Source organism: Ursus maritimus, unplaced genomic scaffold, assembly GCF_017311325.1.
Source record: "Ursus maritimus isolate PB19 unplaced genomic scaffold, ASM1731132v1 scaffold_8, whole genome shotgun sequence".
In the NCBI taxonomy this organism is placed as follows: domain Eukaryota; kingdom Metazoa; phylum Chordata; class Mammalia; order Carnivora; family Ursidae; genus Ursus; species Ursus maritimus.
This window is the reverse complement of record NW_024426996.1, coordinates 18,987,235-19,059,323: the sequence shown is the minus strand read 5'-3', so window position 1 is coordinate 19,059,323 and position 72,089 is coordinate 18,987,235. Positions and strand designations below refer to the sequence as shown.

The window sequence follows — 72,089 nt, the reverse complement described above, 5'->3', positions numbered from 1 at the left end:
AACCTAAGCATAGATTTGAAAAATCAAAGGAATTTTTTCTCATGCGATCCCAGGAGAATGTGACTAAATGAAAAGGATCAGAAGGACATAAGACTGCTAGTTTTGAAGACAGAACAAGGGGGCCATGAGACAAGGAATGTAAGCAACCTCTAGAAGCTGGGAAAGGCAAGGAAAGGACAGGGAAACATTCTGTGCTGGAAAGGAGCATAGTCCTACCTACACTTTGATTTCAGTTCAGCAAGACCTGCCTCAACTGCTGACTTCTGGAACTATAAGATAATAAGCTTGTTTTAAGCCACTCCGTTTGTGGTAATTTGGTGCAGCAGCAAGTGAAAACGAACACTCATGCACTGTTAGGTTAATCATTCCAGAACATCCCTACTCCCTTATTCCCGCTCAAGACTTTGTAGCGCCCTGTTACCTGCCAAGTATAATTCAGATGCCTCTACCTTACGTACACAAGATTTTAGCATTTCATTGCAGACATCTTGTACTATTTCCCTTCACCATGACACACCAAAGAAATGTCTAGAAGCCATTCCACATAACAGTTCTTTACTTTCCCACCATTGTGCCTTTGCCCATCTTTTGTCTGAAATGTGCTTCCTCTTCATCTCCACTTGCTAACGTTCTGGTTGTCCTTCAGATTTGCGATCCATTGCCACCTCTTCCAAGTGGCCCTCTCTGATTTCTCTAGCTGGAAATGAATCATTTTTCTCTTCTGTGTTTTCTTTACCATTGTATGTATCTCTTAATTTTGTCTTAATTTCTTCTTTATGCAAAAATGTTGCTTTGTCCTTATTACACCTATGAACTTTTCAAAAATAATCTTGACTTTTATCTTTGAATCCCTAATACTCTGATTTCAGGTCATTGCACTAAATAAATACCAAGAATTCTTCTGTCGAACCAAAGGAACAATGAAAGAATGAATAAATAAGTGTAGAAAACACACTAATTTTATTTCATCTCCTCTTGACCAGTTTACAGAAGATCTGGTGTAATATATCTGATCTGTTTTAAAAGGAACACTTCAGGGGCGCCTGGGTGGCACAGCGGTTAAGCGTCTGCCTTCGGCTCAGGGCGTGATCCCCGCATTATGGGATCGAGCCCCACATCAGGCTCCTCCACTATGAGCCTGCTTCTTCCTCTCCCACTCCCCCTGCTTGTGTTCCCTCTCTCGCTGGCTGTCTCTATCTCTGTCAAATAAATAAATAAAATCTTTTAAAAAAATAAAATAAAATAAAAAATAAGAATAAAAGGAACACTTCAGATTTTTAAAACCAATTTTATTGAATTATCTTTATGGTACTAAAGAGTAAATATTATATTATGGTCTTCAAAAGGCAGCTATAATAAAAATCTTCTGATGCCACAGTTATCGTGTGGGTCTATCCAAAACATACAATGCAATAAATCTTGTAGATAATCTTTAGACCATGAACACAGTTGCAGTCTGAACAATTTCCCTATGGTTGATATGATTCTTTAAGGATGTTCCAATGTTTGTTTCTCCATCCTCTGATTTGCTTATTTTCCTTATTTTGAAAATGACAACTTTGTTGTCTCTAAACAATGTCATCCCAGAGCCCTAGGCAGACAGAGTAAGACAAATGTGCCAAACAGATGTATGACAGGGGAATGATTTTCCCAGAATGATAACCACATGGAAGTTCTCAGAATGCCCTCCTGGGCTGTGGGACTTTTTAGCCAAAGAAAATGCAAATTGTATGGGCTGAAGTAGGAATCATATAAAAAGAAAAAGGATAAGGAAACTGGTTCAATATTTTTAGAAAAGAGAATTGCTTCTTGACATGCAAAATATCTGCATTATTATTAAAGAATACTGACTGTACTTCTAAAATGGAACTGTTGGAATATGGTATTTTCATGAAAGAAAAATCACTATTGTTGGAACTAGCAACACTTGGAGACATAAAGGGAGTAGCAGTTAAATTGTACTGCAGAGATCGTTTATTGAATGTCTGCTCTGCAGGGCACTAGACTGGGAATTGGGCACACCAAAATTAATACTATAAGGCTTTGCCCTCAAGAAGCTGAAGTTCTAAGCCCGTTCAAACTTGGTTAATTCACCAAGGAGCTAACCGGTTTTGATGATTTGTGTCCAGTGAACTGACCTACCTCTGAGAACTTCCAAGAATTTCTGAGAACTGAGAATATCATAGTAGGAACAGATAATTAAATGATTTTAATTAAGTGGGATAAAGAGTATGACAGAAATTTTTACAAGATTACTTGATGGTCTCAAGAAGAAGCCTCTCCAAGTCTTGCTGGCAGAGGGGATAGCTAAGTCCCGAAGAAGGAAATAACCAGACAAAGGTGAGGCATCTACAAGAAAAGGATTAGAGAGAGGACAGGACATGTTTGAGGAGCTCTAAGGGATCAAACTCGCTGGCACACACTGTCTGAAGCAGGATGTGAATGGTGAGAGCTAAAGGAGAGGTAAACACCAGTCAGATCACAGTCTCATGCCCTCTACCCTTGCATTTGTATTTTGTTTTTGACAAACCCAGGAGAACTATTGATAGGATTGAGGTAAGATCAAATGGAAGAAAGGACGTTTTAAGATTAGATCACATGGGGTTGGAGAGAGAAATAGAGAGGCTTGGTTAGTGTTTAAGCTTCCGCAGGGATGTGGTTGGATCACTCAGTGTCATGGATAAACTGGACTGGAGAGATGGAAGGCAGGGGAGTCCCCTAGGAGGCCACCGCGAGAATCCTGCAAGAATCAGAAGGCAGTGACAGAGACCTGGAAGGAAGGAACCAATGCGAGCAGTATTTTGGAAGTAGGATTAATATGATTTAGAGACCCGTTGGGAAGGAGGGAGGAAGAAACTGTAGATGCCCCAGTACCTCTAGCCTGGGAAACCGGGAGAGTGAGGGTGTGGCATCCACGAAACAATGTCAAACCTGCTGAGCCGGGTGAGAGCTCATGGTGGGCATGGGCAAAGAAGCACGTTTTATTGTGTTGACGCACACGGATTAGCCCAGTGTCTTCAGAAGCTTAAAGTTTTCCAAGAGCTTAAACTTCATAATTTATTATGAAGGCTCATTTAATATGTTTTCTAGGGCACCTGGGTGGCTCAGTTGGTTAAGCATCCAACTCTTGATTTCGGCTCAGGTCATGATCTCAGGGTTGTGAGTTCGAGCCCCTCATCAGGCTCCGTGCTGGGTGTGGAGACTGCTTTAGATTTTCTCTCTCCCTCTCCCTCTTCTCCCCCCTCCCCCATCATTTCACTCTCTCCCTCTCTCAAAAAATAAAATATTTTCTAAAATTTTGCCCAAACATGTCATTAATACATAAAACAAAGTGCACAAAAATGGCCTTTGTACCACGCCCTTAGAGTGGTTTCTCTATGTTTTTACTGAGCTATAGGAAAAGACAGTAATATTTACAGAATACGTACTATGTACAGGCACTCTTTTAGAGTATTTTTGCATACTCTGTTCTCTAATACTTACAAAATTTGAAGAAAATGATATCCAGGAAAGGTTAGGAAACTTAGAGGTGGTAATCTCTGCCATCTGTAGCCTGAACCTTAACATTGTAAGTTACTGGCTCTTTGTGCCCCAGGTCATAGACCAGCATTTCTCATTTCTGCACTCATATCTGAGTACAAAGTAGGCCATGAAGTGATACTCCATACTCTGAGAGCGCTTAGCTTTGTACATCGTTGGGAAAATGGTAATCCATTTGATCTTGCGTCCTGTGATAAGTTAAAACTGTAATATATCTTTTGGACACTGGATGGCAATATTCTAAATAGGCCGAGGTCTACTTCCCTGCGTTGGGGCCCGTGTTACATAGGGTTTGCATCGCAAAGCTTCATTTCTGAAATCCTATTTAGTCTCTGGCTTTCTGAGGCTTGGAGAGGGCTTTGCCAATAAAAACTAGAAAGGGTCATTTGGCTAAACCTGCCAGTCTGTCTGTCCAAATGCTTGCAATGGGTCGATCATACAATCCTTAAGGCTGGAGACAGTATATGTGGTAGATTAACCCCAGAAGGCCAAGGGCTAAGTTTTCTTATAGTGAAGTTAAGAATCTGAGCACGTTCAAATAATTTCTGTTCCGGTACAAAACGTGAACGTCAATAATTCTGCAGCGTCCACATATGATCAGCATATTCGGAACTGGATGTGGTCTGGGTGCGAATATGTGTCACTGGCCCCCAGATTGGAAAATCTGTGGAATCTTTTATTATGTTGGCCTGTGTGGGAAATCATGACACCAGATTAGGAATCTGAGGGGGAAGAAATGAGGAGAACAGTGTCAGCTGGCTGGAATTTGGTATTAAGACAGAAGGCAAAGGATTGCATGTGGAAATAAGGGAAAGGGGACCATTATCTGATAGATCTCCACATGTAAAGAACAAACAAAAATAACTAAGATGTTCCCTTATTCAAGAGAAGGAATATAGAGCTATGTGTATTTTGATGGTTTTTGTCCCTTGATTTCTTTCTGGAGATATTCAAGGATGTGACTTGCAGCCAGACTTGCACAATTCCAGAAAGTTTTGCAGGAGGTCTCTGGGCTGGGCAGTTAGATGGGCTAAACTGTAGGAAAGCTCCTCACTTCCTCCAACTCTTCAGAGCTAGACCTTTACAATAGATTTGAAATCAAAGCTAACAAATAAATTACCGAAGCCAGCCATGTGTCTGAAGAGCACGGATTTGGGTCATTTCCCTGGGCAGTGTCTCAAAATGGTAACAAGGAAAAGCAATATGAGGAATTACACTCAACCCGAAGCACCTAGTGAAGCTCACTCTCCAGACGACCGTCAGAGCGGAGCCGGCTTCGGTGCAGGTGTGTCCTTGGGCCAGAGGGGATTATTCTCATCTGTGACAGCTGGCTCTGCTAGACCCCACTGCCGTTCTCTTTACAGTACAAGTGACATTCTGAAAGACAGGAAAAAGAATCACACCTTAAAACAAACAAAAAAGTGCAGCAGCAGCAAAAACTTGTTCCCCTGAGACAAGTACATAATAGATGTACAGCACTTATGTGTTGTCTTCTGCTTTACACCAGGATTTCTGCGTGAGTTGACCCGAGATGGCAGAAAATGACAGAAGATGCTAAAACGTTAGAGCAAAATCACTTACAGCTTAAAAGGAAAATATCAGGAAACAAATATATTTTATTGGATTTCAATCCCTCTAATTTCTAAAACAGGGTGGAACTGAGGACACTTCTAACTTCTCTAAGTAGCTGACTGTCGGTTACCAGGCAGACAGCAATGTAACAGCACTATACTAAAGAAAAGGATTATATTTGGAAGTAACAGTGTGTGCACTTGTTTGAGCAGTAAGGGAAATAAAAAATCATATCTATAATTGCATGTATATTCTCATTTGCATTTTTACATATGTGGTTTCCAAGAAGCTTGAAAAGGGTGCTATTTCTAGATTGTTTATTTTTGTAGAGAGGCAGTGATGAGGATATTTAGGCAGGTAGGTGTAGAGGGATGTTCAAATAGGTTGCTACGTACAAATCTGGTGGATCCTAAACTTGGCCCAATATTAGACATAAGTGGGAAAGTCTTTTAAAAACACATATTCTAAGCTACATCCTAGCTTTCATGTATCAAGATCTTCAGGCAGTGGCACATTCATTTACTGTTACTAAAAATTACAAGAGAGCCCCGTGTAGTTCGAATGCCATGGCCCAGCAGGCAGCCCTCTGGGATAGGCTCCTTTTAAGACAGCTCAGACCTATCACCATCCTAAATGCCCCATTATCTTCAGGCAATAACATGCTTTATTTCCCTACCAGTGGGCAGTTTACCCAAAGGTGGACTTCTTTCCTCAACCTGCCAGCTTCCCACTTTCAGAAATTTCAAGGTAGGAAACAATCACTAATCCTTATTGCAATGGAGACTCCCAACCACTAGGAAACATGACCTGATACTTTGGTCAAGGGCCATGGCTACTTCAGCACATAAATCTACAGCCCAGTCAATTCCAATACATGCCCACCCAATTTCTACAAGTGTTTCTTGACTTAGAGACTGCCATTTGGCTGAGAAAAGAAGCACCTTCTTCTTCTCTCTGGGGAAAAAAAAGAACAAAGAAAGTCAAATATTTTCTACTTCTATAAATTTCTTTAGAAAATCAATCTCTCTAAATTATAATTTTCTCTTCTATATGCTGGAGATAAATCCTGCTACTTGGGGAGACAAGTTCATTCACCATGCAAAAAGAGGAGATAAATTTAGTAATTCTCTTTAGAATGTGGGAATACTTATCTCTTATTGTTTTCAGCTTTCAGCTTTAGCCAACATTCAGGATGTCACTTTTAATATCCTGTTCCACAGATATTTAAACTCAGTAAGCTGAGTTCAATAATAAAAAGATTGTGATGATTAATTTTATGTGTCAACTTTGACTAGTCACAGAGGTGCCTAGATATCTGGTTAAACATTACTTCTGATGTGTCCATGAGAGTGTTTCTGGATAAAATTGACATCAGAATCAGTAGACTGAGTAAAGCAGATTGGTCTTTCCTAATGTGTGTGGGTCTCATCCAATCCACTGAAGGCCTGGTTAGAACAAAAAGGTTGAGTGAGAAAGAATTCTCTCTCTCCGCATGACTGTCTTCAAGCTGGGACATGGGTCTTCTATTGTCTTCTGACTTGGACTTGGATTGAAACTTACATCATTGGCTCTCTAGGTTCTTACAACTTTGGACTCAGACTAGAAGTACCATTGGCTCTCCTGGGTCTCCATCTTGTCAACCGCAGATCTTGGGACTTATCAGCAACATAATTGTTTGAGCTAATTCTTTATAATAGAGAGAGGGCAGGAGGGAGATGCTTTTATTGGTTCTGTTTCTCTGGAGAACCCTAATACAGATATGTAATTATTTCTCATCACTCCCTGCTAAGTTGATTCTGTGGGCCTGTTCTCTTGCTCACACCAACCCCCACCCAAGACTCCATTAGGAGAAACTTATTCTATAGTTTTTCTTTTTTTTTTTTTTTAAGATTTTATTTATTTATTTGACAGAGAGAGACAGCCAGCGAGAGAGGGAACACAAGCAGGGGGAGTGGGAGAGGAAGAAGCAGGCTCCTAGCAGAGGAGTCTCATGTGGGGCTCGATCCCAGAACGCTGGGATCACGCCCTGAGCCGAAGGCAGACGCTTAACAACTGTGCCACCCAGGCACCCCTATTCTATAGTTTTTCTATTCTCTCCTTATTCAAAACTGATCTTAACTAGATTATACCAACACAATTACATTTTAAATTTGTCTATTATTCAGAGATTCTTGACCCTGGTTGTTAAAGCTTTGGTAGCTTGACATTGGTCCTAGTGGGAGTAGTTAGACCACAAAATTGGTAAATGCTAAAAATCAGGGTTTTTTTGGAGAGGAGATCCAGTTTTACCAATAACAGTTGGGGGTAACAATAAAAAATTTAACTTAAAACTATCCCCTCCCTAAAATCTGTGCACTGTAAGTATGAAATTTACATAGAATAGATGTTAATAAAAAGGTTTTTAAAAATATAAAGTAAAATAGTAAAAAAGTTAAAATTATTCTCCATTTCTTTAAGCCCAAGACTAAAGCTAGCTTGAGACCTAGAAGCCTAGAATGGGGGAGAGGAACAGAGGAACATGACTAGTTTCTTTTCTACCCTCCTTTCTTGTCCTAATAGTCTTTCTCTCCCACTTAGTACTGCTGTTACTGAACTTTCTAAGGTTGGGCTTCAAAGGAGAGATGGTTAGGGAGAAAGCCAGCTTTAAGCGACTGGTGCAAACGTAATCCGGCATTGGTTCCCGCTGACTATGGTGACCTCATAGTTGCTATGCTCTTCTCCTTCGAGTTCCTCTTGCGGTCAGAGTTTTCAGGCAGGGGACCTCCAGCTGCTGGTCTCTGGATACTTCCCTGGCTGATTGCTTAGGTCACTCCCTCAGCCTTTGGACTTAGAGGGTCCAGTCTTCTACTGAGGTTACATGGCCCTTCTAAGTAGTACTCTTAGATGAGATCCTTTTACGATGAGTCTTGGTAGGATTTCTCCCACCCACCCACATTTGCCCTTGGTACACATCTTTTCCCTCAGAAAATAGGCACTTGCAGCCCTCTATCAGCTCTGTCACTCAAGAGTCTATTGCCCTTGACTTTGCAAACGTGAGTCAGGATCCCTGTGCCCTCCAAAGTCCAGATGACACAGGTCACAATCTCTCAGTAATTCTCACGAAGCATCCTTTCCCACTTGGGCTGATGTGAAGAGGAAGGATCCCCCAGGTTCCCCTCTGTGAGGAAAGGAATCCATAATCGAAAAATAATGCTCCAAAAATGCTGTTCCCCAAGTTTCTTTTTATAGCCTTGTTATGGATAATGAGCCAACAGTGGCTTCTAAGTACATTCTATATAGATAATTTAGTACCCTGCTTTACTATGAGGGGAGGGCTTGGTACCTATTTTATTGTTCTAGGCTTTTGGAACCTCGGCAGAAGTTCTGAGATAACAAATCATATTTAACATCTTATTATATATGTATCTATAAGTATGTTTGAATTTATATATAAAATATCTTGGGCAATGCATATACATATTACAACTTAACTTTTCGGAGAAAAGCATTGGGAGGATGCATGTGTTTTTACTATAGAGTTTTCTGTAGTATTCAGTTTTTTACAGTATAGATGTATTCGCATATTCTTAAAAAAAAAAAAAAGATGCTTCTGGTGCCCATTCAGGTTTGAGAACCACTGACCTCTCAGTACCCATTATTTTATTTAAGCCGCTTATTGTAACTTGTAATAGTTCTACTATTTGTGTGTATTTTTACTGTCTGCCTGTCTCTCTAGACTGTCAAGTCCAAGGGCTGTTTGTATTTGTTACTAGTGTATCCCTGACACTAAGAAGTTCGTAGATGCTCTTTCTTAGAAGCAAAAATTAGAAATAGGGGGGCGCCTGGGTGGCACAGCGGTTAAGCGTCTGCCTTCGGCTCAGGGCGTGATCCCGGCGTTATGGGATCGAGCCCCACATCAGGCTCCTCCGCTATGAACCTGCTTCTTCCTCTCCCACTCCCCCTGCTTGTGTTCCCTCTCTCACTGGCTGTCTCTATCTCTGTCAAATAAATAAATAAAATCTTTAAAAAAAATTAGAAATAGAGAAACAGGAACTAATAGAAGTGGTTACCTGCAGTGGGTCAGTATGGGATGAAGGGAATCAGAACAACACTTTTCAATGTATATTTGTTTATATTTTTTGAAGTTCAAACAATGTAAATACATTTTGAGTTGTAAAAATGTCTGTCAGTGGGCATCTTCTGATCGTGTGTGCTAATTGCTAGGCTAAAATTTTGCTTTCTTCTCAGAAGTCCCAGACCCTATCCCAGCCCAGCAAATGTTGTGCCTCCATGTGGGGAGCTCCATATTAGCATGCCCAATCAGAAGATGCCCAGTAAAAGACATTTTTACAATTCAAAAAGCATCGTCAAAGAATAGGTCACATAAACACACACACCCACACGTACAGCTGTCTTTTAAATTTCATATAATTTAAAGATATTCCTTAACTAGAAACATTTCTGGACTATTCATCAAGTGAACTGGGATTATTATCTCAAAAACTCAGAATTTTAAATGGGGCCTAAGCTTCAGAAAAACAAAACATCTACTTAAGTTTGATATTAATAACATGATCTGTATTGTACAATTTATTCAAAGAAATTAATACATAGAGCAACCTGAAGAGTTGCATTTTATGACTTTCTGCAGTCCAAAAACATGTGCCTGTTTTCCAGCTTAAGTAAGATTCAAATAGTAGGGAGAGAGAGAAGCCCTTAAAGAATTTTCCTGGGGATCTAGACAGTTCAAATATTTTTTATAAGTTATAATGTAAAACTCAATTAAAGAATTTTTTCCCAGGAAAATCTTTTTTCCTTATCTGTTTTCTTATTCAATTACCTAATATCTTAATAAAGATAGTCTTTAAACTCAGGATGTGAAACAAGACAGAAGAGATGCATAAAGGCTCTTGAGGTATAAATGACCTCGAGCACAGATCAAGAACATTAGAGCCATTATTATCAGAGGAGAATGAAATGGGCTTCCTAATCAAATTTGTGAAGAAAAAGAAATAAACTTTCCACTGCCAAACAGATTCAGTATTATGAGATAAACTCACCTTCTAATTTGGGTGTAATGCGAATCATGGTCAATTATGTAATCTGAAAACTTACCATAAAGAAACAGAGTAGAATCAGTGATCACTCATTTAAAAAAAAAAAAAAAAACACAACCTAAAACTCAACAGAGAGGAACTTATCCTCTTGATTCATTTAAAGTGTTCGATATACATTACATTTTTTTGAATAATAGCAAATATCTAATCAGTCTAAATAGCAACTCCTTGAAGATTCAACCATTTCTCATTTCCTTCCAAGCAAGCATCCAGCTTCAAGGTCTTTTGCCTGTAGAACAGATGTGGGCAAAACTTAGTGACAAACGGTCCAAGGTGTGATACTATTCCCTATTTATTAGTGCATTCAAAATACATGTCGTAAGTGCAGAGTGCATACCCAGCTCAATGGTATGAAAGACCTCTCCTGTCTCTGTGGGGCTTACCAAATGGCAAGGGAATGGTTCATCAAGTAACATAGTAGAGTGTGTTAAGTTGCACAATGAGAGAGGCACAGTATCCTATGGAAGAACATGGCCAAAGCAACCACGTGTCATAGGACCTGTGGATGTGGAAGGCAGCAGACTCCAAGGAAGTGATCTGAAAGCTGATGTGTGGCTCTCTCTCTCCCTCCTCCATCCATTTTCTTCACCATCGTCTCTCTTTCCTCTTTCTTACCTTATTCCAGATATCGTTCTTTTCTTTATTTTCTTGCCCCAACCTGCTTAGTTCCTCTACTCTTTCTGAAGTTGAATTGACATAGGACTTGAGCCATGCTCCTGATAGCTAAAACTCACTTAATTCATATCCAAATTCAGTTTCTTAAAACCACAAAAGACCTACAGCCTTGAGGAGTAAGTGAACACGGAGCTCGCCGTCGGGAGACCAGGGCGCTAATCCTGATTTTGCCAAGTAATAACAGCTGTGTGGGTGAGAGCAAACAGCTTCTCGAAGTCTCAGTCTTCGTCTTCAAAATGAACCCACCTTACAGGGATGTTGAAAAGGGAAATGTGGTGAAAACATTGTATAAGTAGCACAGTCAAACAAAATGACGAGAAGCCACTCTCTTCTGTAGTATGTCCAGACAGCGAGTCACCTTTTATCAGAAAATTTTGGAAGAGTGTGTTATACACATATTTTATGAAACAATTTTGTCCACTTCACTTTTTCTAAGATAATTTAAAAATTTCCCTTCTTTGGGCAAGGCAATGTTCAATTCATGGCATTTCAGGGAAACTATGTACTTGTCCTCTGGTTGTTGACCGATTCAGTCACTCTGAACAAATGTTTATTGAAGAATTAGTATGCACCAGGTAACTTCCAAGGGTTAGCCCATGTCACTCTCACCACAACTCCGTGAGGTACGTAATATCCTCCATTTTAAGGGGAAAGATGCTTGGACGGGGACAAGCCAAACAAAATTCTGTCAAAAGCATACACAGGCTTTCTATCATCATGTCTTCATGGAATTAGTTTGTCCACGTAAACACACTGGGCAGTCAACACAATACCTGTTTTGAGCTGGTTCTCAGTGGCACCCTCTTCACTGTGGAAAGGCACTTGGGACTCACGGCGTCTTGGCTGAGAATGCTCAATTAGATTTTCCACAGCTCACCGCCAGCGCTGCCAGGATCTGGAAGAGGGCGCAGGAATCAGCCTCCTCCCATCTAGAGGATTTGCCACCTGCTGGCAAAGCTTAGCAAAAATCCCTGTTGTCTATTAAGACCACTTTCTTTCAACAGTACTTTTCCGAGCTCTAGATAGGGATGCAGCTACTTCCAGCGATCAAGACAGACACATTTTCATGGTAATAAGCTAGTAGGCCAACATCTAGGCATGACGGGAAGTCTCTTCGGTTCTCCCTTCCTTGAGGAAAGGGCAAAAGTGCACCTCTCCTTCAAATGCTGCTGCCTTTTGAGAAAGGCGTATCCTCTGTTCGCCACAAAAACAGCCTGCAAATAGACATTGTAAAGAATTTAGTGGGCTGAATAAGAATTGGGGTGCTTATGGATTCATAAATTATCGGCCCTTCTGTTTCTCTGGCTCTCAAACAACGTGTTGGCAAGTACTTTACTCTTTGGTTTCCTGCTTTTTTAACGATAAAATACAGATTTCAGTATTTCTCACCAAGTGACAAATGTGAAGTGTTTTGGAATTTTCAGAGGAACAGTGTTTCTGCAGACACTGCGGTTTGCCAAAAACTCTGCAGTTGAAGTCTGAAAAAGTATGCGACTTTAATTAAATGACCAGGCAAGAAGTGTATCATTTTTACATCGTGCATAGGTATATAATTTTTTTAAATTTTACATTACAATAGAATTCTGCCGCTGAAACCTTCACAGTATTGCAATGTGGGGCCGGGATGAGACTTTTGTTTGGAGTGGGAATGAACGGAGTCACTCATTCTCAGATAAAATGCACACAGTCGAGAGCTCCATGACTATCTGTGGGACAGATGGGAACTCCTGATGCATACCAGGCCACTGTTCTTCAGCAAAGAAAACAAAAACCCAGGTGCAGAATGTATTGGAACAGTGCAGATGGGCCTTCCAGGGTGTTCACTGTTTACAAGAAAAAGGAACAGAGCTCTCATCATTGAGTGACCACTCTTCCCAGGGATCTATTTCCCCCAGCTGGTCTCAAGCAGAATATCCCCCCAAAGGCCCAACCAGCAGCTGTCATTGACCTCTGCCCCTTCAAAGAGAGAGGCTGGGTGGCCGCTCTCACCCTGTCAAGATGTGCTAATGGCGTGAATGCCGAGAATCAGAGGCTACATACTAGAACAGTGTTTCTATAGCGGGGCTGCCTCCCACACATCTTTCTCCGGCCCTTAAGTGTTTTAAAGGAAAACAGTTTCCATCTGTTTCTTTACAGATTACTGGCCTCTTTTCCATCTAGTTGTATGTTATCAGCTCCCACTTATGTCTCAAGTATGCTATTATTTGGGGAAGTAAAAAGTCAACTGCAGGAAGGTGGATTTGGTAGGAGAGGGAGGCCGCTCTAGCTGGCTCTCCTGCGCCAGCAACATGGCCTCCACTTACGAGCACGACTGCATCTGGCCATCGCAGTAACCCCTAGAGGACACTCTTCTTCACACTGGGCAGACAAGGCAACTGAGGCCAGGGGACACTGCTGCTCTTTATACTACTCTCCGGTCTCTCCTCTCCCCATTTCATCTTCGGTAATACCTAGGCAGTCTTCCTAAGATGGGGTTCACGTTGTTCTTACTCCAGTGCCCTTCCCTTGGCTAGCCGGTGACGTACAAACTCCTCTGCCTGTAAGACGCAGTCCCAGCCTGACCTTCCAACTGCATTTTAAACTCCCTGCCGACGCAAATCTCTCCAGCCATAACCCAGTTTTCTGCCCTTCCTCCTACAATTAAGACTTCTCTGACTCATCTCTCTTACCCTTTCTTCTTGCCTCCTTCCGGGGAGATCTGACCATACTTCACAGATCAGCACAAAGGTCGTCTCTCTCAGGAAACCTTTTCCTGCCTTTTATATGTGTTAGACCCATTATAACTCGTCATGTTAAACTTGAGGCTCATCAAAATCCATTAAAGATGATGCTGAGCCGTGTATGTTCACACTGAAACCATCACTAACATGCAGTATGATAATGATCTCCACAGAACATTGTATTATGCATCATGGAAGGAGAATTAGAGGAAAGAGGTAAATTTTTTAAAACTCTTCTGAGCTGTCTTGAGAGAGAAACAGAGAGAGGAGAATGGAGTCACATAAAATACTATAAGTATGGAGATAATAATATGAAATTGAGTTTCTAAGTAACAATCAATGGTCATTCTGTTTCATAGAGACACTCTATAGAGATGGCTCAGGTGAAGGAAAATTAGTATTGCATCCCTACAAATGACGAGAACCTATTTATTAATCTCATCCTACCAGTAGCAGAGATGTACTAATAAATGTTTACCAATGGGCTCTGGAAAGAAAAGGGGCCTTGATCTGTGGTCTCTGCCAATTTCTTAGTGTAAATATTTTCATTACTAATATTTCAATCTGAACCTACTAATCTGACATCTCTGATCTTGAAGCTAGAAGAGATGGGCACTTTGGGCTCTCATGAGTTGGTACAAGCCCCTCCCCCCAGCACCCTACTCTACAAGCCAATTATTATCCCTATTCAGCAGATGAGGAAACTGAGTCAGAGGTTTTATAACCTATACAAGATCACATGGTAGACATATGGAAGACGTATGCTGTTAGTCTGACCCATTAGATTGCAAATCCCATTCTTTTCTGCTAGAGCACATTATCTGAACGGTGTCAAGGACTTAAGGAAATTGAACATAGTCACTCTTGAATCCCCTGATGCTTCTACCAGGAGTAGGGAAGCAAAACACAAAGGGATAGTTACATGGTAGACAGGTCTTCAATAAAATATGTCAATGGGGAGACATGTCTGGTAGCGTCTAGTGATGATTCTTAGAAAGATAGAGAGATGAGTGGGAATAGAGCTGTTGCCTCTCACATGATCTTCCCTCTACTTACCCAAGCCCTCACTCTCACCGAAAACACTGCTTCCCTTTAGCCCTTAACACAGCCACACAATTCATTTATCCTTGTCATTTGTACTTTTCTCCATCTCTCTTTTATCCCTTCTTCCTTCAGTCTTTCCTTCCTTCTACTTCCTTTCTGCCTTCCATGCTTCCTTCCTTGTCATCCCCCCCAGTACTACTTTATTGTTGTTCTTTCATCATCGAGGCTCTGAAATAATACATGGCACTGTTTGCCAATGTTGCCCATCACACATAATTTATCCTGCGTTGTCTGGAAAGTCGTTGGGTCAAATAGGATATTAAAAAATAGTCCCAGAATCAGGACTATTAATGGAATAGACAAAAGTGTGTTATGAGGGTCAAATGGATTTATCCAGAAGCATAAAAAACACTCCTATTAAAAGTTTGGAGTGAGAAATTAATTTCCGGGTATCAAACTGAATTTTGATTCTTCTCAGTATGCACAATACAAGGTTAAGTCTAAATGTTGATGCATATAACTATCAGATCCCAGTATCTTACAGAGAAAAGAATTATAATACTATAAAGCATGGACAAAGTACACTTCCTCTTATTCCCATAATGATCTTTCCTGATATGCCATTTAATGCTAAAATGAATTTCTAACTTAGCCTTCATAATAAAAAAGACCAATTCTCTGGTAGTTGACAATGCACATCAAAAGAAATACAGAACAAGTCATGACAAAAAGAGGCATTCCAGTTAAATCAAATGAGGCTTTTAAAAAGTCACATACTCATGGATCACTTTGTAGCCCTTAGCTTTTGTCTAAAATATTCCCAAGGGGAGAATTAGCCTCCTCTCCCACCCACCAGCACCCTCTTTACATCTCCCATTTGTCAAGCCATTTGTCAGCACACAGTGGTGTCCAAAGTGCCTGGACTTTGTCAGACTCTCATCTGGGAAACACAGGAAAGCTGTCTAAAGTCACTTGCACAGCCACCGCCTTACAATGAACAGAACCCAGCCGATGTGCAACCTGCCACTCTTGACCCACACTTGCAGCACAAAGCACTTTGAGTAGCTGTGACACATCTATCTAGAGGACCATTAAAAAAAAAATGGAGTAACAGAAGGAACAAGAAACAGGACTCAAGACCTGGCTCTGAGTATCTCCAGGCCTCAGTTTCTTCATCTGTAACATGAGACAAGAGCCAGAGGATTATAAGGTTGTTTCCAGCTGATAAACTCTATATATAAATAAAAATATCACCAAGCTGGGGTTTACTTTTTTAGCTGCATAGATAAGACTGAAGAATAGAGAAAATTTTTTAAAAGAATTTTAACCTGGGGGCTGTTCGCCCTAAATAGAGAAAAAGTGGGAGGGGCGGCTGTGTGCTTTGGAACTTTACTTGGTCATCTTGAAAATTCTGAAGCAAAGGGATACATAATAAAAGATCTTAGGAAGGAGGCTACCTGGCCATGCATGAGAGTAGGAACTGACATCCATTCAGTACTCACTGTGAGTTAGATGCTTACGCTAAGTACACAGAAGAGACAGGGCCTCTGAAGGTGGTAGCATCTTGGTGGAGTCACTATCTTCTATGGTCTAGTCCTGAGCATTCATAGTTCAGAGCATTTTGACAGATGCCTTGCTTCTTTTTGAGATGAATAGGTTCCAAGAGCCTGCCTCACATTGATGAGGTAATAATAAGTGCCACACAGGGACAGTGGTAGTACTTTCCCTACAATATCTGCCCTCTTACAAGCTGAGGAACTGAAGTTCAGAAGCGTTGAGTAATTTGCCTCAAAATCATAAGAGTTTAGGAGGTAGAGCTCGTATCAAACCCTGATCTCACCAACTACAAAGTTCTATTCCCCGATAGTCCAGGACACAGTAGGGTGTCGTCTGAAGACTACCTGCATCAGAGTCACTTGGGATGTCTAGTAATAACATAGGCTCCCTGACCTCAGGCCAGATCTTCCAAATCTCTTTGTGTGTGTGTGTGTTGCAGGGCAAAAGGAGCAGAAATCTAGTCTTTTTTTTTTTTTAATGAGTTTCTTTTTTTTTCTTAAGATTTTATTTATTTATGTGTCAGAGAGAGAGCACAAGCAGGGGGAGTGGTAGGCAGCGAGAGAAGCAGACTCCCCGCTGAGCAAGGTGCCTGATGTGGGGACTCGATCCCAGGACCCTGGGATCCTGACCTGAGCTGAAGGCAGATGCTTAACTGACTGAGCCACCCACACATCCCCAAACAAGTTTCTTGAGTGATTGTTTTATACATTCAAATTTGAAAAATTTGCATAATGCTATATGGCCTTTCTGAGTAAAACTTACAGGAACCCGATATGACCCAAAATGCAATCACAGAAAGAATTATAACAAGAAATCTCAACTCCAGGAACATTGTGATACTCAAGGTGGCTGGCCAGTCTATTCCCTTCTCAGCACATGAGAAACCAAACTCCTCTCAGCAAGGGGCCTAGTGAGTAAGCACGGAGTTAAGTGCAAAGGGGTTTGGATGAACTCAGGAATAAAGTTAGTCTGTCTCCACAAGGGGACTCAACCTGACCAGGAGAACCAGTTTGCTCAGTACTGCTTAAGGCATCCAGATCTAATTTTACACTGATAAATTCTTGCTCTTCATCTCCACGGGGCCAATTCCAATCTTCTATTGATACACTCTTCACCAATCAGGAGTGATAGCATTGACTAGGCTATGGTTCTTGTTTTTAGCTTCTGAAGAAATGGCTTAGATACTTTGATTAGAATAAGATACTTTCGTGATTGCACCCCTGCCATCTACTCCATCAGGGAATAGGTTTTCAGATCATTTAAACAGGTAGCACTTATATACACTGTTCTAAGAACTTGACTTGTGTTATCTTTTTTTTTTTTTTTTTTAGATTTTATTTATTTATTTGACAGAGATAGAGACAGCCAGCGAGAGAGGGAACACAAGCAGGGGGAGTGGGAGAGGAAGAAGCAGGCTCATAGCGGAGGAGCCCGATGTGGGGCTTGATCCCATAACGCCGGGACCACGCCCTGAGCTGAAGGCAGACGCTCAACCGCTGTGCCACCCAGGCGCCCCTGACTTGTGTTATCTTAATTAATCTTCACAGCACCCCTCTGAAGGAAGTACTGTTAATTGTTCTCATTTTACAGATGCAGAAACTGAGGCACACAGAGGTTAGGTAAATTTCTGAGGGTCACACGGCTGGAAGAAGCAGAACTAGGGTTTGAACACATGTAGCTGAGCCCCAGATCATGCTCTTATCTACCCTGCCATTGCTTCTAAGAATATCTCATATGCTTATTTTTAATTTTTTGATGGAACACAGATCTCTACATCTAGGTAACATTTTAAAGAAAAGATTGTGACTGTAACAATTAAAATACAACTGGCTCTTTATTACATTTGTCACACACATAGGAGACTGACCTGGAAAAAAATGAAATTGTCTTTATAATATCCACTTGTCATATTTCCATAAGCATAGCATTCACCCTCATTCAGTGATTATCTTAAAATTACTATAAATTCTACACATAAATTATCACTGGGAATATAAAACCAACTGGATAAAACAGCATGATGTAAGTGTATCACTTCTTCCCCCTAGTTCTCTCATCCTTCCTGATGTTGTCTGGATGTTTTTACTGATAAATTATTTCAAAATCACCAGAACTTGAGTGAATAGACGTTCTGTGTCATGGTACTATTCTTACTCTATTACTGGTGATTCTGAACATGGTTTTCAAGTATGCTGAACTCACACTTTTTACATTTATTTTAAAAAGATTCCTTTGAAGATCAATGACATCAGGAGATGAGGTCTGCAAGAATGATAACAGGCCAGATACAAGCTCTGTTTCTGCTGTTTCTTCTCTTTTGTGTGAAGACACAACTTATACAAAGTCCTGAAATTTCAAATAGAGACAGAGTTATTTGAATTTTCCAAAGAGTGATTTAGGAAGCTAGAACCTCTATCAGAGTTTGGAACCAGACGGTGTTTCTTCTTGAAATGTTTTTCTTATTGTTATAAACAAATTAAAAGAACAAGAATTGGGGCACCTGGGTGGCAGAGTCGGTTAAGTGTCCAGCTCTTGGCTTTTGCTCAGGTCATGATCTCAGAATTATGAGATCGAGTCCTGGGTCCGGCTCTGCGTTCAACATGAAGTCTGCTTAAGTTTCTCTCTCCCTCTCCCTCTTGCCCCTCCCCACCATGCTCTCTCAAGTAAATAAATAAATCTTAAAAAAAAAAATAGTACCTAAAAATATAAAAGAGCAAGAATTTCTCTTTTCCCCTTCACATTACTTTGATTTTATATTTGATTGCTAAATAACAACCAGTCTTCAATATTTTACTTTAAGACAATCTCCAGCAAACTTATCCCAATTGAACAGGCAAAACATACTATAATACTGCATCAAGTTTAGATTAAAGTTAATTATAAATAATACAAAGACCATCTTAGACTTCCTGCTCAACCAGGTAAGTCAAGCATTCTATCAATTCATGTATTACCAAGAGATTAAACATTACAACCAAGTCAACAAAAGATTAAATGATTCCGTTTTAGATGAATGACTAGATGAACACCAATACCACCTTGATCGAAGAGTATCAGACAGTCTCTCATTGCAGAGGAAGAATATCAAACACACATCTTATGCAGAAGGCCCACGGTTAGCATCCTGAAGAGCGTGTGTATGATACTGACTCTCCCAAGGTTTTCCAAGCCAACCCTGATTTCAAACATCCTGCCCCGCTCACCCCAGGAAATTACTGAGTGGCTCCTATGCACCAGACTATTTGTCAAGCTCTGTATCCTATTTTTTTTGTTTGGAAAATATGGTCAGAATAGGCTTTTGCTTCATTTACCATCAGTGGGCTTTGTGAGGGTTTCCTTCCAAAATGTATCTCACAGAATTTGAACTTGAAGGAGTCAATTACGAGAATTAATGTTTCTGAAGCCAGGCTGCCTGGGTTCTTAACATAGTCCCTATTTGCTACGCACTTGCTGTGTGAGCCAGGGAATGCAATTTGGCCCCACCAAGGCATAGTTACCTCAACTGCAAAATGAATACTAATAATAGGCCTCCTATTGGGTTGTTAAGATAATTTAGTAAGACAATAATTGTTAAGTTCTTAGAATAGTCCTTAGCACATACTAGCTTCTCAGTAAAAATTAATTATTTTATCTAAGCTATTAATCAATTTAATTGTTAGATGAGATCAATACAGAGATATTGCCATTTTTCTTCAAACACGGCTCAATACTAGAAGCGCCTGACTCTTGGTTTCAGCTCAGGTCATGATCTTAGGGTCGTAGGATTTAGCCCCAAGTCAGGCTCCACTCTCAGTGGGGAGTCCGCTTGAGAATCTCTCTCCCTCTGCCTCTCCCACTCATGCACTCTCCGTCTCTGCCTGTCTCTCTCTCTCTCTCAAATAAATAAGTAAATAAATCTTTTTTTGAAAAATGGCTTCATGCTATAAGAAAGGTATACAGTCTGTCCTCAAACTATGGATTTGTTGATCTAATTTAACCCATTCCTAGAAAATCATCTAACCTTCTACCTTGCTTTTAATTTATAATATATAACTACTGTATTGTTGTATAAGTACCTTAACAATGTGAGAAGACATTCTTGTCAATTTCTTGTTGCCAATATTTTATTACTTTAGTTCCTCATTAAAGGAAAACCCTTTAGTATGGCATTATCACATCTGCCTTGTTATCTTTCTCCATTTATTTTTAAATGAATGGAACTGCCTTTTATACCGGGACCAAATGATTTCAAATATTGCATCAAAGGTATGTTTGTTTGCTCTTCTCTTCTTGGGTCTGTCATGAAGTATTCAGACATATTTGATATCAGATATCCTATGCTTAATGTCTAATAAAAGGTTGGCAAATAAAATGTCAATATGACATATTTTTAACTTGGGATAGGAAATATTTATACGTGAATTTTTCCCCCCAAAGACCACCTAAATAGAAGGAATAATCTGGAAAAGCGTATGAGCAAGAAAATCTGAGTCCAACAAATAAGAATCAATTAATTCTTGAGAAGTCATTGTTATAGTAAGCAACTACAAAGGTCCTCACTGATGCTTGTAGAAAACCAGTTCTCACGGGTCCGCTATGGAAGAACAGATGGTATAACATGTGGGAACCAACTGTGAAGTACTGAAGTCAAGTCAGAGCGTGAAGGGGGAAAGAAGTTTATTCAGACATGAGCAGAACAACCGTAAAACACACAATCAAATATAAGCACATCCCAGTCATACAACCAACAACACTCACTCATAGTAGGAATTAAAGAAATCTGAGCTGGAGGAAGAAATCGTGAATGAGTTTGATCCCGAAGGTATAAGGAGGTAGAAAATGCAAACTAATGTGTTATATGGGCTTTTTGTTTGTTTGGGTTTTTGGCATAATGGCAATGAATTAACCTACCTCTCTAAACCTCAGTTCCTTCTTTAAGAAAATATATATAGTAATAATATTATAAATTAATGCTCCTTCCTACCCCAAAGGGCTATTGTAAATCTCAAATGAGAATACTCTGGAATTTACAAATGCTATGCACAACTAAGTAATTTTTCTTTCACTTCCTTGAAGAAAGTGAAAAGTCGCTGGTCCATTTACACAGATGTTGTCCCTCTCAATCTACGCGTACATATCTACAGGTGTGGGGATGAAGTTAAAGGTAGAATGGAAAAGGGAGAAATAAGGATTCTTTTAGAAGGAAAATGGAGAATCTTCAATTATCTTTCCCTGTGATGGTTTAGAGCGATTGTCCGCAGAAGCTGTGAAGGGAGAGAAGGAAGTCAGCATTGTTTTCCTCTATAAATCGAGCACTGGAGGGTTGGTATGGAACAAGGTGTGGCCCCGGAGGAGAAAGGTGAGAGATAGCAGTTGCAACAGTAAGTTGAAGAACAGTCATCGCAAGTTCAAGTGTGAAAAGCACTATTAGTCGAACAGGGCTATTTCAAGCTTCACTTGCACTCCTAGCAAGCAATGTGTGAGAAATGTAGTCCCCCCTTCTGAATGCAGAGGGAAGACTGATCAGAAAGGGGAACCACAGAGTTTCCTGTGTTAAAATATTAATTATTTGTGGGTGGTACTTTTTAAACATAGCCAGGAGTTGCTATTGAAATGCAAATGTGTGTTTATTGCCCTGAGGGAGATGTTGTAAAAAAAAAAAAAATAGACAATACCCAGAGCTGGAAATTGCCCCCTGGGCCAAGGGCAGATGTTGGGCAAGAACACAAACATGCAAAGAGGACAGGAAGAAAGGAGGAGGGGCAGGGGAAAAACGGATCAGAAAGAAGTAGAAAAGGCCAGGATGGACATCCCACGAGAGCTGATTAAAAAGACTATGGACTCTGAGAAACAAACTGAGGGCTTCAGAGGGGAGGGGGGTGAGGGTGATGGGTAGTAAGGAGGGCACATATTGCATGGCGCACTGGGTGTTATATGCAACTAATGAATCATCAAACTTTACATCAAAAACCAGGGATGTACTGTATGGTAACTAACATAATATATAAAAAAAAAAAAAAAGTCACAGCTGAGCCCAGCCTTTGTCAAATCCAAGGAAGGATTCACAAGATTTAAAGGGTAGAGTAGTCAACTGGTGAGGATTGAAAGACCCTTCCCAATAGAAGCAAATACAGTAAAGCTGGTCTATTCTGCCTTCACAATGGGAAATGATACTGCACCTGGTGAGATAAGGACCAGCTATTCCTTCCCCTAATAGTAAACGTTGGCTTAGAAATAAAATAGCCTTAGAGCACCCAAGTACAGAGCAGGATAGCAGAATCACTTAGAGATGCAATAGAGACAGAAAAAGCTGAGTTTATGAAATACTTAGTGGAGAGCTTTCCACTCACCTTTTTTTGCCCACTGAATGGTGGAAGGAGAGAAAACCAGAGACTCACTAGGAGCAGTCCTGGAAGAAATAGGAGGAAACCAAATAATCAAACTTGCGTTGTTTCAGCACTTCCCCGCTTTAGCCATACTGGAATATAAATAAAAACAACAACTAAAATGAACAAACAACTAGATATATTCGTGGACTTGGAGGCACTTAGTCAACCAAGCACCATTACTATTCCTGGACAACTTAATATATAAAGGCAAAATGTTCAGGAAACTTGAATCCATTACAGGTTGGCTGGGAAGCAGAGCTGGAACTAAATTCATACCTTCATGTCTTCTTAGACTCAAAGCACCTCCATATGCGATTCCAGTAGGGTGACATGAAGTGTTACACCCAAGTCAAATGGAATTTAAAAATCAGTTTTTTAATTGATTTGTTCCAAAATGATGCATGAGTGCTTCCTTATGCCCCACGCCCTACTGGGTCCTGGGATAGAGCCATAATGGGAGAGCATAAACTTTATGGCCAGATCATAGAAACGTGAGGCAGTTGATGAGATTCCCCTCTAAAGTTCATACCTTGAGTTAATCAGGCCTTGATCCTTAATCAGATGGATGACAAGGAACCATTAAATGTGTTCTTATCAAAGGAAAGGCAGAATCAATTTATACTGCAGGAAGACTGTGGATCAGGTGTATGCAAAATGGATGGAGGGGAAGGACAATCAAAAATGTGAAAGGTTGGAAAACTGTTTCATGAAGTTGTTGCATTAACTAAGTTCTCAGGACATAGAAATATGAATCAGAGTGGTGTCAATGAGAATATTTTTAAATGGATCAGATCTTCAACAGAGGAACTGGCAAAAGTTGGAAATAATTAGAGGATACAAGAAGGGAAGATTGCAAAATGATGAGATGTTTTTCAGTTACAAGAGTCCACACGATAGAGAATTATTTCTTAATGTAAATGACCTAAGTCATTCTAAGAACCATAGAAAACCAAGCAATCAGTAACTTTTCCCCAAACCAGTGGTAACTGATAAGACATGTCAGAATGCTCACAGCTTTCCAGGCACTGGGGTCAAGAGTAGTTCTTAGGCCTCCATGTTACTTATCTTAAATTCATCAGTAAGATCCTTAATGTTAACATATGCTGCATTAGAGCCAACAGTTTGTTTTACAATTGGTGGAGATAGCCTTCATTACACCAAAAAAAAGTAAGTGTTGGAGGAAGAAAAACACATTTGAGAATGACCCCTTATTTATTCTTGAGGACATGGACATACTGACAGACTCACCACCTTTCACAAAGCAGAGGATCTCCTTGTCAGAACACACTAGGTCTTAAGGACCCCAAATGCAATGTTAGATGGTAGAGATTAAAGATAAAGTGTAAATAACCTTGGATCAGAAAGAACAATTTTTTTCCTAACCCTGCCCCGCCTACTAGCTCTGTGCCTTGAATAAAAAAAGCCATGAGCTATAGTTAAATACACACACACACACATACACACACACGAGAACTCGGGTAGGACTCATTCATTCATTCATTCATTCATTCATTCATGCGTTCATTCATTAACAGGCTTTTATTAAACATCCTTTTTGTCCTAAGCGCTGTCCATGACCCTGGGGAATGACTGAGAAGAAAACAAGGTACTAACAGCGAAACACAGGACAGCACATCGTGTTGGGATTTCCATCAGAGGAGACAGTCAAACTCCCCTTGGCTATGGAGGGACTTCACAAAGGAAGTAAAATCTGAAATCTCTCAAGGGTTGAGGAGGAATTTGCCGTATGTACCTTGCTGAGGATGACTTTCCTAGAAGAAAGAAATGACTAGTAATCAGCAAACTAAAAGCCTACTGGATTGGCATTCAAATGTGACATTTTGAAAGGAATCTTATAAATCTTAAACTTATAAACTTAAACTTATAAAACTTAAAGTATTTTATTCCAGAGAATAATACCTATTCTTTTGAGGAGTAAGAGCATGTGAAAAACTCCCCTCCTTGAGAGAAATTAAGAAATTTTATGAAAGCCTTTAAAAGAGGTGAACAAGATTCACATTCTCATATTATCTGAGTAACTTAGATAGATAAGGGATGTTTTAAAATAGTGACTTATTAATTCAATATTTTTACAAAAATATATTAAGTTCTTACAGGTTTTTTCAGTTGTGTTTCATTCTTTTTCAGTTCTACTGAAAAGACCTAATGACTTAAAAAAAAAAAAAAACACCAAGGATTTGTACAAGTATTTAGAAGCTTCTTAATGTTTTTTTTTTTAAATCAGTGTTTTGCTCCTATGATTGGGAGAATCAGGGCAATAAGAGTTTGTCTTTTGAAATGATAATTAATTGATCCTGTTCCATAATTTTATTTATCTATATGTGAGGATTCACAGACCTAATAGGCAAGAGTTTTTGCCATATATCCTCCAATGTTAACATTCCAAAAACGTTTCCTATTATTTCTTTTAGATATAGTATACAACATGTATTTTTCTTTTAATTTTTATTTTTATTGAAGTATAGTTGATATAAAATATATTAGTTTCAGGTGTACAGCATAGTGATTGACAATTCTATACTCTGTGCAATGCTCACCACTCTAAGTGTAACTACCATCTGTCACCATACAAAGTTACTATGCTATTATTGACCAAATGCCCTTTGCTGTGCTTTTCATCCCCATGATTTAGTTATATTATAACTGGAAGTTTGTACCTCTTATTTTCACCTATTTCATGTATTCATTCACCTGTTTCCTGTATTCCATTATAACGTATTTTTAAAGGTACCTTTTAGAAGTGATGTATAGGAACGATGTAGTAAGATTTGCATTAAACGATTTTTAAAATAGAATGAAATGATACAGAATCTTGAAAAAGATCTACAACTTGCTGAGTTTCTTTGTGTCAAGTACATTAGATTATCTTATTTAATCTTTATAATAGTCTTAAGAAATAGAGTCAATTCTTTGTTGTTCACAATAGTCACCTTCTACAAAGTCACTGTAAATACGGTATTGGAGACTATGGAACCAATGTTTCTGGGGAAAGAAATACAGGGTTAGGTTCCTGAAAGCTTCTGATCACAGTTATTTTCATTAACCTACCGACACATAGCCTTGTTTTATGTGTGTTTCTGTTTAAAGACACCTTATCTATTATATATTGTTGATTTATTAACGCTGAACTCATGGCTAACATTCAAGCATAACTCATGCCTGGTAAAGTTTATATAACTCCTGTGTTTCCTCCATTAGACACATCAAGCCTTCTCATGCATGAGAACACTAGACAGCACTTGAGCACCATGCTTGGGGGCTATGGGCGAGGCATGTGCAGGCTTTCTTGGTGAATGAAAAAGCACAAAAATATGAAAAAACATGGCATCCAGTATTTAGGAAAAGGGTACCTGTTTATAGTATGAGAGCTGAAATAAGAAGGCAGAGTGTCGTCTTGTCCAACTTCGGCTGGGAATGTGTACATTGAACAACTCACATTTTTCACTGCTCTGCACGTGTCCATGAATGACTGCAAAGGTGCCAGATATTGATTTTGAGGATACAAATAAATATTATCAAGTAGGTGAATTTGCACATATAGAATCTGCAAATAATGAAGATTGATTGTAATGACTGTTACTCCTATTTAATAGGGAAACAGAGACGTAGAGAACTTAAATAATTTGCCCAAGGTCATCCAGTTGGGGAATAACTGGCTCAATAATTGTTCAAAATTTGCCTCATCTAGAGACTTTAACCTCAACTAATTTTTCCATGTGGTCAATGTACTAGAAGGATGAGGAACATAGTGGCTAGGCTCAAATCGTACTTCTTCTATTTACTAGTTGTTTGATGTTGGAGTCTTGGTTACCACCTGCAACCCCACCAAGCCCGATGATCTCACTGATGAAGTGGGGACAATAACAATTGTTATTAATTGGGTGGTTGTGGGAATTAAAATGACTAGCACAGTTCTTAGCCTGTGAATGCACTTAGTGACTATTAACTTCTTAGACTCTATTAGTCTGTTGCCACCACATATTGAATGCCAACTGAGTCATACACTGAACCAGGAACATGGTATTTATGTATTCCTTCCAACAACCTAAAACAACAGTTAAAACACATTTTATAGATGAGTAAACTGAGGCTCATAGAGGGTTAAGCTAAGCTTAAGCTTAGTGCTAAGCTTAGTACAGAAATCCAGATTTGAACTCAAATCTGACTCCAACCAGTTTGTTCCTAATGCCTTCCCCCACTGCCTCTTTGGTCCATCATTGCAGGATCTGTATTTGAAGAGTAATTATGTAACAGTGATTACATGTACCATAGTCTGAAATACAACCCTCTTACATCCACTTTGTGCTTTTATATACAATTTCAGATAAATCAGAAAGTCTCTACTTGCAAATACACTTACGTCAGCACTCTGAAGTATTATTCATATTTCTATGTCAGTTGGATAAAAATAGCTCATCTTCATATTTTGTGACCTGAAAAGTATACCAACAATATTCATATTTTTCCTTAATTTCTTTATGAAATATCTCCATTGCTTCCTCAAGATTGTAATGCTATAGACATCGAAATTTTCAAGAGGCATTCAAAGTAAGGTGATTGTGATGATTGATTTCATGTCAGCTTGGCCAGGCTAGGCTGCTAACTGTTTCATCAAGCACCAATCTAGATGTTGCTGTGAAGGTATTTGTGGATGTGATTAACAGTTACAATCAGCTGACTTTAAGTAGACCAGATTATTCTCCATGTGTGGGCCTCATCCAATCAGTTGAAGGTTTTAAGAACAAAGGCTGAGAGTTCCTGAGGAAGAAGGAATTCTGCCTGGAGACTATATAGAAATTCTGCCTGACTTCCCAGCCTGTCAGCCCTATCCTAAGGATCTGAGATTCAAGACTGCAACATCAACTCTTACCTGAATTTCCAGCCTGCTGGCCTGCCCTAAAATCATGTGAACTAAATCCTTAAGAGAAATCTCTTGATTGATAGATAGATAGATAGATAGATGACATAGATAGATAGATGATAGATGTGTGTGTGTGTGTGTGTGTGTGTGTGTGTGTGTGTGTGTCCTATTGGTTCTGTTTCTCGAGAACTCTGACTAATCCAGTGACCAACTATCCTAGTTTGCCCAGGACAGAGAGGTTGTGTGGGACATGGACATTTCAGTCCTTAAGTCAGGATAGACTTGAGCCAACCACGACATGTTGGCCACCCTATATTAAAGTATCTCTCCCCTGCAGCAAATTCCATGGCGAAAGGGAACATTAGTGTTACACAGATTTGTAGGACCCTTCCAATTATTGTTGGCACAAGTCATCCAGCCAATAACGAGTCAAACCAAGTTAACTTTGCACTGCATTAGGTTGTGTTTGTGCGTGGTAAAGTACACATAACATAAAATTTACCATCTAAACCAACTTAAAGTTACACACCAAAGTGCAACCATCACCACTATCTACTTGCAGAATCGTTGCATCACTCCAAACAGAATTGCATACCCATTAAGCAGTCAGTCTTCCCAGCTCCTGGCAAGCATTAATCTGTTTTCTGTCTCTATGGGTGTGCCTATTCTAGATATTTCATATAAATGGAATCATACAACACAAGGTAAAACTTATACACGGATGTTCACAGCAATTCTATTTCACAATAACAGAAACATAGAAACAACCCAAGTGTCCATTGGCAGGTGACGGGATAAACAAAATGTGGTATACCCATTTAAGGAATCTTATTGGGCAATGAAAAAGAGTGAAGTACTGAATATATGCTATGACATGTATATGCCTTGAAAACACTATACTAATTATACTAGGTCTTATAAAAGAGTACATAAAACAAGAATTAAAACAAAAAGAAAAGAATTAAAACATTTTTTAAAGTTTCCATTCAGGACCACAAGATAAATTTTATAAAGATCCTCTCCTAACCATGCTGCTCCCTATAATACTGTGCCCCCCATGTGCAAATCTTCGCAGAAATCACTTAGCAACCCTCTTCCACTACCAAAGATATTTAGAGATTTGAGAGAATGGTTTTATTAATTCAATCCTCCAAATAATTTAGTAATATTATATACAAATGTATGTATGTGCGATACATAGAGAACCAAGGCTTAGGGAGGTTCAGTAAATTACCCCCAAATCCCAATTAGATAGGCACAAGACTAGGGCTTGGTTCTGACACTTAGGCCCATTCTCTTACAGATAAAAAAATAATAATAAACCATGTCAACTCACTTTTATGCAATAGCAACGCAGGGGAATTAAATTCAAACTTAAGTACAGAGTCTAAATAGAAGGACAAATGCAATCAGGTGGGCTCAGTTAAGGAGGCCATCGTGTTAAGCATGCAGTGTATGCCTGATGATGTATCACACTGAATTAAAAGGTCGCCTGAAGGAATTAAGTTTTGAGCCAGACTTTGACAACTCAAGGAACACAGATTATGAGAGAGAAAGAGGAAAAGCGTTTCAGGATTTAAATCATTTATTCATGCATTCAGCAACTCTTTATCAAACAGTTACTATGTACCAGATGCTTTTCATGGTTCTGAGACCATAACTGTCCCTACAGTCAGAGTTTACCCAGAGGGCAGGCCACTAGCGGCAAAATGGTTCGGTGTATTGAGTTCATGGAAAAATGTAAGCAGAAGAGAAGCTGATGAAAGATAGAGGCCCTTGAATTTTGGACTGAGGAGTTCAAATGTTAAATACGTTAGGCCCTAGACAGTCACTATAGATTCCTGGAGCATAAAGACATCAGGCCACACGTGGCTATTCTTGGCTTTTTTCTGTGTGTGGAAAGAGATAGGGAATGTAACCAAGCGATTGCTCTAAACTGGCATGAATATGAATGCAGTCTGTCATTGGACAGGAGGATAATAGTTTTCCTGTGGAGATGGAAAAGAAGGCCTTCCCACTTTTTCACAAGATTTTTAAAAACTCCTATCAAGACTGACTTTGAGCAGGGCTTAGTTTCAGCTATTACTACTCTCTGATAAGAAACGCCACCAAACACCCGTGTTAGGTAATATATGCCAACAGTATCTCCTCTAGATCAGGACCTAATCTATACTCATCAATATTTAGCAGGACTTCTACCATGGCCTGGTAAATAGATACAAATAGATACAAATAGGTCCACCTCTCTGCAGAAGTAGAGATAAGTACTCCCACAGAATATTACTATAAGATGCTACTTGGATCTCTTTTACAGTCCTGTAATAAAACCAATAATAACACTTTGTACTTATGAACCGCCTCACACTGAAAATCTCAAGTGCTTTATAGACCATAAATTCTCCCAACACCCTTCAGGAGATAAAGAATAATCACTCTCTCCAATTAACAGTTAAACTAGAAACTAACTTAGCTGAATGACTTGTCCAAGGCCACTGAGGTAAGACAGAAGTCCACTTGTTCTAGAGACTAAAACAGGGCTGATCCTCCATGAAGGAGTGAGGGCGGCGATACTTCATCCCAGGTCCCATTTCCTCTTCCGCTTTCTTTCTCTACCTACTTCTGGCAACTCTTCTAGGTCTCTCTCAAGGTGTTAACTGACCCAAATTGATAACCCCAAGGCGCTAGCCTTCCCAGGAATGTCTACCTTTTACTAGGGGGCTCTTGGAAGCTGGCTGAATTTCAAGAACCCACAAATGGAGCTCTTGACTTTACTGATGGAGAGTCTGTTCTCTCCTCAGAGCTCACAAAGTGTACTACCCCGGGGGTCATTCACCCCTGTACTCTGCCACCTGGAGAGTACTCTTCATCCGCAGAGAGAAGCCTCCCCTCCTACTACATCAACCAGTACACTGAGGTTTTGCTTTGTCTTAAGGACAGAAATGGAAATGAAAGTCATCTTTCTGCCCAGAACTACCTAACATCAGGACCCAACTGTTCCTGCCTGAGCTTTTTGTAACTACAGTCTTCGTGCCCAAATATTGTTAGCAAGTGTATTGTCTCTTGATGTGTGCTGGGAATACAATCCAAACACTGCCACCAGGTGGGATCTCTTTCACCTAGCAAGACAGACATTTTCCTCAGCATTTCCAAGTTCAACAACGTTTACGATCTCTCCCCATGTGGAAATGGGGGAATGGAACAATTTGAAACCACCGGGAAATGCCTGGCTGCCATTGCCCTTTGTTAGGACTTATATCCAATTTTCTGTAATTTCACAGAGCCACTCTGTCACACATGATTGAAGAGGAAAGTGGGAACTAGGAACTTAGGACATGAGGTGTGCTTGCATATCTTCTATGACATGCATCACTTCAAAGCTCTGGAGAAGGCAACCACACATTACGTGCAAGGGCCGAATGCACAGAGAAAAATATGGAACATTTTCCCCTCCCAATTGTTACACCATTGAAAGAGCAGTAGTAGTGGTTTTTGCTATCTAAAAAGGAAACAAATTTCTATCAACTTGAAGTTCCGCTGTACAGCTCTGTTGAGGCTGCAGAGATGTAATAGACTATGGCCAGGTTAAAAAAAAAGGAAGCCTCTCTTTTCATCTTTCTGCCATCCTGGTGACAGCATTAGGATGCCACTGATTTTGCCTATGTGTTCTTCTGTCAGCTGCTATTCTAAAGGATGTCTAACGAATACCTACTGTAGGCAAAACGCTATCCCAGGTGTTATGCATGATTCCTACCCTTAAGAAGCTGCATTTTGAGCGGGGATGCAAATATACACAAATGCCCATTTTATATGGTCAGTTAACTTCTCATGTGTTTATATATCAAATGATAATGGCCTTGAGCCATCTAAGAAGGTTTTATGAAAACATGAAAATCTGAAGTTTGCTGATCTGGAGAGAATAAACATTTTGGTTTTGGTTGTGTGTCATATGAGGAGGAAATTTGCACCAGAGTCTTTTCAAACAAGAACAATTTCTACAGGACAGCATTCCTTGTCGATTCCTCAGAATTCAAAAATACATACTGACCTAGCTATAAAAGTCATCATAAATCCCTTTTAAGTTATTTACACTTCCTCCAAAATAGGTACTTCAATAACAATGTGTTGCATACTTAATATAAATGTGGGAATTACAAAAATGGAAAAGAGGCAACCATTGGTCTCATGGAGCTTAGCATCTGTCAGCTTCCATTCTAACTTAATTCCTGCCCAGCCAAATTCTACTCAGCTCACCCAGCACTGTCCAGACACTCCTGCTCTGTTTACAGCTCAGCAATGGTTACTACGATTGACGACATGGATACTTGAAATTTTATATAGCGTTTATGCAATCACTCTTCATTGCCCAGTAAGAGAATTGGTTTGCAGGACCTGGCTCCTTGCCAGAGTTATCTAGATCTTAATTTTATAAGGCAAGAATTTACCCTAGAGTTCAAAAATTGAAAAACAGGGCGGAGGAGTTGTTGGTGATCATTCATGGTCAAAGAAAGCAGTTTGCTTTTCTGTGGGCAGATATCCAGGGGCAGTTTAAAATGACTTCCCTCAAGGAAGAAATACCAGAAAAACACCTGGAAATCCTGAAGCAAAAGTAAAGAATAAAATTAGTTCCCAGTGGTGATATTTATCATTTCTACACCCCATCTGTCCATATTTTTGGAGCATTCGTCACCATACCTAAACAACTGTAATTATTCCTGTTAAGGTTTTACATGGGCCATCTGAGCAGCTACACCTGGAAATCTACAAGGTGAAAGAAAAGGCAGATGCTTGCAAGCATGACGATCATTGGCTCCCTGGGTTGCGAAGGTGACAGATGAGATCACCTCCCACCAGTGCCTTTCAGCTCCAGGTTATTGGAGGGTCAGTAACCTCTTCCATCCAGTGTCCCATTGCCAACCATCTCCTGGGCTGTATTTGAGGGAAGTGGTGGTGGGAAGGAAGAGGGACAAAAGGAAAGTGGGAGAAGGTAGAGAGGAGTTTGAGCTTGAGAGCAGGAGATAGAGGAAGGAGAAATGTATTTCAGCATTGCCAGCTGAGGGAGTTTGGAGACCTGAGTACCTGGGAAAATGCTATGGAAATAGGAAGGGAAATGTTCATTGAATTGTGTATGGCACCATTGCTTGGTCACAAAACCATCTAAGTGTTATGCTTTTAGAAACCCAATTTAGGGGCGCCTGGGTGGCTCAGTCAGTTGGGCATCTGACTCTTTTATTTTTTAAGATTTTATTGATTTGCTTGAGAGAGAGCACAAAAGAACACAGAGGGAGAGGGAGAAGCAGGCTCCACACTGAGCAGAGAGCCCAATGCAGGGCTCGATCCCATGATCCTGAGATCATGACCTGAGCTGAAGGCAGATGCTTAACTGACTGAGCCACCCAAGCGCCCTGGGCATCTGACTCTTGATCTCAACTCCTGCCTTGATCTTAGGGTCATGAGTTTGAGCCCTGCTCTGGGCTCCAAGCTGGGTATGGAGCCTACAGAAAGAATGAAAGAAAGAAAGAAAGAAAGAAAGAAAGAAAGAAAGAAAGAAAGAAAGAAGAAAGAAAAGAAAAGAAAGGGAGAGGGGAGGAAGAAAGAATTCCAACTTAGGAAACCATCACCAAATGATGAGTCAGAGAAGAGAGATAAATTTTAAGAAGAAAAGACTTTTTTCAAGTAACAATTTTTCCCAAAAGACAAGAGTCAGACTCAATAAACTGCCAGGTACAGAAATGGCTAAGTCTGCGAGACAGAAACTTGCTGGTAAAAAAAGAAGGATTTAGAAGGCCATAAGAATTTAAACACAAATTACAGGGGAAGGATGCCACCTGAACTGCCTGCAGGAAGAAACTGCGGAGGGCGGCAGGGAGAGCTCCACATGCAGATCCTACAGACAACACGGGGCAAACAATCCGAACAGCTCCCAAGGAGACACTCCAGTGAGCAAAGCACAAGGACTACATTAACAGCCAGTGGAAGAACAGCCTTCAAGGTGGGCTTGCCAAATTTCTCATGCTGTGATGCAAAACATTCTACTGAGGAGAAAAACAGCAGTTGTTGTAAGTAAAATCCTTTCCATTTTTCTGGGGGGTGGGGGATAGTCGTCATGATAAATTCTCACAGAACCATTATCGGTAGAAATTTTCAGTATAGGTGGAGTTGAATAATACAAGAAGTAGGACTAGGCATGTCAATTAGTTGTATAACCTTAGTGTGTGTGTTGTTCTGATATGATCATCATGAAGCAGAATATAAAATAGCATAAAAAAAAGGATCCAGTCACCTCACAATATAATTCCTTTTTAATTAAACAGGAAAGGTCAAAATACTGTATGATCATAAAGATATAGTTAACACATGGAAACATTCTATGTTCTAGGCATAGAAAAAGGGAGACTGAGAAGATGTATCCCAAGATGCTAATTTTGGTTTTGTTTGTTATGACTACAGGTATTATGAAAATATATAAAATACAGTTTCTGCCCTCAAGGAGCTGAGTAATTCTTATTCCTTATTATATTTGTTTAGTCATCTTTAATTATAATGTCATTAAAGTTTTAAGGAATGTCTTAGTTGAGAAACAATTAGAATAAATACAGAAAAGAAAGAAAATAAGCAAAGACTAAACCAAACAGGAAGATAAACATATTTTTTATTCTGTGTATTTGTATAGGACAACAGATTTGCTGGTGGGAGATATTTGATACAACACCCCTTCAGCTTATCACTATTCAATTGAATTCAGTTTCACATATGCTTGTTAAACACATAATAAGGTATAAGGATATTAGGGGAAGACAATGGGTATAAGAGATGAATGACTGTCTCTGCCTTCAAGATTCTTGCATCTAATAAGTAAGATCAGTATGTTACTTCCACCTCTTCCTAACCCCAAGTCTGTGCCTTAGATTCTTGTCTGATTTTCTTATTTAGGATAGAGAATAGAGCCAAGCCTTGGTATCCTCGATCACTGGACAGCGCTGAGCAGGCTCTCCTTCCCAATCTTTTCCTAGGGTCTGGAACATTTTTCTTCCAGACCCTCTTAAGGTTGACTTTGCCATTACTCAGGGCTCAGTTCAAATGCTGGGTCCTCAGAAAGGCCTCTCTTGACCACCTCACCTCCTGGACAACATTCCCTTCCCCATATCCACACCATTCTTGATCCTATTACTTTGTTTTATTGTCTCCATGGTAATTGCCCATTTCTCTTGGGATATAAACTCCATAAGGGTAAGGATTTCCAAGTCTGTTGTATAGCTGTGTCCCCAGCTTCTAGAATTGTATATGGCTTATGATGTGTACTCAATGAATATTTATGAACAAATGAAAAAGAAAATACCTGCCTCTTTGGGTCTTACTGTCTCGACCCTAGAGTTTCTTTAAAAAAAACAAACACTTTGTTCCCAGCTGCACCTCCAGCACCTGCAAGAATTACTAATACCTAATGGATGTTCAGTTAAAAAAAATTGTTAGCAAAATAATGACAGGACAGGAGCCAGGGGAAAAAAAAGACCCAAAAAGCAGAAAATCGAGAGCAAAAATATTGTGTAAGCCAGATTATGGAGTTGTGTGCTGATTTCCTTGTGTTTATTTCCATGAAACTTTTGTCCCTTGTTGTCTGGAAGTTCTAGGCTTGCCTCAGCCTATATGACAAAAATCAAATATTAAGGATGAGCTGTGTGTGAAAACTTAGCCAGAGTAATTGAGAGAGGAGTAGCAGAATCCTTTAGTGCAGTGCAATAGTAAAAATCAGAGCCAGCCAGAGAAGGATCGGACAGATGGAAAAGCTCTGGGGATGGAGAGTGAGACAAGATGTCCAACCCTTCTTCCCAGGTGGGTGTCCTCCCATTACTGCCAACCCCAGGGGAGCCTGGTTTTATTTGAGAAGAAGCCATTTCTTTATAAAAGTAAACAATAGCAGCATATGATAGAATCTCTTAAGTGCTAGGAAAGGTCCTAAATGCTATGAAGATTTAAAAGATTAAGAGCTCACAAGCCATTAGACTGATTAGGAATCACTTCATGAAAAAGGTAGCATTTTCAGATGGGTCTTGAGGAGCACAAACCAGGCATATGAAAATGGCAATGAGGACCATCTAGTGGAAAAGGACCATCTAGTATGGCTGGGGCGTAGGGGATATGTGGGAAAGAAGACAGAGTCACAAGAAAATTAGGTCAAGGGCAGATTATGGAAGACCATGAATACCAAACTGTGGTTTGGTTTTGTTCAAAATTAGTTTGTAATGAACAACTACTTACTGCTTTTTGAGACAGCTTAAAATACTACTGAACCAAGTTTTAGGAAGATCAATCTAGTGGCAGTATTTAGATGATTACTAGGCTAGGCGGGATTCTAAAATGACTCTCAGTCATTGGCAAATCACCTCTATCTTCACTATAAGAGGGAGCTGTGGATATGATGGAGTATCGCTATGGTGATTAGCTTATGTTATATGGCAAAATTGAGCTTAAGAAAGGGAGGTTATCCTCAGTGGGCCTGAACTCAGGCAAGTGCCTTAAAAGAATGGGAACTCTTTGGGGAGAAAGAGATTAGAGATACTATATTTAACATGTACGATGCTCTCCACTGGTGGCTTGAAGATGAGGAAATGGCAGGTGGCCTCCAGAAGCTGATAACAAGCCCTCATAATACCCAGGAAGATGATGAGAACCTCAATCCTAAAACTGTAATGAACTGGAGTCTGCCACCAGGTGAATGAGCTTGGAAGAGAACTCTTACTCAGAGCTTTCCAATAGGGACACTGCCTACGCAATACGTTGAATGTGAGACCCTGAGCAGAGAAGCCAGGTGAGCCCACCTGGACTTCTGACTCATAGAACTGTGAAATAATGGGTGTGGTTTTAAGCCCCTAAGTTTGTGGTAACTTGTTATACAACAATAGAAATGAAATACAGTTAGAGTGAGGGGGAACTGAGAACCATTTGGGAGACTATAAAACTAGTCTAGGTTAGAATAAACTAGTAACTTAACGAAAGAGGTTGTAATAAAAATAAAGAGGACAGATGGGAGAGAGATCAAAGAGAGACTCTATGTGACTTAGTGATGGATTAGCTATAGTGGTCAGAGAGAGGGAGAGGCAGAATGTGAGTCTGAGAAGGGGAACCTGGATGGCTGAAAGGATAATGGCGCCATTCATAGAAGAATGGAAACCAGGAATAACAGGGGGAGGGGGATGATCGGTTTCATTTCAGACACACAGAATTTCTGATGCCAACAGCATATCCACAAGTTTATAAAAAATGGGTGTCTGAAATTCTATAGAGAAGCTTAGGTTCGGAATGTCATTTTTGGAGTTCCTAATAAATAAATAAAAATGCATAGCTCCAGTGAGTTAATTGAGAAAATTATTGGAGAAAATGATTGGTATGAAGTTGGACGAGGATCCCAGAAGAAAGGCCCCTCTCACTTCTATGCTCTTGAAACTTCCTCTGCCTGAAATATACTATCTGAAATAGTCTTGGAAAACCACCTACTTCAAGCATCATCTCCTCCTTGTAGCACTTCCTGCCTTACACCACCATTTGAAATTATCTTAAGGTTTCTTAAGTGACAATATTCCTATCTCCCCAGTAGACTAAGTCCTCAGGAGACAGGGGCCATCTAATTTCATCTTTACATTCTTGACACCAAACCAAGTGTCAAGAACACAACAGACACTAAGTATTTGTTGAGTGAATGAAACAAAGATAGGAATTATCAAAAAGATAGGAGGGAACCAGAATAGTGCCACATACATAAGATAAAAAGGGAGAGAGTTTCCAAAAGAGGATGGTAAATAGTGTCAAACGTTTCAAGATAAAGAAGGATGAAGACTCGGGGGTGCGGAGCAGTTGGTTTGGTGATTAGAAGTGTAGTGCCTAACACAAGAACAGTATGAGTACCAAGATCACATTACAGATGGTTAGAAATAACATGAAGTGATGTGATTTAGAGATAGTGAGAAAGTGAAACGTTAGGTGAATTTTTAAAGAAGTTCAAAGATCAAAGAAAAGAAAGTGACAGGATGATAGTTTGTGAAATAGATAAGGAAAAGGGTTTTGATGTGTGTTTTCGGTTTGGGACTGGAGAAAAGCTAAACAAGTTCACAAGCAGAATAGAAAATAACCCATAAATGGGTTGAAAAGTCACAAACTGTTCATGTTGGACAGGTCCTTATGCATGACCCTGTTACTCACTTTACATTTTCATTGCCCCTTCTTTCTTGACAACTGAACTCAGATTCTTCTTGCAATGGCAATGCGCTGAGGCCCAGACAAGACACTTAATTTCCTAGTCCCCCTTGCAGGTAGAGGTGACTAATGTGACAAAATTTTGACCAGTGAGATAGAAGAGATACCTGCCAGGCTCTGAGAGTGCTTTTGCTTCTCCCAATGAAAAGAAAGAGGTATAGCTGGTGCCTCCCCTCCTTCTCCTTTCTCCCTTGAGAAAGCACAAGAGGCATGTGGTGACCCTAAGGCAGCAAGAAAGAGGGAAATGATAAGCGAGTCCCATCAACACTATAATGACATTCGTCAAGCCACTGAGGAGATACCAACAGCTCCTTAACTGCAGACTTCCTGCAGCAGGAGGAAAAAGAAACCCTTATGTGTTTAAGCCACTGTGAATCAGATACACACAAATAGATATAGACTTTGTATGTAGATATATATTTATTGCCCCCAAATAAGTTTGCAACTAAAAAGACGTTAAATATTTTCAATCGGCCTGCCAATATTTGAACAACCCTAAACTGTCTTTAAGTTGTCATCTACCTTATGTGTATATAATTCCAAAGGCAGGACATTTATTAGTTACTAAAACTTTCCAGACTATTTTGGAGAGTTCTGACATTAGAAAGCCCTCTCTTCTCAAAAACTTTCTAAAGTTGCCTCCTTTCCCCTGATCTAGCATTCCAGGTCCTCCATAAACTCATTTCACCCTGCATCCCATCTCTGTCTTTCCTATGTTCTCCAGCATATATACTCTATAAAGTCAGGTCAGTCTTTGTCCCAAGGGACATGGCCTCAGTAACAGGGCAAGCTCAAGCTTACTTCTACGTCTTTAACCTTCTTGCTCTTCTTTCCTAAATTACAAGTCTTTTATTCTAAAATGTTACCCATTTTTCAAGGCTAAATAAAGCCCCACCTATTCCGAGAAATCTTCCCTGGCTATCCTATCTCCTACTGATCTCCTCCAATTAGCAACACAGAAAATTGTGACATTGTCTACAAATCCTTCTCCCACTATTTGTTCATTGTCCTGTGTGGGTTTCTTTGGCACACCTACTAGAAGGTAAACTCCTCCAAGCCTAAGACACATTCTCCTCACATATTCTCCCCACAACTGCTAATGTAGCCTTATGCACATACTCAATAATAATTTGATGGGAGTTTTTAAGAAGTAAAGGTATATAGTGCTTAAGGGAACTAATAAAGACACACAGAATACAAATTAAACACACAGGATTTTGTGGTCAAAGTAGAGCTCAATTCAACAGAATCCACTAAAATTCCAAATTAGTGTTTGCTTTATAAAAATGTCTTTCTTAAACTCTCCTTTCTTTTAAGAAAGAGACTGATAAGTATCCTCTGATTCACTGATGGGCTGGAATGGTAACACTTATTCTCTAGCATAAAATAGGAAATTCCTGTTATTAAAATATAAAGCAATTTTAAATTAACCAGACCCAAGAAGAAATCAGACAGAGGCACTTGTACTGTCATTATACTCAATTCTGAAGTTCTTCTTCCCGAATAGCTCTGAATCTTCCATACATCAAGTAAGCCAGATGCTCAGAGAGGATTAGGAGTCCTATGATTTATTCCTTGGTGGGGGGTGGGGAGGCGTCTAAAGATGCCAGCATTCGGAGACTAGTTAATCCATCCAGATCTAAGCTTCCGTGGCCTTTGATTAAAGAAGCGCTGTGTTATGGTCTTGAAGTATCACAAGATGGCATCTCCAGAAGTTCTGATGAAGGGACTTTTAATTCCAATTCAGTTTGTGCTCAATTCCCCAGCTGGTCACTCAGAGGGTCTGGCATGGGTGCCATTTATTTGTCATTGCTATACATGAGGCTGCCGGCTTCATCTGTTTCATCCCTTGCTCCATCTTGTTGGGTGTAGGCTAATTGCAAATGAGCCTTTTTTGGTCCAGGATTTGGTGGCCACCAGTGTTCCTTAGCTTGCTGGCTTTTCATCTACACTTTCCTTTCCTTGCTCTTATAGCTGAGAGTCCCCGCTAGGGATTATTCTACCTGCTTATCATCTCCTAGTTACTTTGTTTATTCTGAATGTGATGGCTGGTCACTGAAATATAAAGGTGGATATGGCTTGACCTCTGCTTTACACAAAAACATACAAGCAATTATCTTAGCTCGTAGATGACTCTTCTTAAGCATTTGCTTTGTGATAGGCACTGTCCTCATCTCCTGACGCAGACTGCCCAATGATTCTCTACAACAACCTTGTGAGACAGGAACTATTCTTTTGTACTTATGGCTACCATAAGAAAATGGAAGAGCCAGAAAGGGTAAGTGCAAGGAGCGCCTGGGTGACTCAATTGGTTAAGCATCTGCCTCTTGATTTTGGCTCAGATCATGGTCTCAGGGTCATGAGATTGAGTCCCAAGTCCTGCTCCACGCTCAGTGGGGAGTCTGCTTGAAGTTTTTCCCTCTCCTCTCCCTCTGCCCCTCCCACCTGCTCACCTGCATTCTTAAAAAGGAGCGGGAGTATATACATCAAGGAAGAAGTGAATGCAGACATTGAAAACATGCAGCCAACCCCAGCCCCCACAGCACAGCTTCTACAAATGAAGAATTATGTGGAATGAGGAGTGGCAAATGTTGCCATAGAGATAGATACCAGAGCTAAAGGAAGGGAAATCTCAGGGATGGTGACAAAGGGGAGGAAGGTGAAATTCTGGCAATGCAGAGGGGGGCTGGTAGAGACCCAGGACTGTATAAATGTAAAGGTCAGAGGTGACCACCAAAGCAGAAGAGTTTTCTTCTCAATTTGGCATCTTCTGGGGCTGAATATAAAGATGTGAGGAACATTGGAGGCAGGCCTGGAAAGAGGAGGCAGCTCACAGAGCTGAAACAAAGCAGAAAGGAGAGGGAAAGAACCAAAGATTCACAGGGAAAAATCAGAGGGAGAGAGTTTCCAGGACCTATTGAATTTTGCAATTGGGTCTTCATTATTAATCACAAAAGCTATTATGTTCTTTCTGCCAAGCAAAGCTCACACACATGATCCCATTTAATCCTCACAACCACCCTTGAAGTATGCATGATTATCTGCAGAACAGTTCTGGGGGTGGCCGGGGGCAAAATCCAAACTGCAAGGGGTTGGGAAGTGATAGAGTGGGGAGAATGTAGTCTGCCTTTGGGATAAATTTGGGATAAAAAGGGATTGAGTCCCTATTAAAAGCTAGTCGGGGTGCCAGTCATTTCAGCACTGCTTTCCAGTCTCATCCAAACAAAACTCTCAAAGAGATGTGTCCTTATTCTCCTTCAAAGAAAAAAGTGGGATTTGGAAGCCCAGTGTGACTGGGGAGCCTATCTTCCTTTCAATAAGCCCCACTCTACTCCCACAGAGGTGACAGATAGCTGCAACAGAGGGTCACTAAGGGGTTTACTGCACCAGGCCAGGCTCCCTGCAAAGAACTTTACATAATTGTCACATTGAAAAGTCAGTTTAAATGTTAATTTCATTATTAATAGTGTGGTAAGGGCCAGGAGTCAGACTCCCTGAGCTTGGAGCTCAGCTGTGCCATCCAGGGGGTTGTCCTTTTTCCTCAGTTTCCTCATCTGTAAAATGGGCTTCCTTGTGAAAATTCTTTAAATACAGATGAGGGGCACCTGGCTGGCTAGGTTGGTAAGCTTGCTGTGCTTGATCTCGGGATTGTGGGTTCAAGCCCCACCTTGGGGGTAGAGGTTGCTTTAAAAAAAAATACATGTGAAATATAAAGCACAACGAGTGCTTAGGCATGAGAAGTGTGGGGTAAAATGTTAACTAATAGTTTAACCTCCATTTTACAGCCATAAAATGAGAGCGTGAGTAAAAATGAGACAGTGAGTAAAGATCTCAGAATTAACAGCCATAAGAGCATGCTCTGGACTCCTGGATCTCCCAAAAGCCCTTGTGTTTCCTTGCCACCCACCATCCTGCAGAGAAACCCCTTAAAGGGGAATGATGTGGTGGAGTGGGTGTTGTGGTGTTTGCTTGTTTATTTGTTCTTAAGAAGGATTGACTCACACAAGTTTGTTTTTTGTTTTGTTTTTTTTTTTTTTTAATTTTCCTGGGAGGAGATACAAAGTGAAGATGCAGAAGAGAAGGAACCGTGATGGGTGAGCCCTCCGAGAGACAGGAAGGGGTGGCAAGCAGGCACAGGTGCAGGTTCCACAGCTTAGATAAGGAGAGGCTCAGTCAAGGAAGCAAGGGTGGTGTTCACATCTTGATTTTGTCTGGTATCAGAGGAGAAAGAAACTAGGAGGACGTTTATTTTCCTCTGTCCTCTTAAGGCCGGGACAAACCAATATTCTTGACGGGATTTAAAAAATACCGCGTTCCTCCTACCCTTTCTTCTTAGATCTTCTCCTTTCCCCCTCCTCTCCCAACCACCCCACCCCTACTTCCTCTTCTCTCTCTCCCCCTGCTGGTTTGCTAGTTACTTCCCCCTTCCCTTCTCCCCCGGCTATAGCAGGGTCCAGGCTGCCTGCGAGGCACAGGGCGAGATTGGCTGCGGACTGTACAGATCAGCCAAAGAACCAAGTAGCCTCTCTCTCTCTCTCTCTCTCTCTCTCTCTCTCTCTCTCTCTCTCTCTCTCTCTCTCTCTCTCTCTCACACACACACACACACACACACACACACACACACACACAACTCGGACCTGCCGCACCACTCCAATCTCTGGAAAAGGCAAGCGAGCGCCCTCCGGACCGCGGCGCGCACCCGGGCTCCGGCACTGCGCCCGACGCAACGCTAGTGCCTTTCCCCAGCGCGGCCGCTTCGGCCCGGTGTTCTGGAAGATAAAGAGGGGAGGGAGAATAGAGACAGATCCTGAAAACCCCCGGGCCACACACGCCGCGACTTAAGCTCGTTCTCGGCGTACAAGTGAGGACGGCGCCTGCAGCGCCCTGCCCTGGTGAGGTCCGCGCGGCTGCCCGGGAAGAGCCCACCTGCCGGTCTGCGATCAGCCGGCGCAAAAAGTGCGGCTGGTCGGCGTCCTGCTCAGGCAGCGCCTGGCGCTCCCGGCGCCCTCGCCCCCGCTAATTCGAAGTTCAACGCTCCGCTCTGTCGCGGGCCCCTCGCGGCCTCGGAGTGTCCCCTCGCCACGCGGGGAGCGGACGCGCGGCGCCGGGAGCTCGCTATGGCTGGGGCGCGCAGGCTGCTCTATCTGTGGCTGGGCTGCTTCTGCGTGAGCCTGGCGCGGGGAGAGACACTGAAGCAGAATTTCCCGGAGCTCCACAAGGCTGTGCCAGGCGACCGCGTGGCAGGTGGTGGCTCGGGCCCCGTACTGCCCCCGCACGACAAGGTGTCGGAGCACATGCTGCGGCTCTATGACAGGTACAGAGGCGGCGGCAAGGCCGAGGCGGAACGGACACCGGGGTCCTCCGAGCGCGGCTCGCAGCCCCTGCGCCCGCAGCCCCTGCGCGAAGGCAACACGGTTCGCAGCTTTCGAGCCGGAGCAGCAGGTGAGTGCCCGAGGCGCCCCGTTTCCGCAGTGCAGCCCCAGGTTTCTCCGGGGACACCCCCCCCCTTCCTCGTCTGCCCTCCGCTCTCTAATGCTACCTGGAGACCTTCTCTCACCCTGTGCAGTTGCCCCCGAGCCCCCTCGGTCCCGCGTTTTGCCAGGAGTAATGCCAGTTTTAGAGCCCGAATTGAGAGGGAGATCTGGAGAGAAGGGGGCCGAGCAACTGACTAGGTCTGGAGGAACTGCCTGGAAAGGGGGAAGGGGCTACCCCCATGCCCAGCGGAGCCCTCCTGCGCTGGGTGTCTGGAGCACCCCAGAGGTACCTCAGGCTGATGATTCTTAAGCCAGCCAGCGGCAATTCCCTCGGACTGGGCTTTAGCCGTGTTTACCTAAAGACAGATGCCATTTTATGCCAACCCCGAGGCACCAGAGAGAAAAGTCACACTTTTCTCGCCTTTTAGACGGTCGCTTCCCCAGACCTTGCACCCCCTCTGAACTCGCCTCCTCTGTTACTGTATTTGACACTTACCATTTGATAGTCCCTTGGTGACAAACACACAAACTAAACCAGGTGGTCGGGTGTTTTGATTATTTAAAACCCATCTGGGCAAGTAGGGGTTGTACCTATTCCACGCTGGGAGGAGTTGAGGGGGGTGGCCGGCGGTGGATGTAAACACCTCTTGGAATCTGCCGATGAAAATCTGCTCATCCCATTTTTCAACACACAGATCACTTCGGACTGAAATTCATGGCTTAACAAGGTTTCTCCTGTCCCCTGTGGTGAAGCGAATAACTAATGCTAACAGCCTGCCTCCCTTGTGCTAACAGCTTGAGGGAAAGTTTCCTGGACACTGACTCAGTTTCTATGCTTTGAAGACGCATCAGGCTTTTTTGTTCACTACATTCATGATAAAGGGAAATGTAACTGCAAAGCCTGTCTTCAGTGAACCGTTGAAAAATAGCCAAGAATCTTCAAGTAAGGAGGCCTTGCCTCATGCTCTATCAATTCTGTCAGAATCACTAGAAAGAAATCTCCCAGAGCTTTGATATGTAGGACTCCTGGAAAAAGGAAAACCAAAGCATCCATCAAGGAAAGCCCTAGGCTGACACTGTAAATACACTCTAGAGCTCGTAGGCTTGATGACATTTACAATAAATGTGAATTATGCTTTCTAATGCAGAAGTCTTTAGCTAGCGTCTGAGCTGAACCAGATTTCACTTTCTTCTTAAAACCATGAGCATAATCTGTAAGGAGCTGCCCTCTGCTAAGGAAACAGAAACCTGCTCTGGGTTATCCACAGTATGCCAGCCACATGAGGAGGCTGTCCTGACAGCTGACCACACCAGTGAGAGCCCTGTTTATTTCAGTGCCACTCTGAGGGCAGGCTCAAGGAAGGAGCAGTGTGGGAGCAACAAGAACTGGAAAGAAGTTTGGTGGGCAGGGCAGGTGGCAGTAATGAAGATGCTCAGATTGCTCTTATCTTGATGGCATTTTCTTGGTGCTATTCCTAGGGAGTCGCTAAAGCACCCAAGAGACAAATAGTATTTTTTGTATCAACAAGTTTCGTTGTTAGTATGAATCACAAGGTTGGGAGGTGGAATGTGAGTTTGTTTCACTCACACCCATTGCCTAGTTGTTTGTACGTTTGCTTGGGCTGAGTGAACCATGCGTGGGAGATGGATAAGGATTTGAAGAAGGTGGGCCCCCAGTACTTTGGGGCTTCAGCTCATTCTGTGCATTATAATTTCTAGTGTCCCTTCTCAGCCTCACTGGTCTTATACCAGCAAATGATAAACTCTGATAGGGAGGCCAGCAGTTCCCTGGAAATGATGAATTGCAGCTTGAAGCCTATATACAAGGCTGTGTGCCCTGATAAGAAAAGTAATCCCTTTAGCATCCTTGAGACCGTCTTAATGACTTATTCATCAAACGTAGACACTGGTTTTTGTGGAAGCTGAAGTGTCATGTTACTGCATCGGATGGAGACTCCTGGAGAGGTGGTTCGTGTTGGAACCTTTCCAAGAGTGTTTAGTTACTAGCACACTAAAAGGACCTTATTATAAGGCAGTTCTGGCTCTAAGAAGGGCACGACTTCAGGAAGGTGCTAAGGCTTTCATGTGTGTCCCTCTCCTTTATCCATATCAGCGTTTCCATAACACCCTTTGTCTTGTGACATATGTTCCGATGTAGGTGAAAGATGCTGTCTGCTTTAATAAATCAGATATGTTTTCTAGTCCGTGGTGTTTAGGTTTCACAACATATGGGCTTCTCCATAGCCACGATGTTACAAATGTTAGTGGAGGGTCATGGGGTTGCTGTATGTATGGGGTGGCTGCTGATCCGGCAGACTTTCCGAGTGCTTATCCAGGCTGAGTTATAGCCTCAGAGCCCTATTTGCTCCTTGGAACGTACCTGATTAAAATTATTTATTGTTCTAAACCTAGAATATCTTTGGTTGAAATTTAGCTGCTGTGGTATCCCTCTGATTACTTTCTACTTAAACCATTACTTGATGGTGGGTGGCATGCATCCTAAGTACACTTTCTGCTAACCCCTTTTCTCCTCCCTCAATGCTATGCAGTTGGTGTGCCAAAACCGTACGTTTGGAACACTCATAAGTCTTTTTGTGATGTGTGAGGGTTTGCATAAAGATAGGTTTTATCTTCCCCTTTGTAAAAGGTAATTTACAGAACTATAGATGACAGAGAAATTTAGCTTTATAAACATACACCATCTTGAAGCAAGACAAGAGGCATATGAAATCAGCTTTTATTTTAATCTTAGTTTAAGTTGTCCTTGGCTACCATGTAATAAAAGAAGAGTATTTTACATGAGGTTTTCTCCTGGCCTGATCCTTTAAGATACATACTTCGTGTTCATTAGTTTCTCATCATTCCCATAGTCACTTACTCTTATTTTTCTTACTCATAAATTTTACTCCTTTAGGAAAAGTGATTAAAGCACACATATTCTTACTAGGAAAGTATCGTTATTTTGATTTACGACATATAGTGACAAAAAGATTGTATTCTGGTGAATATTTGTCGCCTTTAAAAAAAAAAGTCACACAGACTTCATAGATAAAAGAAAATTGACGTAACCGGAACCCCAGAGTGAATCTTGTCATTCAGTGAGGAAGGGAGAGTCTTTCCTATGATAACCAAAACTCTTTAAAAATAAAGGATTATCATTTGATGTGTTTCTGAAGGACAAGGCAAAAATATAAGGCTTTGAGAAAGACAGAGTTAAGGGCAGAATAAGCATTCCAATAGGATAGAATGAGCATTCCTGTCAAATACATGGGCCAGTGAGCGAACATCGTTTTTGATGGGTTTAATGGCTAGAGAATATAATGACTTTATTAAAGCATAGTTACCTTAAAATCTCTGGCACCTAGAAACTAGGCTTGAAATTAACGAGTACCCAGGTTATCTAATGTTTTCATTCAAAGGACAATCGTACATCTGGAGAAGGGGAGACTGGGTATGCAGCTGCTTTGAATTACACACATCTTTGAATACATGATAGCCCTTAATGAAGTTTTTACTGTAATAGGCAAGACAGCTTTACAATCTCTGACATTTAAAAGTCCATAATACCATGAATTCTTGATTTCCATCCTAATGGAAAAGAGAATGAGAATGAGTTACATGAAGAAATTATTTAAATCTAGCTTTTTAGTACAATTAGTCACACTCAGAGAGACCAAGGGACCATGAGGGTCAATGAAAAAAAAATCCCCTAAGTAGATAATTCATTCAGGAAATATTTATACATTAAAAATATATACATAATTAAGAATATATTAAGAAGGTTACATACATTTTATTTAAGCAGTGGAAGTTTATAAGCACTTGACTGACCCAGTTCAGATATCTCTAAAATTTAAATAGGGACATGAATGTTAAATGCTCTCTGGGGTTTTGGAGTTCTGTAAGTTTGTATTTAGAAGAGGCTTTAAGGAAAGCCAGCTCAATCCCCCTTATATGGAAGAAGAAATGGATGTTGTGATGTATTTACCAATTTTTCAAACATACTGAGCTCATCTTGAAACCTAGTATTTCTGATAGTCTAGTCATTTTCTAGGAGAAAATTTTGTAGAAAGCGGTCTTTGGAAGATATTAACAGGTGTTAGGTAAAATTGAGTCCCATGGTCAAATAAGGTTTGGAAAAAAATGATCATTTTTACTTGCTGTGGGAACTTTCAGGGCCTTTAAATGCTAGTGGGTCCCCTGAAGAGTGGATCATTTTCTCCCTGAGAGAGCATTTTAGAGAAATGTGGTTCTAAGATATCTAGTTGGGAAACCACTGGTTCGAAGCCTTCCTAATTTCTCAGAAAAGGAAGATATATAAAATTGAAATAAATATCACAACTGAAAACTGTCTCATTTCTCATTTCCCAGCAGTACCTATCTCAGGATGTTTACTTACATTGTTACTGTGTGGACTTGGGTCCAATTGGCACTGTACCACCTTCCTGCTTCCATGTTTTAAACTCCTCTGGCTGTAATTGTAGAGTCTTTCTGTCATTAAATTTCCATTTCTCCTGTGTCTTTATGAATTCTCCGTCACTGTTTTCTTTTTCTTTTTTTTTTTTAAGATTTTTTATTTATTTATTTGACAGAGATAGAGACAGCCAGTGAGAGAGGGAACACAAGCAGGAGGAGTGGGAGAGGAAGAAGCAGGCTCATAGCAGAGGAGCCTGATGTGGGGCTCGATCCCGTAACGCCGGGATCATGCCCTGAGCCGAAGGCAGACACTTAACCGCTGTGCCACCCAGGCGCCCCGTCCGTCACTGTTTTCTACCATAGGGTTAATATTCATTATTTCATAGCTAGTATTATGCTTTTAAAAGAAAGGCTGCCTTTTTGTGGAGAAATTCACTAGAGCTCATACACATCCCTTTGTTTTATCACCATTAGCATCTTGATTAAAGACACACTCAACACACCTATCAACTGTCTTCTATAATCACCAATGTTTGTTGTATTTCTTCGACATAATAAAAATCGTGCCTATCAAAAAGACTAGTCGAAATTATTGAGCAACCTTGCATATACTTTCTATATGCTACTCAGGATTTTTTTTTTCTACAACATCAGAACTTTTCTCCCCACATTTGGATGGTTTTCCCATCTATTCAATTTGTATATCCTAGTAATCCGTATCTTAATAACTTGATTTTGGTGGGAGTAGTGGAAATAAGTTTGGCATCATCACAAATAGTCTCAGCTTGAACTTTCCTATGCCAAGTTTCAATTCAGAGTGCATTGTTACGATTATGTTACGAACCCACGAACACAGAATTATGTAATGGAAACACTGACATAGTATTAATCAAGTGACACAAGTATACGGGGATAATATCTCCTTTGGACAGTAGTAAATGAGACAGTGTAACTGAAGAGCACTCATCTATGGAATATATTTAGAAATGGATAAAGTTGCTTGTCTATTCACATGCTAATAATGGCTGTGTCCCAGCTATTGGTACCTAAAGGAGTACTTTCGGTAATAGATTTTTCAGGAATGGTATGTTTAAAGGCATAGAGGTCTCTATTCATTTAAAACATCTATGTACGTAAGTCATAGACCCCATTGAGCATGGTGTGTTTACTGACTCCTTCAATGATGGACCTACCTTTACGACCATCATTTCTTGGCAATAGAACCACAGTAAATGCAGTGCCTAGATTTTCTCTGGGCACGCTATGAATAAAATTTGTGCACAAACTGATGCTACTGTATTACCATCGTCAGTAAGTACTTCGTACTTTACTGAGTGAATTCTAGTAAATATTCCTTTTATAAAATAAATGCATCTGATAGTTGTAGACATACAAGCTCCTTTGTCTCATCCTCTGATTTTACGCTTAAAACAACTGAGACCCAGCATGATCTTATTTGCTTTTTCATCAAAGAGTATTTTAAAATTAAAATTGTGCATGGAATCAAGCTAAAGACTATTTGAATTAAGTGTAACTGCTACGCTTAGGCATGGGTAAAGGAAAATGGTTTTGAAGTAAAGAAGAGATTCCTGGTATTTTAATTTTTCTATTACCTGAGGCTGAGTTAAGAAATCTAATGGCTAATCTTGGCTGAATTGCTAATTAATAAAGACACCTACTATTGTTAGGCTCAATTTCTTCATCTGTCAAATGATTAAGTCATACCTACTGTGCCGGTCTCACAGAAAGATGGTAAAACTCAACTGAGATAATGCATGTGAAAATTCATGAAACGGTTAGAAGCTCTATATAAATGAGATATTCTTAATATCTTAAAAGGTATCTCTCTCTGGGGCGCCTGGGTGGCACAGTGGTTAAGCGTCTGCCTTCGGCTCAGGGCGTGATCCCAGCGTTATGGGATCGAGCCCCACGTCAGGCTCCTCAGCTATGAGCCTTCTTCTTCCTCTCCCACTCCCCCTGCTTGTGTTCCCTCTCTCGCTGGCTGTCTCTGTCTCTTTCAAATAAATAAATAAATAAAAATCTTTAAAACAAAAGGTATCTCTCTCTAGGGGCACCTGGGTGGCTTAGTCCTTAAGCGTCTGCTTTCGGCTCAGGGCGTGATCCCGGCGTTATGGGATCGAGCCCCACATCAGGCTCCTCTGCTATGAACCTGCTTCTTCCTCTCCCACTCCCCCTGCTTGTGTTCCCTGTCTCGCTGGCTCTCTCTGTCTCTGTCAACTAAATAAATAAAATCTTTTTTAAAAAAAGGTATCTCTCTCTAGCTTCCCACAAGCCTTAACCATAGCTAAACTGTTGATCACGTGCAATTGTTTGTAACACAAAGGATACTGCTTCAGCAGCAATGTAACTATAAGGAGGTGATAGTCCCCTTATAATACAATCTATGATATTCCAAACCCACATTCAAGAAGTTACTATTTCTGGCCTGACCTTGGTGGCTGAGTGGAGCAGAGTTGCACCTTTTTACAGCGATTTCTTGAGGTGAATTGTTCTAAGGTATGATCTCTGGGTTAGCAGAATCAGCTCACGAGGGAACTTGTTGGGGATTCTCCAGCCCACCCAAGACCCTCTGAATTAAACTCTGGGGGCGGGATGCAGAAACCTCTGTGTTAACAAGCCATCAAGGGGATTCTGACGCATGTTTGAGACACACTTGTCAAGCTCATGTCCCTCAAGTTTTGAGGATCTTATAACCAGCGTCCGAAATCTAGGACTGATTAGTGTGTAAATCCTGGTCTCGTCTGGTACTTTTCTTGGGCCTTTTCACGGACAGGTGGTTTATTACCTTATATATAATGGTAAGCCGCTCTCACTGTAGAAGGTATATCACCGTCTTTGCGGCAGTTTTTTCTCTGCAGTGGACTTCAAAGGAAGTTAATAAAGCCTTCTTACTCTTCTTTCATAGCTGCAGAGAGTTTGGGGCGTAGCAGATTTGGTAGAAGGAGGTTATGGGACAGGGATCTATAAAGCACGACCCCGAAGCGCAGAGAGCGTATCTCATTTCGTTCTTGTGTTCCGAGGACCTGGCGTAGTTCGCCACGTAGCAGGCACTCAGTGAATATTTCAGTTGAGCTGAATTCGATGTCCAGGGGACAAGATAAGAAGAGATAGTAGAAAAGCTATCAGCCAGCCAAAGGATCCTTTAAAAATAAACTTGCCACGAATGAAGTTCCCGGAGGCGTTTTATCATGTGTATATCAGATCGCAGCGCTAGGCTGCTCTCTATACAACTGCTCCAATATTGCTTCTCTTCTGCTGAACTGAAAGGAAAAGCCATTTGTACCTCTACCCAAGAAGGGCTTCTGCTGACTTTGGAAAGTTGAAACAACTTGAAAGTATTTTCACTTTGGTGTTAAGTAGGAAACATTTTTGAATCTGGTAAGTTTACACAGTTGTGCATTCAACAAATTTGACAGATATTTTTTTCAGGGTATAAATACTCCGGACTGTGCAAAGTATGAGGAGTTCGAAGATTTATTGGGACATGGGTCTGCCCTCCGAGAGCTCACAGTCTAGGAATGCCCTCAGGTGGAGGCTAAGAGTAGATAAACTGATTAATGGACATGTTGTTATTCTAGAAAAACATACATTATATCATCCTTGGCCACGTTTTACTTTGGACATAGAGAATGGTTGTCTTGAAATCCCATAAAACCCAGTTGTTTGACTGGCACTCTGCAAGAAAAACAAAATTCTGTGACTTTGTGTTCTATTTGGAAAGTCTCTATCTTGCCTTGCCTGAGAGCTCAAGGTGGCCGAGAGACACTGCCTTCTGGACTCAGTAATCTGCAAGCGTTCAGCCCGTGACGGGGGCGGGGGGGGGGGGGGGGGGGGGTGTTTGGAGAAAGAAGTAGGAAAAAAAAAATTTGTCCTGAGTTACATATTTTCTGTATGACTAAAATGTTTTCCCTGCTTTCTGGGGATTTAACTAATCATCAAGATTTCATTTAGTCTATTTGTTTTAAAATCAGACTTTACATAGAAAGCTTTCCATTGTGTGTTCTAATTCCCTTTGAAAACATTCTGTGTGGGCCAGCACGAAGGTAAACTTCCACTTACCACTCCCTGGGCACCGCCTCAGCGGCTCCGTGCGGGGAGCTGAACCCTTGCGATGGCACGGCCGGTCCTAAGTTAGAGTTTCCTCACTGCGTCCTTGGTTTGGCTAGGCTCAGGTGCTTTGTTTTCAGTTGAAAACAGAAATAAATCTTCTGCCTTTATCTATGAATCCAACTCCGAAAAAAGTCTATACAGTTAATAGAAGAGCTGGGCTCCTCTCCAAAATCAATGTTAACTCGCTCGGCCCCAGTTTTGCATTTCTACTGTGAATAGGTTGGACTCAGTCTGTTTATTCATGAAAGAAGCATTTACTGAGCAGGGTGCTAGAATGAAGCCCTGCTTGGGGCTGAAGCGTCCGATATAGTTACTGCAAGATCTTCCTTTAAGACGTTTATGGTCTTAGGAAGAAGCAATAATATGATGAGAATCATATTTGAGGCAGAGCTCCAACCGAAGGAGTGTGTTGTCATGACAAGTGTGCCTGGGGGGCGGGGGGGAGTGCCTCCACTTTGCCTTTAAAAAGCAAGTCTGATTATCAAGGAGAGCAGGGATGAAGACATTGCAGGGAGGAGCCACATCCTGACAGGTGTGCAAAGAGGAGTGTAGCTTGAAACTCACCTGATGTCTGAAGCTTCTTTAAATTCACGGATCTTTTGACTCTATTTTGAAAACTCAAAATAAGATGATAATGCCAAAGGCCAATCCTAACTAGACTGCAGTTGATGTATTCTCAGCAAGGAAAATCCAAGCTCCTGGTAATGCCAGCAAACAGTAAGAAAACAGCTCCACCTATTGGTAGTTACATTTTGGCATCAAAACCTTTCCTGAGGAAGAGCTGAAAATGCAGCCTGGGGTCCTTCCTTGCAAGGGATCTGAGAGGTTACCTAGTGCATCTCTCCTACCCTCCATACCGTAAAAACAGCCTCCTGTAATAGTCTTGAATTAGGACTATCTTATGTTTGCCCAGTCCCCCAGACGGGTCTCACTGTCATACCAGACACTTAGAAAGTCATTCCTTACGCAGACCAGTCTGGATTCTGCCTCTGCTCTCAACGATCACTTTTAGACCTCAGCCTCATCTCTGACCCTGAAAAGAAAAACCCTTTGATCCTTCTGCAGCCCCTAAAGTATTTGTCAACAATTTTCATGTCATCGGTAAACCATATTTTTTCTTCCTTCAATCCCTGTGTTCTCTATTTACTCAATTCAAACTTGAAAGATGTAGTTTCCAGACCCTTCCACATGTTGGTTACTGTCTCCTGTATCAATGAACTGGTTAAAATGAGGGCACCCAGAATTGAAGCTTGCAGCTCTAGTGTAATTCTGGTTAATGTCTCCTAGTACCTGAACGCTACAAACAGCCTGAAAATGCATAAGCGATTGCTTTTTAACCTGATAAAACCCACCATTGTTTTTTATCTTATTATTACGTCAGTTTGTTCTTATTAATTGGAAGGTGTACCTCAGGTTTCTAATTCAATAATTCCAAATGGGTAAGTATCAGAATATTTCAGAAGAAAAGGTGAGCACTATAGCATTTGTCGTGCACTGGTATTGGAACATATACACCTGTGTCTGGAGATAAAACTGTACTAGTCCTGGAGAAGAGAGAGAAGCTACTGCAACACCCCTGTTCTTACCTATGTGAAGACTCTCATTTGGAAAGTTAAGTTAATTTTAAAAATCTATCAAATAAAAAGCATGAGAGTAATTGAATAGGTATTATCACTTATTTCCACTTGCAGGGAGGTATCGATCTCCTTATTTAGTCCTTTATACTCAACTGCTCAACTGCACGCAGCTCTCTTATTCCTGTTTTCATCCATTGTAAATACTCACTAAATATTTGTTAAGTCCTTTGGAGGGAAAGAGCACTAACTTGCACAGAAATTAAGTATTTTAAGGTAAAAGAAGGCAAAAATACAACACTGGGTTAGAGAAGTCAAGAAATGCTTTTGTGAAATGGTTGAGACTTCTGGCTTATTGTTAAAGTGGAAGAGGAGGTCATCTAGAACAGCCGGGATAATGGGCCCCCTGGCCTGGGGAGAAATGGCAAAACGTCAAGTGCTGAGTGAGACCTAGAGTTAGGAGCTAAATGTGAGTTGGCCATTCCTTTTCTGAATTCAGGCGGCTTAGATGTCTGTTAGGATTAGATTAATTTAAGACATTTTAATAAATTTATCTTTAAACTACTGGAAATATTGTTATGCAAAAGCCCCCCCATACGCAGCATTGCATACTGCCAGAATGGGGTCCTTCCATTTCCCCACCCCCAACATCCCTTTTTCCCTTCATTCTTAAGGTCTGGCTCAAAGGTTAACTCTTCCCTGTGTATCCTTCCTCTGACTCGGGCAGAGTTCAACGCTCCCTTTGGTACTGTTCCAAGAACACAGTTAACACCTTTGACAGCAAGTAGCATCGTCGTGGCCTAGCTACCTGCATATTGCTTCTCGGTCCCCACCCCACACAGCGTGGACCTCAGTGGGCGTTTGGGCCGCCCTGAGACCCAGTCCAGGGGCCAGCCCCTAAGAGGTGTTCAACTCATAGTTGCTAAAGTGGAACATTTGTTTTGCTTTGGTTCTGGTTCTTTGTTGGCTGTAGTGGATGTGTTTGTGCACTACCCAAGTAACACAGCTGAAGCTATGTATAGAACCGCTCTGCCATCCGGCGCCAGGGCTAACCTCCCCATTTAACCCTCAACGCTGTCGTAGAGCGATTTGTTGATCTCAGACTTCGGACTGCGGACTGCACCGATTAGCCACAGCTGGAGGGAAAATTAAAAAGCAATCACCAAAATTATCTTTATCAAATGTTCTTGGTAAAGGCAAGTCTGTTGCATTCCAAGAAGGAACTCTCTTGCCCAACTTAACTTTTTGGTTTGAGTATTCGTGTTTAGCACAATCCTAATCCTTCTCTGCACTTGGAAAAAAAATAAATGCCTCTTTTCTTTCCTTTTGGACTATATGCCTACAAAAGTGGTGGTTATCCTAGACTACCACTGTCCAGTAGAAATGTAATTTGAGCCACAAACGTGAGCCACATATGTAATTTAAAATTTTTTGTGGCCACATTTAAAAATACAAAAAGCAATAAGTGAAATTAATTTTAATCATATATTATTATCCTGAAAATGTTCTGCACCCAATTCTGATGTGGGTGAAGTGGGTCAGAAGTTCCCCACACCAACAAGCAATTGTCAGACACCAGCTGGGCATCTGAGACGTCAACTCAGTCTCCCTGGAGATAGCGTCAGATTCCACAGGCAGAGGGCTCAGTCCCACAAGACCACTTCAGATGCCAATCCCCGGCTGTCACCTGGAGGGTAGCTACAGATTGGAGGTTCCCATGAACCCCCTCCTTGCGTTTCGATTAATTTGCTAGAGTAGCTCACAGAACTCAGGAAGCCCGTCTGCTTACTAGACTACTAGTTTATTATAAAAGGATATAACTCAGAAACAGCCAGATGGAAGAGATGTGTAGGGCAAGGTGTGGGGCAAGGGTGTGGAGAGTCCATGGCCTCCCCAGGTGTGTTGCTTTCCCCAAATATTCATGTATTCACCAACCTGGAAGCACTCTGAACCCTATTCTTTTGGGGTTCATATTAGAGGCATGATGGATTAAATCATTAGTGATGGCTTCAATCTCCTGCCCCTCTTTCCGCCCCCATCAGGGATGGGGCTAAAAGTTCCAACCCTCTAGTCAGTGGGTTGGTTCCCCTGGCAACCAACCCCTTTCCCCATTGGTCCTCTAAATTCACCTTGTTAACATAACAAAAGGCACCTGTATGGATCTCTTAGGAAATACCAGGGGTTTTAGGAGCTCTCTGCCAGACATAGGACAAAGACCAAATGTCTATATTTATTATAAAATCACACTATCATAGTATTTAACCCAAGACATCCAAATACTATCATTTTAGCGTGCAATCAATGTAAAGTTCTGTTCATGTGATATTTTACATTCTTTTCTGTACTAAGTCTCTGAAAGCCAGACTGTATTTTACACTTAACAGCACATTTCAGTTCAGTCTTAAGCGGCCGATCATTTTGGACAGTGCAGTGTTCGTTAGCTAACGTTCCCTGAGCTTTCTCTGTGTGCAGTGTGCTTTACCTGCATTCTGTCAATTAATTCTCACACCCCTGCGGTTGATACTCTTGGGCTCTTTCGACACAGGAGCAAAGGGACTTAGAGAGCTTGGGTTATCTGCCCAAGGACAGCTAGTGGGTGTGGTGGAGCTGGGCCTGGCCCACAGGCTGCGACTTCAAAATAGTGTACTGAGCTCAAATGAAAGCCATCACGAGAGGCCGCATGGCAGATTCTGAAGCATTTACAAAAGGATATTGAAGATTAGACACAGGGGTGGAGGCTATTTAACAGCAGGTCACAAGGTGTCTGGAAACATGTTTGAAAGAAAGAAGGAAACTTTTTTTTTTTTTTTAGGAGGAGGAGGAGGAGGAAACATTTTGAAACAAAAATGTTGGGGGAAGGAGCACTATTACTTTACCCATTAGGACACTACCACCCAGATCCCTTGTAGTTCATGTTTTTCCCTGCCAGGATGTCTGTTTGGCAACCACTCGCTTGCCACATACTTAGAACAGAGACTTCCCTTCCCTCCATCTTAAACTTCCATCTGCTACAAGAAGTTTGGGTAAAAGTATATGCTATGGTGACTGGTATGAATTAAGGCTCGGGTCTCTGAACAACCCTGATGCCACGGCTTTGTTATAAAGGTCTGTAAAATATTATCCCGGTGTCATGGATTATACAAATGCACACAAATGGCAGTTTCCTCCTTTTCCTTCACATAGTGTTAAAAATGAGTAAAATATGTTTCCCATTGCACTTCCCTTGTGCTTGGGGACTCAATGAACTCATTTTAAGTTTCCACGTCTTTATAACAATGTTTTGTTTTTACTGAAATATGTTTTTGATCAAGAACATAATTTCACGATTGCGTGTATGTTTCTGAAACCAATATGTATATGAAACAAGTGCATGGAGGAGGGCTCGGGCTCTGGTGACGGATCCCAGGACTGGGCATTCTTGAGTCTAACCTCAGCCTTACCACTAACTTGGTAGATGATCTTAAGAGAAGGAACCAAGCTCTGCCCTTACTAATCAATCTCTTGTTCTGTTTGTTCCGTTGCTCTCTCTCATTTTTGAAGAATTGAAACACAATTGACCCATTTCAATAATTTCATCCAACCACATGGAAGAAATTCAACTCTTAAGTTCTTGGATGTCGTAAACTCTGGGCAAGCTCTACAACGACATTAATTCTTTAGGATAATTTGAAGGTGCGGCTCATCATTTCACATAAACCTACCTGAATATTGAGCTATATGGTCTTGCTTACCTGTCCTCATCCTGCATCGTAAACTTTGTGAGGCAGGTAGAAGAAGATATAATCCCGTAATACTGTCAGTGCTAGCACTAATAACAATGATAATTTATATTTAAGAACCACTTGCTGGGCGCCTTGTGAACTGCTTTACACACATCTCATTTAATTCTGATGGCAGGAGAGGTAGGTATGGTCTCCACGTTATGAATGAGAACACTAGCTTGCCCAAAGTGGCTGAGCCAGGGCTTGAATCAAGGTGAGTCTAATCCCGCCGAGGCTTGTAACTGGTAGGCTAGCCACTGCCACGGATAAGAAGCTATTACAATCCTGTGCCAAATTTATAAGATTGGTTCTTGGTAGTCTTATAATGAAAAGCCAGAACTCTCAGCTCTCACACCAGTAAGTTTACTGCTGTGTTACAACTTCTACACATCCGTAGTGCTTCAGTAAAGGAAAAAGCAAATTAGTAAACATGGCTGATCCTTGCTTTACTCTTTCTCTAGCTTTTAAAATTACTCCTGTAATCTTTTTTGTTTGTTTGTCTGATTGAGGTGAAATTTACATAACATAAAATTAACTATTTTTAGGTGGACAATTCCGCAGCATTTGGTACATTCACAGTGTTGTACAACCAACAAGTCTACCTAATTCCAAAATATTTCTATCATTCCAGAATAACGCCTCCTACCCAATGAGAGGTTTCTCCCTATTCTGCTTGCCCCATCCCCTGGAAAACATCACTCTGCGATCTGTCTCTATGGATTTACGTGCTCTGAATATTTCATGTGAATGGATTCATACAATCTGTGGGCTTTTGTATCTGCCTTCTTTCATTTAACATAATGTTGTCAAGGTTCCTCCACATGGTAGCATGGATCAGTTCTTCATTACTTCTTATGGCTCAATAATATGCCACCGCATGGATAGAGCACTATTGTTTAGCCATTCATTCGCCGATGGGCTTTTATGCTGTCTGCACCTTTGGCTATTGTGAATAGTGTAATTACAAATCTGCATATGCGTGTACTTGGTTGCATATCTGTTTTCCATTCTTTGGGCTACAGAGGAGGAGAATTGTGGGGTCACATAATATTTCTGTGTTTAACTTTTGGAGGACCTGCCAAACATTTCCACATCAGCTGAAGCATTTTACGTTCCAGCCGGCAGTGTGAACGTGTTCCAGTTTCTCCACCTCCTTGCTAACACTTCGTTTGTTTTTTATTACTATAGCCAGGCTAGTGTATGTCAGATGGTACCACAGTGTGGTTTCCCGGATTTACATTTCCCTGATGGTTATTAATGTTGAGCATCTCTTCATGTGCATGTTGGCCCTTTATATATCTTCTGTAAGGAAGGGTCTATTTGGTGCTTTTGCCCATTTTTTGATTGATTTCTTTGACCTTCTGATGTTGAGTTAAGAGTTAGTCGTATGTTTTGGATACCGCATTTTATCAGGCATAGGATTTGAAAATATTTTCTTTATCCTGTAAGTTGTACAGACTTTCTTGATTATGCCCTTTGATGCACAAAAGTTTTTTGTTTACGATGAAGTCCAGCTTTTTCATCTTCTCAATTTCTTTCTTTCTTTCTTTTTTCTGCTCATATTTTGGGGCATCATTATTTAAGAATCCGTCACCAAATCTAAAGCCATGAAGATTTTACATGTATGTTTTCTTCTAAGAATTTAAAGGCTCTAGCTCCTATATTAGGGTCATTAATTCATTTTGAGTTACTTTTTTGTATGTGGTGTCAAGTAGGAGTCCTCTTTATTCCTGTTAATTCTTTTTTTTTTTTTTCCTTCCTAGGAACCCTTAGAAGCAAGGGACTGCACATTTTTAACCTGACTTCTCTCACCAAGTCTGAAAACATTTTATCTGCCACACTGTATTTCTATGTTGGCGAGCTAATAAACAGCAGCCTGAGTTGTCCAGTGTCCCGAGGATGCCCACATCATGCTCAGAGAAAACACATGCAGATTGAGCTCTCTGCATGGATCCTTAAATCTGACAGAAACCAAAGTCAACTCCTGGGTCATCTTTCAGTAGACATAGCCAAATCTCACCGAGACTTTGGGTCCTGGCTATCAAAAGACATCACTCAACTGCTGAAGAAGGCCAAGGAAAATGAGGAGTTCCTCATAGGATTTAACATTACCTCCAAAGGACACCAGCTGCCGAAGGAAACGTTACCCTTCCCCGAGCCTTATATCTTGGTGTACGCCAATGATGCTGCCATTTCTGAGCCGGAGAGCGTGGTATCGAGCTTACAAGGACACCGGAATTTCCCCACCGGAGCTGTGCCAAAACTGGACAGCCATATCAGGGCCGCCCTCTCTATCGAACGGAGGAAGAAGCGCTCCGCTGGGGTCCTGCTGCCTCTGCAGAACAATGAGCTTCCTGGGGCAGAATATCAGTATAGGGAGGAGGGGGTCTGGGAGGAGAGAAAGCCTTACAAGACCCTTCAGACTCAGGCCCCTGAGAAGACTAAAAACAAGAAGAAACAGAGAAAGGGACCTCACCAGAAGAGCCAGACGCTCCAGTTTGATGAACAGACCCTGAAGAAGGCCAGAAGAAAGCAGTGGATTGAGCCTCGGAATTGTGCCAGGCGGTATCTTAAAGTGGACTTTGCGGACATTGGCTGGAGTGAATGGATTATCTCCCCCAAGTCCTTTGATGCCTATTACTGCTCCGGAGCATGCCAGTTCCCCATGCCAAAGGTAGCCCTTGCTCTCTGTCCTACCCTTCCTACCCTTCTGTAGAGTAGAGCGACACACTGAGTGTGTGGTTTCATTTACAAAATCCATCTGGACACTGATTTATGGCATTCTAACATGTACTAGGCAATCATGCTTATGCTTGGTTTTTCTTTAATCGTCGGTAACATAATACGACGTCAGTGTTGGTATGAGAAGGAGACGAGGAGAAATGTGCGTGTGAAATACGTTGTTTGTGTTGCTTCCGAACACAGTGCGTATTTAGCGACGTGGTCTGCTGTGCGATGTGTGAATGTGCGCCCGCGCACAGTCAGCAGGCCCCCAACGACAGAAGGCTGATCTTGGAGGGGATAGTCAGAGAACGACCAGATGTCAGGGGGAAAGGGAGGCGGAAGGACTAACGGGCTTGATGCCCGTGCAGAATATTTTTTGACGAATAGTCTCTCATGAGATGAACTGGCCCCACCAGGGTCAGGATCAGTGTTGGGCCAGGTAAACTCGCCCCATGAAATCCACCGGATGCTCATTTCATTTGCTTCCCTAATAAACTTCAAAAAAGGAAGGCAAAATAGGATACGTTGGCTCTGTAAGTTTCTTCCAACACTTAATCCAACCAGAGTTTACCTGTGTCTCTTCCAAAATCAACAGAGGCTGTACTTTCTCATATCAGTACCCGGTGTCCTCAGGAATATGCTCTCGGAGGCTTCCCCAATCCCACCTCTGCCTTGCACAGCAAATCCAAGCGACTCTTCTCTTTGAATTTAAAGTTAGTAAAATAGAGTGGTGCCCTCTAGCCTTCAGTGAAGCTTATCGCTGAAATTCTATTCTTAGCTTATGACAGTTTGAATCTCGGACATACAATGAAATGGGGCTATAGGAATAGAATTCGGAGAAAGAATAGAGTTAGGGTTTTTGTTTTTGTTCTTTTTCTCAAAACTTGAAGTGAATCAACTTTTGCTGCTATATAATAATGGGGAAAAATCTTTTGCCTCCAAGAATGAGTAGCCTCTGCTTATAGCTCTTGAAGGTTTCATGTTCTTGTCCCACTAGTCCCATGATCATTGGGATGTTAAATGGAACACATACATAAGGTCTGACTGAGCAAGGCCAGGTCAGCCTCAGGGCAAGGAACGTGATTGAAATCCTGTTTTCTTATTAGAATATCTCAGAAGGACCAGCTTTCTACATCTTCTAAGACTTGTCTTTCCCGAGGATTTTTGCCAATTCCGTGTTTTGTAAATCTAAACACTAAGTAAAGATTTTGTACATTTACTATGATATAAACAGCCTTATCTTGTCTAAATATTCATAAAGAGTATATCACTGATCAAACAAAACTTGTTCCAACTAGGGTAGCATTTAAAAACACACCACAAAGATGCAGAATGTAACAGTGATGAATTTTTATAGCGTAGGTTGCTTTGTGGCATTGAGAGGCAAAATGAATTCAAAATCTGTCTCCTAAACTCAGGATGACTGAGTTTTCCAAATAATCTCTCACACTCATAAACTGTAACTTCTTCTATGTAGCCCGGGGAAGGAGTTTTCCTTCCTGACTCCAGATTTTAGGACCCAGGGAACCCTGACCATGTGGAGCCATTCAGTGAGTTTTCAACTCCTCCCTGGGGAGCCCTGGTCTGGTCTCTACTCCACCACAGTTACCCCAACTCCCCCCCCCATCCCCTGTGGGCTATGCCTGCCTTGACTGTTCAAAATCCTGCTGTTGCTTCAGTAGATCTTCATGATGGTTCTCCATGATCCAAAGCACAATTATTTCAAAGCATATGAGGGATAAATTAAGAATAGCAGAGGTAGGTTTAAGGAGAGAAGTGTGTTAGTCCGCAGAATGGTTAAATGTGCAAGCTCGTAGCTAGGCTTCTTAACCTTACTGTGGCTACAGATTGCCTCGGGATGTGTAGGTCCCAATCCAGTGGCTCTGGGCAGAGAGCCTAGGTTCTGCATATCTCATACAGCTCCTAGGTGCTGCCGGCGCTGCGGGTCCACAAAGCCCACTTCGAGTAGCCACATTGAGAGTTAAATCCTTTTGGCTAAAATCTTGGTTCTGCCTCTTACCAGCTACGGTTCTGGGGAGAAGTTACTCATACTCTACACAGCTGACCCTTGAATAACGTGGGCATTAGGGACACTGATGTCCTGCGCCATCCGAAATCCACAGATAAGTTTTGACCCAGAATTTAACTACTAATAGCCTACTGTTGATTGATAACCTTATCGATAACACAAACGGTAGATTAACATGTATTTTCTATGCTGTATGTACTCTATACTGTACTCCTAACAATAAAGTAAGCTAGAAAAAAGAAAATGTTGAGAAAATCTTAAGGAAGAGAAAAAACATTTACAGTAGTGTATTTATCAAAAAAAATTCACATATAAGTGGACCTGTGCAGTTCAAACCCATGTTGTATAAGGGTTAACTGTATGTTAGTTTTCTCATCTTTGAAATGGGTACAATAGTACATAATAAAAACAATAGTATCTACATAATAACAACAGAGGGGAAGTGAAAGTGAAACACCTTGCACATAGTAGGTGCTCAATAAATATTTGCTATTGATATCATTACTCATGGTCATTGTTGAGACTGAGGAGAACAGAAAATTAAATGCAGGGGGCTGAAGAAAGACCAAATAGGGAAAGCAATCAAGAGAATAAAAGACGTTAAGACAAGAAAAAGTTTCTTAAATGTTTCTAGTCCCTTTCCAAACATCACAAAGCCTAAAATAGGACTCTCCCTGCAGGTTCAACAGCCTGTAAGCTCTTCCAGTAACAGTTCTTTAGAGAGTAATAGAATCAGGACAGCACTGACTGCAACAACTGAACTCATCATAATATTTGTCAAAACTTGGAATGGCATCAGAACTCCAGGGAGACATAACAGGGATAAGTGTGGAGCTTTCTCTCTAAGCTTGAGGTTTCCCTTTGCCAAGTGGAGAGTGGAAGTTTGGCTGTTACATGGAGTTCTCCATCTCTCATCACCTTGTGAGGATCTGCTTCACTTTTAAGGCTTTCTAGTGGTTCCCTTCCAGGCTCTGTGGCTTTCAGGTGGTACAGTAACCAAACGGATGGGAAACGGGAGCCAAGACAAAGCTGCTACGTGCGGGTAATTAATAAGCATCACAGCTTCCAACATGGTAACCAGAGCAAAGTATTTAAAGAAAAATAGAGTCCACGCAACAGAGGCAAATAAGGCCTCTGACCTGATCAGTACGAACACACGTGGAGTCACGGAGGCGCCAAAGAACTTTCAGGCTTTAGATACACATTTTGCCCCGGAGAGAAGTTCTCCCAGGCCACACTCCTCTGCTTGCCCCCCTTCCTTTTGGCCTCCCGAGCAAAAGCCTGCTCTACATGGCGGGGCTATTTGTCTGCAAAAGTCGACAACCTGTTCTGTAATTCAGAACAGCTGTGTTCTGCCTTTCCCAAATTCCAGGCTTTGCCCTTTCACTGATTCCAATTAGATAGTTTCTGGGCTATCACACCCATGTGGGCTGGACTGGAAGAGTGTGGAGCAAAACCCCATGGCCCAGGTCAGGAATGAAGGCTCTTAGCTGATGACACACTCTCCCCTGCTAATGCCTTCGTAATCAAATTCAACTCGAGGACATCATGCATAGCTTGGCAGGTGCGGGCCGGACCACTGCAGATTTCATTCACAGACACGGCCACGTGGATTTTTCTGATTTCTAGCCCCTACAGCCAATCTGTTCTCCCAGGGAGAGACCGCTGGCACTCTGCCATGAGATGGAAAATACCCGTAGAGCTCAAGCCAAGTCCTATGCCTTTGCTTCCCCCTCACCACCTTCGCGGAGATGGAAAACAGAGATTGCAAATGAAATGAAACTTATTGAGCCATTGTTGCTGACCGAGATGTGGGAAAACCAATAAGGATTAGAGGAATGGAGTTATTTTTGCATGGAATGGTGTGAACGCTAATAGCAAAGACACAGAATTAGGCAGCAAAGGATCTAAACACTTGGAACCAAATAGCCTATATAAAGAAGAAATTCACATTTAATAAGGTCAAAATGATACACCCTCAATTAATTTCCTGGGTTTCCAATTCCAACCTCTGGTCATGAAAAATTACAAAAAATCCTAAATCTTGATGTACTAAGTTACCCAAGCAGAAATTCCCTAAGCTGATGTCAGAGTCATGTTTTACTCTCATTAAAAACAGAGACTAGGGAGAGGCGCGCCTGGGTGGCTCACCTAAGCATCTGCCTTCGGCTCAGGGCAGGATCCCAGTGTCCCGGGATCAACTCCCCTGTCGGGCTCCTTGCTCAGCAGGAAGCCTCTTCTCCCTCTCCCTCTGCCTGTCGCTTCCCCTGCTTGTGTTTGCTCTCTCTCGCTAAAAAATAAATAAAATAATCTTAAAAAAAAAAAACTAAAAACAGAGACTGAGGAGGGAAATAATACAGATTGACAAATTTCTTAAGCTATGTAAAGACAGTCATGAGAAGGGTGATCTGATCTCAAAAACAAACAAAAATTATAGACTGGCCACCTGCTTCAAATGAGCAATTACTGCTTGGATCTTTTGTGCATGACATAATGATGCCCGGTAACGGCAGCTTGATCAGAGGATTCCGTAGTGAGAAAAAATAGGGGAAACTCCCTAGCAAATTGAAGGTTCCTGATAAGACACACCAACCCAGAATCAAGGGCCCATGCCTGAATTCCAGCGAGCCCACCAGAGACCGCTCATAGTTTCTGAATCTATCATTTGTGAGTTAGAGCTTAAAAAAAAAAAAAAAAAAAGGACAGGAATTTTCCTAGGAAACACCCATGAATATTTTCCATATCTACTCCGGGTCATTTGCACAGAACCTTTTTATTTTTGTTGATGGGAATTATTTCCACAGAAATAGGTAAAAGGGAGAGTATGCTATTTCATGTAAGTATTTCGTCCATTTAGCAAGGATTAATCCAGGACCCAGAGCATGCCCTGTTCCAGGCCCCGGAATAGCAATGCATAGCAGTATCGATCACTCAAGGCCTTATCTACTCAAATAGATCCACTTCATATGAAGTTTAAATATTATAAGAGTCATTAAAACATTAAGAATAACAGAATAATGTCAGAAAATCTATGGTTTACAAAAATCCTTTGGGGCATTATTACAAGCCATTTGGATCACTGAGTCTTAAGAATAAATCAATAGAGAAAAGTGGGAAAGCTGGGGGAATTTTCTTTGGAAATTGCCAATACCGATGAAATAATGAACAGTGGCCATGAATCTCTGTTGTACAATACTGATTACAGTTTGTGTCCGTTATGCAGATTTTATTGTAGCTGCAAGGTGCATGATATGCAAAATAGAACACAGACTTCCTTTCCTTGAAGGGAGAATACCTTGCTTTGCAAGGCTAATTGATTGAACGCTAACAATCCTTGCCAACACATACTTCAAGTTTCTAGGAAGAAAGAGGAAAAAACCAGTTGCCTATCATTAAGACCATACTTTAAACACTTTATGCCTATTCACAATAAAGTTAAAGTCAATGTATGGATAATTTCTTTCATTAAAGTTGAAAGATGGGATGAGACAAATTGGATTTGCCCTTTCTCTGCCAAAAATAATCCTTTTTTTTTTTTAATAGTATGCCAGCTTTCTAAGTTATTTACTTCTTCCTTGGTTTCTATGGACCTTAACCTTTTAACTTGTTCCAGTTGTCCATACTGGGAGTTTTTAGGAGTATGAAATTAAAATACCAACTCAGAGGTGCCTCTGAGCCATGAGAAACATGGCTTGAAGTCTTGAAATTAAAAACCTAGAGTTTTGGCCTAAATCCCACTTCTGAATTGACATGTGATCTCTGGCAAGTTACCAAATTTCTGTTTCTAAATACATTTCAATCAAAACTGATTTCACCTGCCTAAAAGAGATGTTGGGGAAAGCTGATGCTGCAAAGGGTGGCATCTCTCCTGAAGAAGGCTGTAGCACTCTGGTGATACCCGAACATCCGGGGCTTGGAAAAGGGCCTGTCCTTCCATGCTGAGCAGAGCTGTGTGGCACTCTAAATAAAATCACGTGTGTCACGTGGGTGTTAGCGGTTCCATTTGGCATTTTCTCAGGAACGGATTTTACCCAGGCTTCTTTGGTCAAACTTCTGATACCCATGGAATAACCTTAAGCCCCCTATTCCCAGAGGATATGGCCCCCTCTTAGAACACTTTTAACCAGACCTCCTTGAAGTCTGAACCTATGGAGCAACAGTGACCCCCAGTGGCCAATGGGGTGGTCTTCGTAACCTCCGTTTGTGCTTCTAAGAGGTGAATAATTACACAGCGGAGTAATTACCATCCAATCCATCCTGGTGCCATCTACCAAATAAATCAGTGTTCCTTGATGTGCTTGGTTTTATTTTAACAGCAAAGTGTAAGCATCACTATAGCAGTGGCAATAATATATCTGTGTTAACTAGGGTGTTTGTTAGGGTTCATTACAATTAGCATAGAATCGAGAACAAATGGTTTTCGTTGCAATCCTGTTATTGAAAACATCTGAGGATGTATTAATCCTCTGGGAACTAAGTTGTTTTTAATTAAGTGATTCTGGTTTTAGATAACTGGATTCAAATCCTTACTCTATCTCTTCCTAGTTATTTGACTTTAGACATGTCATTTGAGCTTTTTGAGCCTATTTCTTTACTTGTAAAATATAAAAAAGGGTAGTTGTGTTGTAAGGATTAGAGATACTAGGTCTAACGCAGCTGGTGCATAGCAGGTGCTGAGTACAGGGTAACCGCTATGGCGGTGCTGGGATAGGAGGCCGTGCCCAATGGGTAACAATGCCAGAGCTCCATTACATTGTTGAAACGAATTGATTAGTTCTATGTATTTTGATGATGAACAGTGAAGAGTGGAAAAGCAGCTCCACCTAACTTCGATGTTCTTCTCCCATTTCTTTTCTAGTCTTTGAAGCCATCAAATCACGCTACCATCCAGAGTATAGTGCGAGCCGTGGGGGTCGTTCCCGGAATTCCTGAGCCTTGCTGTGTGCCGGAAAAGATGTCCTCACTCAGTATCTTATTCTTTGATGAAAATAAGAACGTGGTACTTAAGGTGTATCCTAACATGACAGTAGAGTCTTGTGCTTGCAGATAACCTGGCAGAGAACTCATATGAATGCTTAATTCAATCAATAGTTTATTTAATGGACTTGCCCCCCTTTTTTTGCACTGCCAATGCATTTCACCCCAAAAGATTTTTTTAGAGTTGAAGAGAATGAGCAAATAGACTGACGATTTCCACCAAGGAGAACTGGATTGCGTTTGTTTCTGAATGTAACTCAACACAAGATTTTAGTAAATATGGACATTTATTTCTTTTTTTAAAAAAAATCACAGAAGAAAAATGATCACTCAAACTGTTTTTAGACCTATTAGAGGACACACTGATTTATTTTTGTAATGGGCTTTGAAAATAGGTTGGGAAAACACCAATAGTTTATCACTTATCTCTACTCACAGAGAATAGAAACATTCAGTATTCTGAAGTAGGCTTATTGCCATAGATTCCTGAACAACTCAGCAAGTGCTAAATAACCCAATCGATGTTTATGTTCATCTGAGAAATGTTTAAGACTTGTTTACCTGTGTTTTTCCTCCATGTGCAGTTGTGTGAATAGATGAGCAGAGAGCGTATGTGCCGAGTGGTGGTGTGTGTACGTGTGTCCATTGCCGGATGCCCGGGCCCCTCTGTAGGAAGGTTTGTTTAGCATGGTTTTATAATTCAGTCTGCGCAGAATTCTTTGTTTGTTTCATTTCATGTCCTGGCAAGCACCATTCAATTATGAGAACTTTACCAAAAAGGGGAGAGTGATCCAAGAGCATATGCAGAGAGTTACCACTTGGCCCAGCTATTCGGCTTGAAATACAGTTGACCTCCTAGAAAAGGGAACCAGCTACCCAATTTTCAAAAACCCAGCTGGAATTGCCCTTCTGTCCTTCCTTGTCACAGCTACCTTCATTTGTTCTTTTAAGTTGAATTCAAAAATTCAACTAAAATTTTTTAAATTTGATTAAAATTTTAGTTCTCTTGACATGTCTTGACTTCCTGTGAAGTAATCCAGGCTCAAAACCTGATGGAATAGCAGAGATTTCTTTAAATGATCAAATTAATCACAATCACATGTCGAATATCATTCTTCGGCCAGATCCAGGTTCAGGCACCTTTTCACGTGAATCAAGGCTCAGCCATGGACTCTACCCTTCAGCGAAGCTCACTAAAAATCATTCACCCAAAAAAAAGGAAGTCAAATATAGACACTTCGTTTTTTCCTATTTCCATTTGTCATAAATATCCTCCTATACTTTGCCCTTGAAAACTTGTTCAAAAATCTCTCTTGCTATGTTGACGTGTGACAAAAACTTCTCAGACCACGGCTTGGTGATGCTGTCATACTCGTGGTGAATAGCCATCTCCGTTGAATCTCACCTGGTTAGAGACGACTAAGCCACTACAGAGGCCGCGAGCTATCAGAAGACATGGGGTTTTATTCTGTCTACCTAGAGCTACCTATCTTGGGTCATCATTTAATAAATATTTATTGAGCATTTATTTTGCAAAAGGCACTGTGTTAACCGTGTCTTTAGCATCCTCACTGGTAAAATGAAGAGGTTGACTAGTGGAGCCAGAAGGCCTTTCTGACACGGAAAGCTTGGGCTTATAATACCGCTATTTCATACGCATCTTCCTTGAACGGATGATACCGATAGATCTAAAAACACTGCAAGTGTCCCTGTCCCTAAACCAAAGGCAAGAGCAACCTCGTCTTCAGTTCTTGGGAGTGAGTATGGAATTCTCTGTGGTTTCAGTCATATTTCTGGCTTTCTAACTTATTAGAAATGCATTTAAAGAACATTACCACGAAGAGAAGCTCTTTGATGCTTTTGGAATACACAGAGGTTGGAGCGAGTGTATATTAGCTCCGTGAATGAGACACGCTAGTTCTGAATCATCAGTGAAGCTCTGGGGCCTGAGTTACTGTGGTTTCTCATAGTTCATTTTTTTACTCTGGCAGCACTATGCTAAATATTTGAAATGAGATACGTGATGGAATTACCTTTACTAAACTTTATCAAAAATTTGAAAGCAAAATTATATAATAGAAGTGAGCCGGTATGTGGCCACCCCATCCTGGGCATACCATCTTTCAATAAAGAAAACTTCTTTTTCGTTGGTAGAAATGATGAAATTCTATATTTAGTTTTTTCCTCCAGCAGTTCCCAGCATTACTTTCCAGCCTTCATTCCAGATGTCTGTTTGTTACCTTTCTTAATTTTAATTGATGACTACTTACTACAGATTAAACCCACAATGGCCAGAAAAGCCTCTAAATAATAAAAAATTATGAGTACAAACTAAGTAAAATTTTATTTTAAGTAGCAGTTTATATAACAAAATTACAACACAATTAAAGAGCTTGGTAGTCTTTCAGCAATCAAAATATTTTTTGACCAGTAGTTATTTCTGGGTGGCCCTGTAACCATTATTTCACTACCACATTGAAGAAATGTTATGCTATAAACAGGAAAAGTTTTATTCCCCCCCAAAATAAAGGAAGACTTCTTTTCAATCAAGGGGGTTGAAAAAATGAAATATTTTAACTAATAAAAATTTACTTGAAATAGAAAATTGACAATTTCACAATTTCTTAGGTCCTAGTGTATGCATAATTTTTACATTGACTTTTTATAAATTTCCTGGTATAAAGATGGCAATGGTGTAAGATGAGAAATTATTTTAAAAATGACATTTCCTAAATCATGCATCTCTGTCTGTCTCTCCCTCTTTTCTCTCTCCTGTTCCCCCCTTGTCTTTCCCAACTGCCACTCCACCCCCATTCTTAGGTGTGACGCGCACGCGCACTCAGTCACTGAAAAAGTGATTTTTTTCAATAAATGTTCTCTTAAATTCAGATTCAGGGGCTGCTGATGTCAATATAGTATTTTCAAAGTATCTTATTGTAAACTGGGTAATAATATACAATTTACAAGATTTGGGATTGTGGAATTTAAACTGGAAGATTGGATTCCCCAGATCTCAGGACTATAACACTCCAGATACTTTTTTACCCTCACCTAGCTGTATATTGACTGAGGATCATTTATTCATTGAGATAAGATTTTTTACCTTAATATTTCTGGAACAACTCTTGTCACCTGTTTAATATTTTTATAGACAATCATATGTGTATAATACTATTATCAGTCTGCCATAAAAATTTTTTTTCTATAATTACATTATTCTGTTTAGTCTTTCTGCTTTCACTTTTCTCTGTGCTAACAAGTAACTAATACCCGGTTATTGACTTCTTGTTGAATCAAGTTTGGGTTAAAGAATAGCTACGCACACTTGATGTGTAAGATTGGGTATGTAATTAAATAAGAAAGCTTGGATAAATCTGACTTCTCTGTATAGCTTTTTTCCCCTTGAGAATCCTATTTTAATGTAGTTTATAGGTGATTAAATGACCCCCCTTTTCTAAAAACCAAGCCTTCCCTCAGCTTTTCACACTAGTTTCTGTAAATGTTTTAGTCCAGAATTTAATGCTTGTACAGTTAATGGCAATTTAATATATATATATTATATATATATATATGGAAAACTTTAAAGATGCTTTTAATTTATTTAATGACTGTTGCTTTTCTATAATGGCAATTTTCATCCTAAGATGGTGAGAAAAAATTCTTTTTACTATAGTAATGACCTGCAAAATGAAATTTGGTTCTTTCATCAAATCCACCAACGGGGCCCGTTGCAGTGAAACTGTGCAGGACACCTCACTACTGATGGATAAGCTTTGCCGACTTTGTATCATTTTCTTCCAGTAATGGAGAGCTTTTCATTATACAGTATGAAAATAAAAATGGCTTAATTGAACGCTTCCCCATTCTTTTCTACTATTATTGGGAAAGACCGCATTTTCAAAAGTTTTTTCAACTGTGCTGCATTTCAAAAGAGGTTATAAAGGTTAGGCACAGATTTAAACATTTTCGAATGGTGTCATGGTCAATAAAGCATGATTACGTCATGGAACAACACTGAAATACACCTGGAAGGGGAAAACTTCTCTTCCAAACTGGAGAAACTCACCTCGAATTCTTTTGTGTTTGTTTGGTTTTGCATTTCTTGTTTAACCACAAAGTCCCCATTTCTTAATTGGAGATATTTTTTTTCTGCGAGCCTGACTCCCTATTTTGACAAGAACGTTATTTCATCACTTATGGCTACCATATCCTAGGTACATTTTAGAGGATAAGCGTTTAAATGTAATTGATCATCGAGGTATATTGCTCTATTTTTGTTTAAGCTCTAGTGTTCCCTTTAAGAAAATGAATGACCTGAGTTTAAGAAGTAAAACATACTTTCATATTATTTTTCACTCATTTAATCTATATCAGATTTATTCGGACCGTCAAATTTAATTAAAATCTATAGCATTTTGGAATTATAAAGCACTTTAGAGATCATCTTGAGCAAGTCTCTCCACCTCTCTGGGCCTCATTTAACTCACCTATAAAATGAGGCAATAAATTTCTTGCCTCGTAGGGTTGTTACAAGGTTTAAGAAGACCATACATGCCAATTACTTTGCCAAGTGCTTGAAATAGAATAAAAACTTCGTTACTATCAATTATTTTTATTTTTATTTTTATTTTTATTATTATTATCTAATTCAGTTTTCCCACTTTCCAAATAAGGACATGTAGACATGCTATAGTTTAAACCTATTTGGATGTCTACTGATTATGCTCTCCTCTTAAAAACTGGCTCCCACCAACAGAGATGGTTTCCTTGACACATGACAAACATGGGCATCGGACAAAAGCTGGACCGATGTTGGTAGAGCTGGGAGGAGATGAAGCAGCAATGCTGCCCAGGAGGGTTGTAACTTTCTTGCCTCAGGCATGCAATGTCAAAATTGTCCACAGTCTTAGAGCTGCAGATTAGCTCTATGTAACTATTATCAAGTGAATATCAGCCAGTAAAACTAAAGCATACAATAGGAAAATCACAATGCCGCAGGGTTTTATACATTTAGATCCGCAACACACAAAATTAAGAACCCATGAAACTTTTCTTCATGCTTTTGTTCACAAATAGATGTTCTCATAGCTTGGGTTTTTAAATTGAATTTTTGTTTTGATTCTAATATTTGTATTTTTCAGTTTGCATTTGCTATAATCCTGGATTCTAGCCCTGGCATTTCTAAGCTCTGGGCTTGTGTGCTTTGCTATATTCCTTCACCTTCTCGTGGCCTCCACTTTGTCTTAGGCGGTCTTACAGCATAGGGAATATAGTCAGTGGTATTGTAATGTGGAGACTTGT

At 40.9% G+C, this 72,089-nt stretch overlaps 1 protein-coding gene across 1 annotated transcript; it reads left to right on the top strand.

Moving 5' to 3' along the window:
• The first annotated feature begins 42,351 nt into the window (after window positions 1-42,351).
• Window positions 42,352-70,641, top strand: BMP3 (bone morphogenetic protein 3). The gene is made up of 3 exons (XM_008693352.2): window positions 42,352-43,144; window positions 58,822-59,732; window positions 66,670-70,641. Exons 1-3 carry the CDS (start codon window positions 42,820-42,822, stop codon window positions 66,859-66,861), a joined length of 1,428 nt encoding a protein of 475 aa, XP_008691574.2. The 5' UTR covers window positions 42,352-42,819; the 3' UTR covers window positions 66,862-70,641.
• Window positions 70,642-72,089: the final 1,448 nt, after the last annotated feature.

Excerpts from the sequence above, each read along its gene's own strand:
- BMP3 (XM_008693352.2), top strand. The coding sequence starts at position 42,820 with ATGGCTGGGGCGCGCAGGCTGCTCTATCTGTGGCTGGGCTGCTTCTGC. Across the intron at positions 43,145-58,821 it reads CTTTCGAGCCGGAGCAGCAG|GAACCCTTAGAAGCAAGGGA; the intron begins GTGAGTGCCCGA and ends TTTCCTTCCTAG. Across the intron at positions 59,733-66,669 it reads GCCAGTTCCCCATGCCAAAG|TCTTTGAAGCCATCAAATCA; the intron begins GTAGCCCTTGCT and ends TTTCTTTTCTAG.